General features: G+C 42.0%; 1 protein-coding gene across 5 annotated transcripts; it reads left to right on the forward strand.

Moving 5' to 3' along the window:
• Window positions 1–13,218: 13,218 nt before the first annotated feature.
• On the forward strand, window positions 13,219–52,153 carry RERG (RAS like estrogen regulated growth inhibitor). 5 transcript variants are annotated; one of them, XM_075210862.1, is made up of 6 exons: window positions 13,219–13,369; window positions 16,523–16,569; window positions 17,495–17,656; window positions 28,541–28,597; window positions 33,623–33,696; window positions 51,137–52,153. In XM_075210862.1, exons 3-6 carry the CDS (start codon window positions 17,596–17,598, stop codon window positions 51,542–51,544), a joined length of 600 nt encoding a protein of 199 aa, XP_075066963.1. In that variant the 5' UTR covers window positions 13,219–13,369; window positions 16,523–16,569; window positions 17,495–17,595; the 3' UTR covers window positions 51,545–52,153. The 5 variants fall into 5 exon arrangements, with proteins under 5 accessions (XP_075066963.1, XP_075066962.1, XP_075066964.1 ...); XM_075210864.1 differs by having other exon boundaries at window positions 13,302–13,318; XM_075210861.1 differs by lacking the exon at window positions 16,523–16,569.
• Window positions 52,154–72,089: the final 19,936 nt, after the last annotated feature.

Genomic DNA, 72,089 nt, shown 5'->3' on the forward strand with positions numbered 1-72,089 from the left:
CAAGGCTTGTGTGATTTCATCTGACTGTAAAGTCAGATGTATGCACGATTTGGGTTTACTTAAAATATACTGCTTACAATAAATGTACAAATAACCAAGAAAACATTTTGTTATTCAAAACTGTGTATTTAGTAGAACAAAAAAAATAGTGACACACACAAACACACGTGAATATAAACACTAATTTTGATTTTGCCCATACTTGCCCCCTTGCCCAACATTCCCTGTGCTGCTTGATCTTAGCTTCCACCGGGTCACCTGAGCAACAGATGCCACAAGGGCAAGAGGGGCAGCAGGTGGATACCACTATATTGACCGATTGCCACTATCCCCAGATGGTTGTTTGTGTGGCTGCTGCTCCTTCACCCAATAACTGGTATCCTCGTCTGTGGGGTCCTGTTCCTCTGCACCTAGATCTAACATAATGGACAACGCAGAAATATGATAACCATGATACACGTTTTTGTTCATAACATCAAAGTTTTTGCATCATATCAGTAGATTTAAAACTTTAAAAAAAAAATTGTCGTGTGTCTATGTGGGGTCATGTAGAGACAATGTTGCACCAAGTGATTTGACAAGATGCATAAAGTGCAAACTTCATATTTTTTACTTGATGGCAATTTTACAAATGCATCCGTATAACCAAGGGTTCATCACAGAAAATACATAGTAAACTTTACCATATGGCCAGATTATCCAGTAGGTTGACTAGGCTGCAGTCCTGGGCTCTAGCCCTTGGTGGTGGGTTGAAAAATTGACAATCTCATTTGTAAAAAGGTAAGTGGAGATTAATGTAGAAATCACGGCCATATTTACATTGTTGGTGGGGGTGTCCAGATTTAATTAGTCCCAGCTTTAGTCATTTGAAAAGTTAATACATCTATTCTGAAAGTTACCTGGGGGGTGGGGGGAGGATGGTTGTGTGGTTGGGAGAGGGCTCTCGTTTGTATTAATGCACAACAGACCTTGTACCAATTAGTCGTCAATGCAGGCCAATGCCATGCGCTCCAGAGGGCTGAGGTCTAAGGACACAATGGACCACCCACCTGTACCATGGTCTCTGTCTGTCCTTCAGTCTGCGCTTACAGTCCTGCCATCGGTGGGAAATGTCCAAGGTGAATAATCTTATCAATTAGAAGTAAAGAAGCATGTAGGGAAATAAGGTACAATTGCTCCTAAATCACATAGAAGAGCAAATAAAACGCAATGACTCTTGCGCTAGTAACTCACATAATGTAAAATGTATCTACGAATGTATTTCCTTATTGTGCTGTCAGAAACAGAATACTGAGCCAGGCTATAGAAAGAGTGACGTTTGATACCTGCCTCAGTAGAATGTAAGACAAGTCCTTTAAATGCACCTATAATGCAGTTTGGAAACTACTATCACTAATAATACAGCCTCCGTAGAAGTCTACTTGCAAAATTCAGCTATTAAAACACAGAACATTCTTGTGAATATCCATTATCCATGTTCTAGGATAGCAAAGATCTAAACTATACTCTCCTGGAATGTCTGGGAGGTCCACAGACTCTCAGGGAGGTCTCACTAACACTCAGGAGAGTTGGGCACCTCCCAGATACAGCCCACTTCCCTATTGAAGAGGATGGGGACACAAGGACGTGATTCTCTGTGAATTGCGTCCTCATGGCCCCATCCCCCAATGCATGATGACCCATAGGGTGGGCCTGTAATGACATGAATCACGTTGTCAGGCCCCTTGCCCTGGGCTTTCCTTCCTGGATCTCCCAAAAAGTAGTTTTGTCTATACCACCATGAAAGCATGTCTTCTCAGGGTTGACACCAATCTGAATTTTAATTTTGCATAGTTTCCAACTTGTATAATTTTTCAGGAACTCCGCTGCGAAGTAAGTGGTTTGTGGTTCTGTCTCAACTGACCTTGGAAGACTTCTATCTCCATCTTGTCATGTTATTGAATTTTATTACAATGTAGTTTTTACATCTTTAATATTCCTTCTCAGAAGGAGTTTGAAATAAGATCCAATTATTCATTGATAAACACATCTGTGGATTTCCTCCTAAACTATCTAATCCGTTTTCTTTGAGCCATTTAAAATTATCAGTTAGATCAATGCAGTCTCAAATACAGAGGTTAGGAGGAAGCTTTGGTTCTGTGTCCTGACTGAGCCATATCTTGTTATCTTCTTCATTTATTTCCTGTAATTTGACCATTTTTTTAAATCTCTTATTCAGGAAGGATACAATATCAGGACACAGTCATACTAGATGCCAACATGTCAGGAGCATAATATTTTACAAATCGCAAATTTCATTTAAATAACTGAATTTATTAACGGACAGGTTTTAGAATATAAAAACACAGATTGGGATGAGGAGGGGGGTGAACCTGGTGAGTGGTACATGATGGGGGAGAACGAGTCTGAGTGCCTCATCCATCTGTCCGATGATAAACTGTGTACAATAATGACATCAGAGCCTGGATAGCACTAACTATGGGCCCCGGAGGTGAGAGGGGCCCTCTGAGGCCCCTGGAGGACAACCTTGCCACCCCCCATCATCCCTGAAGATACTACTTCTGGGCAGTGGGCACATGTGCCGGCCGGGCATGCTTTGAAGGGGCCTCATCTCTTCAAGGAAAGGAGGTGGGAGCTGGTGGCGCAGGGTCCTGCACCTGGATTCCATAATATATACATGAAAATTCTGTGCATTATTGCCGCCAGAGCTCATCCTGTTTTAATGCATTAAATCAAGGTTTCTTTTGCAGAGTTTTAATTCAGTTCTAAAAAGCCATTGTTTTGTTTAGATGTACAGTCTAAGAAGCTGATTGTTACTATACTCCTCTCTCAGAGGGATCACTGTAAAGTCTTAGACCAGGGACCACAGAACCATGATCAGGGTACCAGAATCGTATGGGCGACAGGCCCTTGTTTCAGAATCTCCCCACACTTTATTTCTTAGTTCTTCCATGGAGCTCTGAACCCAGACTTCTCCTATTGCCCTGTTTCGTGGGCCTGAAATGGGAGGTGCTTATCAGAAAGTGGTCATTAAGTGAGGGCAAATGGGGGCAAAACCACTTGGAGTGTGGCTTAAGCAGGGTTGGGGTTTTGTCCCAGTTTTAGACTTGCAATAAAAGTTGGGAGTTATTGCTGAAGCAATGGAATGGGAGGGAACAGGCTGCATATGTGGGAGTAGGGGTGCGGGAGAGGATGAAATAAAGGACAGATTGTGGATCACTTTATTACAGCTACAGATTCTGCGCTGATTATACTCATCATAAAACATTTTAGTGCGATTTCTCTTCTTTAACAAGGTTCGGACAAAGTATAGACACCACATAATACCAGTATTAGCGACTGGTGCTTTTAGGTCTGTAATAACACTGGTTATTTTCTCTTGCACTCCGCACTTTCTAAAGAGGGTTATGGCTCTGTTGCTATAGCTGCTTCTAGGGCTGAAATGTGCTATGGTAAGCAGTACTATCCTGGCATATAAACCCTAACCCAGTATAAATATTTGTGTCATTGAAATATAAAAAGAAAAATTAAAAGCTGTAGACAGTAATATCCTTTCAATTCTCATTTTGTTCTGAAACAAAGTATTTGTATACTTTTGCAATAAAATAATGTCATATCCCCAGCATAATATTATACACTCTTCAGAATATTAAATAAACCCCAATTACCCATAATACAAGCAAAGAGAAGATTTCTGTATCACACACACATTACATAACGGCAATGTTCCCTGACACCAACATACACACCAATATACACACCAACACACACACCAACACACACACACACACACACACACACTAACACTGTGCACAGCTTACCTGGAGACAGAGCAGCAGACAGAATACAGCAGAAATCATGGAGCTGGCAGCTCCTGTCCTCTGATCAGCGACCATTGAAATGTCAGCAGACAGACAAAAGACTGAGCTCCAGATAAGTGTGTAATGTCACTAAAGGGGTCATATGTGAGCAGCTGAGAATCTCTCTATCACAGGATGTCACTGAGGGTGATGGGGAGAGGATGCTGCAAGGATAACGGGTGTATCAGCTGCTGTGGCTGAATTTCTACAACAGAAACCGTCATTCCAGCAGTAGGAGATTAATGTCCCTCCCTCCCATTACACAGTCTCTGCTCTTTAGTCTCTCATCAGTGTGAGGACCAGAGGAGACTCCTCCCCATAATGACATCATTCTCTGCCATGCAATGCACAAAACCAGTGGCCTTCTCATCACAGCGGCTTGTATGCCAGGCAATGTCTACACCCCGATGCCCCGACCACAATATATTGTATGCCAGGCAATGCATACACCCAGGTGCCCCTACACAATATATTGTATGCCAGGCAATGCATACACCCCGATGCCCCGACCACAATATATTGTATGCCAGGCAATGCATACACCCAGGTGCCCCTACACAATATATTGTATGCCAGGCAATGCACACACCCAGGTGCTCCTACCACATTATATTGTATGCCAGGCAATGCATACACCCAGGTGCCCCTACACAATATATTGTATGCCAGGCAATGCATACACCCAGGTGCCCCTACACATTATATTGTATGCCAGGCAATGTATACACCCCTGTGCCCCCTACACAATATATTGTATGCCAGGCAATGCACACACCCAGGTGCCCCCTACACAATATATTGTATGCCAGGCAATGCATACACCCAGGTGCCCCGACTACAATATATTGTATGCCAGGCAATGCACACCCAGGTGCCCCGACTACAATATATTGTATGCCAGGCAATGCACACCCAGGTGCCCCGACTACAATATATTGTATGCCAGGCAATGCATACACCCTGGTGCCCCGACTACAATATATTGTATGCCAGGCAATGCACACCCAGGTGCCCCGACTACAATATATTGTATGCCAGGCAATGCATACACCCAGGTGCCCCGACTACAATATATTGTATGCCAGGCAATACACACACCCAGGTGCCCCGACTACAATATATTGTATGCCAGGCAATGCATACACCCAGGTGCCCCCACCACAATATATTGTATGCCAGGCAATACATACACCCAGGTGCCCCAACTACAATATATTGTATGCCAGGCAATGCATACACCCAGGTGCCCCAACTACAATATATTGTATGCCAGGCAATGCATACACCCAGGTTCCCCGACTACAATATATTGTATGCCAGGCAATGCATACACCCAGGTGCCCTGACTACAATATATTGTATGCCAGGCAATGTATACACCCTGGTGCCCTTACACAATATATTGTATGCCAGGCAATGCATAAACCCTGGTGCCCCGACTACAATATATTGTATGCCAGGCAATGCATACACCCAGGTGCCCCTACACAATATATTGTATGCCAGGCAATGCATACACCCAGGTGCCCCTACACAATATATTGTATGCCAGGCAATGTATACACCCAGGTGCCCCTACACAATATATTGTATGCCAGGCAATGCATACACCCAGGTGCCCCTACACAATATATTGTATGCCAGGCAATGCATACACCCAGGTGCCCCTACACAATATATTGTATGCCAGGCAATGTATACACCCAGGTGCCCCTACACAATATATTGTATGCCAGGCAATACATACACCCAGGTGCCCCGACTACAATATATTGTATGCCAGGCAATGCATACACCCAGGTGCCCCCACCACAATATATTGTATGCCAGGCAATGCATACACCCAGGTGCCCCGACTACAATATATTGTATGCCAGGCAATGCATACACCCAGGTGCCCCCACCACAATATATTGTATGCCAGGCAATGCATACACCCAGGTGCCCTTACACAATATATTGTATGCCAGGCAATGCACACACCCAGGTGCCCCCACCACAAGATATTGTATGCCAGGCAATGCATACACCTAGGTGCCCTGACTACAATATATTGTATGCCAGGCAATGCATTCATCCTGGGGCCCCCACCACAATATATTATATGCCAGGCAATGCATACACCCAGGTGCCCCTACACAATATATTATATGCCTGAGCTTACACCCCATGACACTTTCCAAAATCCTAATATTTGACTAGGTGGTTCACACGGCCAGGAGACCTACCCACACAATTGATATGCCAGGCAGTGCATGCCAAAAATAGCTCTATTATGCCAGGTGGACCACAAATCTAGGGCCCTCTCCAATCACTGCGCACTGTATCAGGCGGATTACAAAACCAGTAGCTATCATTCACCTACAGCCTTATTATGTGAGAGGGGAGACTGCACACTTAGGGGCCCAACCTTACAACAAACTATGTTCTGCCAGTTGTAGACACATCCAGGGGCCCATGTCATGTCAAGCATAGGGTACACCCAGGTACGCACCCTCAATCCAGCTCATATGATGATAGAGCCAGGGGACCACCTACACAACTGCCCATATTACAATAGGCTTAGATCACACCCAGGGTCTCACCCACCCCAGCCCATATTATATCAGGTGGACCACACACTCAGGGTCTTTCACCCACCACCACCCATAGCACGCCAGGTGTAGAGGACACTCAGGGGCCCATCTTCAGCACTGTCCATACCACCATAGGTGTAGGAAGAACCCTTGTACTTTTCAGCACTGGGTTGGTTTTATCTTAGGGGGGGGCGCACATTTTTATTGTGGACTGCTAGCACACTAGTGGATTGGTGAATGGAGCTGGACTCCAGTACAGGGCTGGCATTGAACAGTAGTCATGAAATAAATGTTACTGCGTGAACAGGGATGGTGCTAGCTCTTGAAGGCACCTCTCCCACCTCAAAAATTGTGCTCCACTACCCATCAGATACACGGAGGAGCCGGCAGCTTCACTGGTACAAAGCTGCCCACTGCTTTACTTTCATTTCAGTGGCTGGCGGTCAGTGTGGAGGTGCCATGTGGGCATTCAGAACACTGGGCGAGTAAAATGTCACGAATAACCACTTAGGACCATCTAATGATAGCACCAGCCCCTCCTGTGTGGGCCATCATTGTGTATGTTATGGTCGTCTATATTGCCTGTCTGGTTCAAATTTGTGTCCTTAGTCTCAACATTGACTATTACAGCTTCACAGTGTTGGCCTGATTCATTACGGAACGCAAAGTGCACGCAATCTGTGTTTTTTCCAAAAGCCAGCAGGTACGCTCATATTCAATAATAAGAGGAGCTCAAGAAACGCTTCTAGTTGAATACTGGTGTAAGTACGTTCTACCTACATGGCACTTGCTGTATGCAGACAGACAACACACTGCAGGATATGCAAAATGCAGAAGAATGCACAGATTAAAATAAAAAGTATTACTAAATGTATTAATACAACATGTTAATATAGTCATTAATGAAAAAAACATTTTTTTTTTTACACTACATACAATTATCAGGATATTCCTAATGTCTACTGTACATAAGATACATTGTTACAGTTGCTCTTGATTGCAAACACATGTTCTAGCTGTATACACACAACCATTATCACTATCAATCTGCACTTACACCTGAACTGTAGCTGATGCAAGTGATACGGCTGAGAATCACGTACCTCAGTGTAGGTCCACCAAGAGGAATTTGGGGCTCTGGTACTGCAACTTTTTGGGTCTCTGCCCTCCACAGGGGAGAAGGTAAAAGGGTGTGTGTCCACAGTTTTGGGGGCGTGGTCAACACGGGACATGACTGTGTCACTTTAAACATGACATATTATGAATTAAAACGGTGTTGCTCTCACCTACCTTTTATTGCAGCTTTCACAACCTGGTACTGGATTCTTGTATGCATCCTGAAAATGTAATGCCCCGGACATATGATATATGTGTGTATGTATGGTCCCTTTAAAACAGGTCTGTGCAAGCTCAGGAAGCATAGCACCCAGGAGTTTCCCTGCTCCTGCTGTTCATTGGTTCACGCAGCTGTCAGTCAAGGAGGGACAGACTGAGAGTGAGATTACAGCCAAAATCCCACGAGATTTGGGGTGTGTGTTCATACAAGGAACTTCTGTGGAGAGAAAAGAAGAAGTATGATGTGAGGTACCATGTAAAGTAAACTGAAACAGAAAACAGACAAGCAAAAGGCTGATTGGAGTTTAACAGCAGCTATACTGACACATTTCTCGACAGACAACACAGAAACAGAGATATCAGCAGCCCAGAGTGCTGGGGTGAGTCTATAAACTATACCCTATAAGAGTGGGACTGATGGAAGCATAACAGTAGTGAGAGACAAGAGTACAGCTCTAAGTATAAATCCTCAGAATGTATGTGAAACACTTGTATTATTAATCAGAGGAACTGAGAAAGAGAGAGTCACATGATGATAGAATCTGTGTAACAGCGTGGCGCTACAAGTCACAGCCATCTTTAGGATATAAAAGTAATTAACGTTTTTGCACTACATCACAAGGGAAACTACCTCATTAACAGTAAGATATCCTTGTTCCAGAACGGTAATTAAGACTGCCCACCAGTTAAAGGAATTGTGTTTGTTCACCACCAACATTTTGAGACCGTGAAAGCAGCATCAAGGATCAGACATTTTGTTTGGTGCAGAGACTGAATTATCTGTCAGAACTTTGTGGATTTGTAGGATTACGAGACTCTGCCTGTATCATTTAAACACAGAAACAGTAACCCTAACCCTAACCCTAACCCCTAACCCTAACCCTAACCCTAACCCTAACCCTAACCCTAAACCCTAACCCTAACCCTAACCCTAACCCTAACCCTAACCCTGTTTGTTTTGGAAACCTTTTTTTTTTACTACTGGATACAGTTCAGTTTTGTGGAACTAAAGAGCCAGCCCCGGAATGTTATTTGTCCTATCACCAGACTATTATGTTACAATACTATGGCTGGTAAATAAAGAGTATTAATCTGTGCAGCTATTGTGCTGACAAAGGAGCAATCGGTTATTTACACAAACTGCTTCATTTCATCCATTTGTTAACGGAATTAAAGACTATTTTACTTCTCCTTAATTTCAAGTCAAAGACTGAGATATTGTGGGAAACCTTATTTTATTTGGTGTGATTCCTATGTTCTCTATTGCAGTGATTGTTTACCTATTTTTAAGTGTCTATGCTAAATGCATTGTCTATCCCATGTATATCGAATGTATTACTTCTAAGTTGCCTATTCCACCTTAACCTCTTTGATCCAGAAATAAAAGGTTACAGGTTCTTGCTGTCAGTTATTGAGTTGGGAGCGAGTAAGCACTACCCATATCATTGCCCCTCTGTCACCCATATTTCTTCTCATACCAACCGAATCTAACCTGCGAGGAAGGATGGAGGATCAGCATGGAAGAAAAAGAAGTAAGTCCTTGCATTGCAGTCACTCCATTCCTTCAGGGTGTTACAGAATGTTGGGACCTGTTTGGAAAATATATAGGTACATTAAATACTGAAAACGAGGCAATAAGTGAACACACTACATAACACAGATCACGCAATATATAATGTACACATTATAATAAAACATCACATTTATCACTCCCTCCTAGCCACATCACAGAACCCCCTCAAACACATCACAGAACCCCTGAAACACATCCCACATCTCAACCCCCCCCCCAACCACATCACAGCCTGTCAAACACATCACAGAACCTCCCAGCCACATCTCAACCCCCCCCCCCCCAGCCACGTCACTGCCCAGCCATATGTCAACCCCTCTGGCCATATGTCAACCCCCCGCTCAGTCACATGTCAACCACGCCCAGCTACAATCAATCCCCACAAACACATCACACACACAACACCCTCAGATACATCATAACAACCCCCCCAGACCAGAATACCTACAATGTGCTGTTGGTATTGCCTTTTTTTAAACAGCTATCACACATTGCACCTTTCTAACTCCATGTTGGATGGTTGTCATGGACAACCATCTCATACCAGGTTGCACGGCGTTCCTTCGCTCTCGATCGCCATATTGCTTGCCCTGCTGGGCATGTGCAATCCCGGCACTTTCCAAAATTCTTCTGGATCCACATTGGCTGATTACCAGCCTGTGCACTATTTTAACCCCTTCCTCCTATCTTCTATTGTCAGATCTTCAGGTCTCCTACCTACATGTATGCAGTCCTCCCTGTTACCTGTATGCACTCTGACTCCTGACTGTTTCCTTGCAAACCTGCCTGCTGATTCCTGTATCATGATTGTGAGCCACAGCTGTATTGCCGGTACATCGAGTCTTATCGGTCCTGTTCATAGGCTATAGCCTCACAGGGATTTCAGCGCCACTGTCCTATGCGGTACATCGCCCTCCTGGTTCTAACTGGTGTCACCCGTTCCACGATCAGATTAGTGGATTTATCACAGTGCCTCGCACCTTACCATCGGTCCTAGCTATAGGCTATCCAGCCCGCAGGGATCTCATTAATCAGTCGTCTACCATTCATCGTGTCCTCGTTGCTCTAACTTGTTCCTATTCTGGCCAGAAATTATACTGCTGAGTATCGCGTCTCATCATTGATCCGGCTCTGGGCTATTCCTGTCCACAGGGATCTTCGCGCCCATTCATCTCAGTGTATCACTCTCTTTACTGTTCATGGGTCATTTGTCCCTCAGTATATGTTCGTGTTTAGCCAGAATTATATTGTATCTCATCATTGATGCTGAATCAAGCCTTCGCTACCCATCTGGGACCTCAGTGCTCTTACCTGCTGTAGTATGTTTCACAGTTTATCTACCAGGTTACTACATGGCATCGGTCATTATAATGGATCCTGTCTCTGGGTACCGGCTCTTAGGCGTCTCAGCTCTCCCATATATTGCGGCTCAGCACAGACACCTCTCAGATTAGTGGATCGTCTGCTGACTATAGGTCATCTGCTTTTCTCAGCGTATGGTTCCTGTCATATTCTCCTTACTCACCAGCCGCTCTCCAAACACCTGTATACTTACCCTCCTGTTGTCAAGCAAAGCTACTCGTCTACTTTGTCTCAGGTTCCTTTTTATTCTGCTCCTCACCCCCTAGAGGACCGCAACCTGTGGTTGGAGAACAGCCAAGTCCTTATCTCCTTGCGGGGATCCCTGGTGAATACTTCTCCTTCCATTAGACTCCGCACCTCTCGGGGGGTAGTTATTGCCTAGCAGGCTTTGAGACCCTTTTTGAACCTGAACAACTTGCCTGGCAGTGACAACAGCTGTTTGGGTTTTACATACCAGAGTGGGTTCTGACTTTGTAATGCAAAAGAGATTTGCTTAGCTACCAGAAATAATTATATTTTTACAATCAATTGCTAAGTTGCCAGCCTCTAACCAAACTCTTATTAGGATTGTAAGCTCCTCTGAGCAGGGTCCTCTCCTCCTAATTCCACCACTTTTACTCAGCTCCACAGCTACTCTGTCCACCTCCTTCCTAAGCCCCCTGACTCCACCCCTAGTTTTCTATGCACCTCGTCAGTAGCTTTTAACCTGTTATCTGCGCCCACACTATTGGGCACAGGTTTTTTGTTGTTCCGACTTTCACTCCCCCTTTCTTATTAGCTGTGCGCTGAGCTACCTGAGTAATAGGGCTGCTTGTTTATTGTACTGTAATGTTTACCTTGTACTGTCATAATGTTTGTTCCTGTCCGGCGCTTTTGCTAATAGGGTTTTTGTTTAGAGTTAGCCCTAACCACCCTATTAGCAAAAGCGCAGTGGAGAGGCGGGTGGCTTTAACATACATTTGCAAATGTGTGCAACTGAGACTTTTGCATTTTTATCTACAGTAGAAATAGCAGATCTGTTGCTGGCTATAGCAGGGTGCTGGGGGATCTCTGTGTGTTTGTTCCTTTTAGGATAATCCCACCCTTTCACGCACCTGCTATAGCCTATAAATTGAGCAACTTTCATTTCTTTATTTGTCTGAGAAGCTTATAATATTCCTCAAACAGCATCTTAATCTCCCTAGGTTACCCTATTACCACCCTCTACACAAGACAACAACCCTCTGACCAACATAGTTGTGTGACTGATCACACAGCCCACTAAATACTTTGTAACCTTTGCATTCTAGCTGGACAAATATTCACTATGATGCAGCACTTACACTTGTGTATTAAACCATTGTCCCATAGACTGTAAGCTTGCGAGCAGAACCCTCTTACCTCTCTATATGTATTACCCAGTATTGTATTATTACGGTTTGTTCCCAATTGTAAAGCGCTACGGTATCTGCTGGCGCTATATGAATAAATCTTGATGATGATTAGGGGGGTCTAGCATTTCTCTCTCTCTCTGCTTGGGGAAGTGTGAACTAGAAGCCAACCAAGATGTCTGTATCTTTCTAGTGCTACATTATCAGAGATAGAAATCCAAAGACATCTGCAAATCTCACTGCTCACCCTCAGTCAGGAGATGGCAGATTTACCTTACAACACACCAGAGTGTCATCTGAGTTGTTGATAGTTGAAACAAACCCTTTTCATATATTTTACTAACTATTTAAAACCACAAAAGAAAACCTGACTGATTTTCCAATACAGTACCGGTACGCTGGTACAAGTTGTACCATACAAGAGCCAGGGCCACTGCCTTGCGTTTGTCCCCTGCCAAGTCTACGATAGCCTTAGGTCCTCTGGAGCTTAACATAAATTCTGCAATTGGATCATACTGAATGTGCTGTTGGTAAAATGTCCAGATTACATGGTAATATATGACCCAATTTATCTGGCTTTGCTACAGGGTACAACAAACTCTCCATAAATTACACTTTCCATTACAAATGTTACATAAAACCATTAATCACTGTATCAAATTGTCTCTCACAAGAAAAAGAATATCCTTGGTAATAAAACCAGTGATTCCTGTAGCTTCAAACCTTCAGTAAAATGTATCCCACTCAGTAAAAATTCTTTTTTTTCTGTCAGTAAAAATCAGTAGAATGTTCGTTAATGAGAGTATTGAACCACTCCTAGGTTCTTGCGCGATAACAGAGGTTTGGGGTCCGTCCAAATAGAATGATTAATGCCTAATTTTCAATCCCTGAGCCCCTTTATTCTCTACATGAAATGTTTACACCTATAACAATCCACATTTTACAAGAGACGTTTGTTATGAAATACCACATATTTCATATCACGATACTAAATACTAGTCCGCTTATTACATGTAACATGCAGTATAACACGTCACGTTTATTATCACGAGGTCATAAGTCGCGATGTATTAATATAAAATATTATAAAGCCCTTGCAATATGTACAATGTCCACCAGAGGTCGCCTAACTTCCGTGTTCCATCCTGCGGCTGCGGCTTCTGTGACACAGGCGACTCAGCCTCCCACTCAGCGACCTTCTCTTGCGCTGGTGACTGTAACATCTCCCGGCTGTGGTGCGAGGTGAGTGGTCCCTGTGCGGCTGGAGTGCATCACTGAGGTACTGCCTTATAGGTATGTGTGCATTATAGGTGTATATGTATTGTATGTATATGAATAATGTATGTATTATATGTGTATATATTGTATTATCTCTGTGTATACTGTATTATATGTGTGCAAGTGCAATAGAATAATATATGTATTGTATTATATATGCGTATTGTACATGTATTATGTCTATATGTATTGTACTGTATGCATATATTAAGCTGAGTATGTGTATTTTATAATATAAATAATGTATGTGTAAATAAGTATATTTTATTTGTATTATATCTATATATTGTGTGTATTTGTTTATGTGCATTGTACGTGTTCACTATATGCATTATGTGTGAATGTGTATTGTTTTATGTTTGTATACTATATATATTTATATTGTATGATGTCTGTATTTGGATATTTTATTGTGTGTAAATGTTATTTGTATTATATCAATTTACTGCATTATTGTGTAGGTGTATATTGTATTATATGTGTGGATTTGCATTTTGTATGTGTCTGTATGTATATTGTATTATGTGTATTGTATGTGTATATCTGGTTTGTAGTGTGCATATTGCATATAAGAATTCTGTTTGTACTGTACACTAAAAAACAGCAGAGCATTGTAGTGTTAACTATCTATTTTAAAACAAATCTGTGAGAAGAATGTTGAGTGAGGGCAGTACAGAGAGTTAGAGTTGTTTACACACTTAAGGATCATAACATCAAATGATGATATAAACAGTATACATTACAATCCCAGATATGAGTTCTGTAATGTGCTGTTACATATGGGGAAAGATATACTCATCATTGTTTTCATGATGGGTTATTAAGAGGTAGTGTATAGCTATTTCCTCTGCTTACCCTGGATTCTTCAGCTTGGTTAGAAGGCACCAGAATGAACAAAGTGCATACAATAAAATCCCTCCCAACAGATGAAATGTTTAAATTATGACACAGCCATGCCACTCCCGAAAGACGAGTGCCCGTGTCATGTTAGGGGTGCCTCCGTGTCCCCCGGAGGGGTGTCTAGTGCTTCTGAATTGTTAGGGTTCTCCCAATTCTCTCCACCCTTTCCTAATAACACCCTTGAATTGGCACCATGACATCATCTGGGAAATATACAGTAGAAAAATATATGGTGTGGTGTGCAAGTCAGTGTATCTCCAGTGACGTAGCGTAGACTTCACAATATTACTCTCTGAGTGATCTGAACTGGTGCTGTTACTGGTAACTGGACAGACACTATTAGTCATACTTCATTGGTATTGGCTGGCACAATGTGAGTGAAGGTTACTATGACAACATGTAGTATATCTAATGACTGATTGTTATTTTCTGTTGAATCTATGTATAACACTGTGAATATTTTATGTAACCTTCCAAAGTGTATTTTGTTAACTGACCTGATTCTGACTTAGGCAAGTGTCAATGGTCCTTTGAAAGTAGCCAGGCCCAGAGACAGATCTGGATGTAGTTTGTGTATGCAGAGGAGTTGGACTTAGCCAGGCAGAAAGAGCAGAGGTGAGAGATTCTGTAATGTGCTCAAACATATATCTAAGTGATGGATAATTTACTTTGGAAAGCTCTGTGACATTTGGGAGATCAATCTGTCTTTAGTGACAAAATAAATTCCTACGGTAGGGGTAGAGAGTCAACAAGAAATGGTTTAAAAATCCCTTGTTTCAGACATCAGATTGTCCATTTCTTTGAGGGGGGTCTACCACGACTGAAATGTGCCATTCTTCTCAATGTGTACTCCTCACTTGCCAATTCCTGAACTTGTAAGTAGGAATTCTGGTTTTATTTCCTGTTTTATTTTCTGAAACTCATTTGTGCAACCTATTGTATGTCTGTTTACCTTTTTGTAAATAAACCTTGGAAACATTTTTTAGATTAAACATATTTTATCTAGAGTACTCTCCGTGATTCTTTGTGAACTTACGAAGCCCAGGGAGGCTCATTCTACATATGTATAGGATTTAAGTGTAAAAGATTAATAAGTGGTTCTGGTGAACGTAAGGACACCATAATAAATCCTTTGTGGTGGCAGAAAAGGTGTATTCATTGTTAATTAACTAAGGTAACACCAGTCACGGCCAACTGCCCAGATTGCTGTATCTGGGACAGGCTGGGCGTTTGTGACAGTTACGTTTTAGCAATTCTGAGAAAGCCGTTTGATACCGTGAAACCGATAGGGTGTTGCTGTGTTCTCTCTTTGTGTGTATATTTCCTAGAAATATCGAAAGGAAAGATACTCACATTTTGAAGTCCAGCCTTGGTTGGGTGCTCACTCTCCAAAAATAGAGGGAATTCAGCAAAGTGTGAGTAGGGGGCACTCACAGGTCTTTTGAAGAAATGAAGATCTTATTTAGTACATCAAGGAATCCTCATTTTGGGATCCAAATAGCTTTTTTTTTTTATAAAGATTAAGCAGATAGTCAACCCACCACCTTTAAATACTCCTACTGTGCTAGAGAGAGCGCTTTTAATTACCTAAACCAGGACAGCTGATCCATACACCTGGAATGAGTGCACTGAATGAGAGGGAAGAACAGAAAGAAAACCAGTGAACACAGCTACCAGAATTATAATGAAAAAAAGTACAAAGGCATCAGCTAAAAGTTGGAAGCAGAAAAGCCTAAAAGTTCAGGATACAGGAGATCATGCTGTCGCGTCGTTGGGCAATGGGAAGCCAATCTGAGTCTGAGCCGTGTCTTGTGGTCGGCTGGCAGCAAAAACTATTCCCGACTTTGTATACAGAGTACAGCTAGTGCAGAGGATGAATGTCTTTTTGTTTATACAATGTGGTCTCTTCTCGCTTGTACCAATTTTAAGTTCTTTACATTAACTTAATGCAAGGAATGTTAGTTCCACATATTGCAATATAGTTTAAGCGAACCAACTCACACTAAGGTCTTTACCTTTAGACCAGTCCTACATTAAATATAAACATGAAGCGCCTGAGTCACTAAGGAGAGCAAGGCAAAGGAAAAGGAGTACATTTGATCCTGGACAAACATGTTACAATGCAAGGGGTGCAAGTTAGTTTATTATTTTGCATGTCAGGAACATACTGGCTTCTTTTTAATGTAGCACACAAACACTTGATAGCTTTGTTTGTCACTGAAATTTAAAGAAAGAAACAAATCTCACTAATGCTCTTCCTGCTAACAGGTGAGAGATTTCCTGAACTTCCCTGGCACTTTGTACTCCATCTTATTGTGAGTATTTAGTCTTATACGGACCTCTTTTTGGTTCATCTCTTACTACAATATTTGTAGATTTGATACTATCAGATACAAGTAAATCTCTAATTATTAGAGCGAAGCTTCATTTGGTACATTAGTGCTGCTATCATTGCAGGCTGCTGACGTCCATGATGTATTCTCGGTTACAGAATAATATGCAAACAAGAAGAAAATGATTGTGGCCCAACACAGGCATTGCACACATCGGCCTGTCACCATTGTTGAGAGGTGTCTGAGTATTTTAATGCTCCTGTGTGACCATTTACATGATTTAGGTTCAATGCAGGGAGTGCACATAAAGGACCTATCATCACCTTTGGAGCAATCTATTAATAGTTTTCTATCTTTCTCCTAAAATACTTGGGAAACTTATTTATGTCTCAAGCAAGTCAAGATATTAAAGGAATATTAAGGTCGTCTTTATTTCCTTGTGTTACAATTATAAATGTATAATTCTTTTTTGACATTTTCCAAAAGCTCATTCTGCAAAAAAACCTGATGTGTGTGGAATGTAAATGCAATGAGTCAGCTTAGGAGTGAAGTCACTTAATGCTGTATGCCCAGTCTTCAGTTATATCACACTGTAGTCATCATGTGGACAAATGCAATGCAAGGATGGAACATATACCATGATGAATGTGAGAAGCGAAGGTGTCAATGGATGAAATTAGTAATCATTAGATTTGCGTTCCAGAATGTGACGCTAAATGGTTCTTAAGCTTGTTTTCACTTGTATTCAAGATTGATGAAGTTGTCTAGATTTAAAATCAACAGTTTTATACCATAAATACATTTTCTGTTAAATTAATATTTGTAATATCTGTTTATTTGAAAAAAAAATAAAATAGTTTGACTCTTTTATTTTAATATATTTTGTTTGTGTCTGCCTTGTGTTTAGATTTCAAACCACTGGAGTATTAACAATGACCTGGTGAGTCTGGAATTTTGTATTAAACTGTTTGACAAGTGCAGAAGAAAATCAACATCTACCCTTAGAAGATGGCAAAAACTGCAGAAGTGAAAATAGCTGTGTTTGGCAGAGCCGGTGTCGGTAAATCTGGTGAGTACATTTGTGTTATGATTACGATGATGCTCCTGTGTAAATACTTATATAAAGTTACATAAACATTTATCTTACACAAGGCAGATTTATATTCTGGACACTGTCGCATACATTTGCATCACATTGTTGGATGGAGATAAAGGAACTGTAAATGTGTTCTATACCTGGTACAGCAGAGTCACACTGCACCCACTCTGGTGTTCTATACCTGGTACAGCAGAGTCACCCTGCACCCACTCTGGTGTTCTATACCTGGTACAGCAGAGTCACCCTGCACCCACTCTGGTGTTCTATACCTGGTACAGCAGAGTCACCCTGCACACACTTTGGTGTTCTATACCTGGCACAGCAGAGTCACCCTGCACCCACTTTGGTGTTCTATACCTGGCACAGCAGAGTCACCCTGCACCCACTCTGGTGTTCTATACCTGGCACAGCAGAGTCACCCTGCACCCACTCTGGTGTTCTATACCTGGCACAGCAGAGTTACCCTGCACCCACTCTGGTGTTCTATACCTGGCACGGCAGAGTCACCCTGCACCCACACTGGTGTTCTATACCTGGCACAGCAGAGTCACCCTGCACCCACTCTGGTGTTCTGTACCTGGCACGGCAGAGTCACCCTGCACCCACTCTGGTGTTCTGTACCTGGCACGGCAGAGTCACCCTGCACCCACTCTGGTGTTCTGTACCTGGCACGGCAGAGTCACCCTGCACCCACTCTGGTGTTCTGTACCTGGCACGGCAGAGTCACCCTGCACCCACTCTGGTGTTCTGTACCTGGCACGGCAGAGTCACACTTAATCAACTCTGGCGTTCTGTACCTGGCACGGCAGAGTCACCCTGCACCGTCTCTGGTGTTCTATACCTGGCACAGCAGAGTCACCCTGCACCCACTCTGGTGTTCTGTACCTGGCACGGCAGAGTCACCCTGCACCGTCTCTGGTGTTCTATACCTGGCACAGCAGAGTCAACCTGCACCTTCTCTGGGGTTGCACAGACTCCCCCATAACAGGACCCCTTTCTCCAGTATGGGGCACCTAGCACAAACTCCCACATATGAGATCTGCCAGTGTCACCCAAGGGATAAACCTTCAGCTTCCCCCAAATCCTCAGACTCATAAGGCATAACACCCCATAGGTCTTGGAGAATGCTCATTAGGGTCTCTCCAGACCATCGATCAAAATAGTAGAAAAAATGAATAGTGCAGCCACAGATGGAGTTATAAATGAATCCTGCTCATCCATAGAGTCCGGGCAAAATATATTGTGGCATGAACAGTGCCCTAATGAAACACGTATCGTCACCAGAAGGGACTGAAGAACCAGAAGTATGTAATCTTCCTCTAAAAGAATATATTTAGTTTACCTTAGCTAATTTAAAACAAATCGCTTTATTCCACAGAACCAGTAACTGAAGGCTTCAATCCCACCCTAGTAATAATGGACAGATATGCAAACCACTGGTTATTTGTCCCTGTTGACCAACCGTGCAGTTAGAACGGGATGTTTTCTACCATGAGTACGGCAAGAGATGTAGAACCATCATTCCAACTTGCCGGTGCACTGATAAGAGTTTGCAAGACCAAAAGAGGCTGTCTGCAATTTGGAGTGATCCATGAGCATCTTGGATTGCATCCATGATTGAAAGATAGTGATTCTGAAAGCACTAATGGCCAATAGACAGATTGCTTCTTACTTGTTCCGATCTCTATCCAGAACTAGGCAGAGATATTCAGGATGGTTATAATAGTCTTGTGTTTGAGCTGGACTAGATGGAAATAATAACCATTTTTTAAGATTTTCCTCCCCCTGATCTAACTTGTTGTGGAAGTTATGTTTCCACTTGAAGATTCCAGGGATCATTTCAACACTGTGGTACTGATTACTGTCCGTACGTAATTTGCACACAAGTTGCCTTTTAAAAAAAGTGCACTGAATTTGAGCATATTTCCGACTGTATTCAAACCCAAGCATATCTCAAGATACGCTGCCAGTTGAATCTGGATGTAAGTATTCACTACCTACACAGCACATGCCATACGTAGACACACATAACAGACTGCAGGATGCGCACAAGCATATGTGTAATCTAAGGTCACATCAGAATAATTATTAAAAATATGAAATTTAAAAATACCATTTTTTTAATATATATTTTTTTAACATTAAATGTATAAATAAAGATACTTCTAATGTGAATTTTTTATAGTCTATCTTGGTTGCATAAAAACATTCTGTGATAGCTAGTGGCACATACGTGTAGTTTATGGCTTGTCAGTATTCACTATTAGTCGACACTGCCCTGTAGCGGGTGCAAATGATACGGTGAGAACAAGCGCACTTACGAGAAACCCAAGACTTGAATCGGCCACATCTGCATCAGCACGCCCCTGCTGTACATTGCCTACGGTCATCCACCCCTTCCCTCCCCGTTCTGGCCCTCATGTCATAGACCAGTGTTGGCTAACCTATGACACTCCAGGTGTTGTGAAACTACAAGTCCCAGCATGCTCTGCCAGTAGATAACTAGCTGATAGCTGGCAAAGCATGCTGGGGCTTGTAGTTTCACAACACCTGGAGTGTCACAGGTTAGCCATCACGGGCATAGGCAGTCGTAACTGTCATTTACGTTCAGATATGAACTACATGCAATTGCGTAAGATCCATTTCTTAGTATGCGCAGAGCTATTTCACAAAGATAGACAACTAGAATTTGATTGGTTGCTATAAACGACATCTTCAATTTTTCAAACCCATAGTTTAATAAATATAAGCCCTGAATGGCACAAAGTATAATAAACAAGAATTAAAAAGATTTAATTCACATTCCACATAGAGTGGTGTCCAAATATTTACATGAAGGAGATCATATAACTAGTATCGTGAAGTGCTCACAGAGCTGAATATTATTCATAAAAATGTCTATTTAGATATTCATGGATAGTGGGGGACAAATTAGTATTTGAGGTCTGCTAATGGCTATCTCTGGTTCATGGATTGTCAGCCCTGTTGCTAATTTGAATTGCTGCTGGATCAGTTGCCAAGTTGATCTCAGTCCCATGAAGATATCGGGTGCCATAACAGGTTATAGACATTTGTTCTGCATGTAATAGATATTTACCTGGCCTAGTTCACACCTAATTACTGTGCTCCTTCTGGAATACTCCGTATCAGAACCAGCACCTGATAACTGCACCAGATTGCTTTGGATTCATTTTTAATGCAATTGTGTTTATCACTGTAAAATGTAATACACTTGCCTAATTGTTTATTGGGTATAACACTTTAATAAGCTATTAGGACATTTTTCCAAGCAAAACATAACTATATGACTTGTGACCGATCAGACCTACCTAACATTCACATTTTTTTAGCTTTATCTTACAGTGGTTCACAGTTCACAAATTATTAAGTTTATTTTAAAGATGAACTTTTGGATGACTGTCCCGCATACAAGCATTTTGCTTTCAACATCCATTTTCAGAACTTCAACTCTTAATTTCCACCATGTGCGCATCGATCGGGCTGTTCAGTATGACGACCAAACTTCCAGATCATTGAGCATATTGGCCACATTCAGCTGTAGTCTAGCTGAACAGCCTATATATTCTGTACTGCTGCCTAAAGAATGAACCCACTCAAGTGTCAACTCACTTCTCCATCAATTCAATGAGCGTAAGAGTATAATCTAGTAAGGTGAGCCCATCTTGTAGCCACTCTACGGTTTCGTTACCAGTTCCGTGTACAGGGCCGGTGCTAGGGTCCACGGCGCCCTAGGCATTTTTAAAAAAGCGGCGCCCTCCGCCCCGCAAAAATCGCCGCCCTCCTCCTCCCTTACCCTAACCCTCCTCCCTCCTCTCCTTACCTTGTCTCACCAGCGTCGCCTCTCTGCTCCGTCTCCTCCCCTCCACTCACTGACACTAGTAATTGGAGGGGAGGAGACGGAGCAGAGAGGCGGCGGTGGTGACAAAATAGCCTCTTCCCCCACTCCCCGTCCATCTGATGCTGTGCGGCGGCCGTGACAGGTATGGTCAGCGGTCGCCGCACAGTTTTAAAGTCTTTTAGTATTCTGTGGCTCCCTCCAGGCGCCCTCCAGAGCCCTAGGCAAGTGCCTAACCTTGCCCAATGGGAGCGCCGGGCCTGTCCATGCAGCATTAAAGATGTTGAAAGGGGAATTTAATAGAACAACCTACCTGGATTTTTACTAGTCCATGTGACTTCCCCCAGCACCGTTTTAAACAATGGTCCTTATTTAGAGTAAGGAGCAAAGCAAGAAAATTAGCAAATTTAATCCTGGACAAATAGGTTGCAATGCAAGAGGTGTAAATATGTTTATTTTTTGCATGCAGGGAAGATACCTGCTGCTTTTGCATGTAGCACATAAATACTGGACCACTTTGTTTTTGCACTGCAATTTAGAGTTTAACTAGGACACGCCCACCCGACCATCTGTCTGCAGTTTACATTTGCAGTGCAACATGGTTTTTCCAAAGTGCAAATTTGCTCTCTTTTTATCATTTGCTCCTAACTTTACATGAGGCCCAATGTGTTTATATTTGTCTGCTTTGTCCAGAGCTAATTATAGTCCATTTACAAACCAGAAAATTGTGGATATTTGTGGCATATTTTGGACACACATAGGTGCCTCTCTTGCAGTATTGTAGCTTGTTATAGATGCATATGCAGGTAATGTTCTACCTACTATCCCTTCATTGCAATACTGCTCACTGGAGCTTCAGTTATGTCTTAGTGACATTGTGAGACTGAGTGACATTGGGGTGGTCTTTATATAATGTACCAAATTTGTGCATTTTAATGTTTTGATTATATGTTTTTTTCATACATATAAAAACACAAAGGGCCTGATTCATTAAGGAGAGCAAAGCAAAAGAAAAGGAGTAACTTTGCACCTTTGCAACACCATGTTGCATTGGAGGAGGTACATTTAAAATGTGATGGCCGATTTATAGTTGGTGTAGTGCATGTCCTAGATCAACTTTACATTTCAGTGTACAAATAGTTATCAAGAATTTATGTGCTACATGGAAAAAAAAATAATATTATTACTAATTTACACCCCTTGCATTGTAACATGTTTTGTCCAGGATCAAATTTACTACCTTTTTTGCCTTGTTCTCCTTAATGATTCGAAAAGTTCCCTTTGTATGTAAGGGGCAATGCACTACCTCGAAAGACATGTAAACATTACATAGCTCTGCAGGAGCAAAAAGGCTTTGGGACTCACAAAACTCAAAACGTCACCCGATCACTTAGTGTTCATCCCTTCAAGTTTTTTATAACTATCTCGGTAAATATTATTTTTGCCATTTGGCTGCAATAAAACTGAATCTGCACATTCTGAAAGAAAAGTCCTTAATCTCCCAGCTGCGCCAGTCATGTACATAATGTCAGTATGATAACTGTAAATACCAATATTGTTTGATATCACTTAAGGTTCCGAGCCTCGGTCACTGTGTTAAAGTTTAACTTTGTTCTTCCAAGATGTAGATTATATGGTGGCTGGATTGAAGCTAGGTTGGGTCTATAATACTTGTGATTTCCACAAGTCAGTATGTGAGCACTATGTTAGCAACAAGCTACAGTGCAGGCTTCTCTTGTACACACTCCAAAGACTTTACTAGTTGGATATTTTAGCTTCTGACAAAATTAACCCTAGTGTGTGAGTGGTAGGAATGTAGAGTGTAAGCTCCATTGTGGCAGGGAGTGATTTGAATGATTAAATATTCTCCGTAAATCACTTTGTAATATGTAGGTGCTATATACATAACTCTTAATAAATAGAAAATAATTCTCCCAGTCAGAACTGAAGAAATCTATTTTGCATATTTGCCATATTTAGGTCTTTTTGATACACCCTTATTTTACCCCCTCTTCCTCATGTGCCCCCTATGGGCCTTGGGTGGATTCGGTTCTTCTGCTCCCTCACCTTCTAGGAACACTCTATGGGGGGAATTCAATTCCTTGCGTTTTTCTAAAGAACATTGCGGGGTTGGTATTATTACTGTCGGTGCGGTAATTTTGACACGGATTTCTGCTCGCAGCTCAGGGAGCTGTGAGTAAAACAGTAATTGTGCGCACCCAGCGTTGTTCTATAGAACAAAGCGGGGAATCAAATTCCTTCCAACTGGGCCAATTCAGTGGTTGGCGATGTGCCGCTGGACATATCCATGATGTGCACATTTCCGAGTACTATGGTACCCCAACATCACAAAGATCTGCGATATTACATTACCGCCGAGTGCCTTTGCAGCCATAAAGGAGGCACATGGCTAAGGATTGAATTGATCCCAATGTGACTTGTATTATGTCCGTGTAGAAGTGTCTGAATCTCTCTTCTCAGATTTATGTCTGAACTTTATTCCTATGTTTAAAGAATAGGTACACACTGAATTTTCTGACTGACGTGTTATCTACAACGATTTTACTAATGACTAAAGGTCCAATGGTTACGGCGATTCATGCGTACACACTGACGCGAGTTACCGTCAGATCTGTGCTCTTCACCTGGTCCTCTAGTTCAGGGTTGTCCAACCCGCGGCCCAGCGCGCCTGTAAATGTGGCCCAGAAGGAGTTTTGGTTGTGGCAAGGGGGCAGCGCTCTTAATGGAAAAAAAAATCCTGCAAAAGAAAATAAACTACTTACCTTGCGGTCAAGCGGTCACGTCAGCTGGTACTCCGGGTCCCTCCCTTGTCTCCTTCTCCGTGCGGCGCTCACAGTGAATGTGGGGTGTGAGGTCATCACGCCCAACATCCATTGCGGAGTGCAGCACAGAGGAGACACCCGCGCGAGAAGAACAATCAGCAGCACAGAATTGGAGAAAAGAAGAGAAGAGGACAGAAGAACAAGCCCATTAAAAGGTAAGTTAAGGGTTTTTTTTTTTATTATTTCAAGGGACACTGACAAGTGAATAAAAGTCACCTGGTCCTGGAGCATCATGGACCTTATCTCCCTGCTACATACTTCTACTTATATTACTAATGGGGCATTATATATTATTCACTTTGGCCCATTATAAGTTGTTATCCCTTAACTAACATAGTGGTGTAATTATCAAAACAGGTCACAATTTGGGGTCACAGTGGTGTATATGTCAGGTACCGCAGGCCTGGTCAGGGCACCCTGATATACAATGCCTGGCTTAAACGATATTGCATCGAAACAATACAAAAAGTGATTATAGTATAATTACTAGAGAGGATTTTTTGAACAGGGCGATTGAAAGGTAAGTATAGGGGGATTTGAAAAAAAAGTGATATATATATATATATATAATATATATGTTAACTATGTTTTCTATGGTTTTTTGGATGATCAGCTATCGTTATTGTTAGTGTATCTTATGTGCGGCCCAAACCAACTCGTCGTCTTCCAATGTGGCCCAGGGAAGCTAAAAGGTTGGACACCCCTGTTCTAGTTGTTTAGAGAATGACAGCACAATAGTCACTCGTTCACTCATTCCTGTCAAACTGATTAAAACCACCTTGTTATAACTATTCACATGTCCTTACAAATTATGTTAGCTTCTGTGACTCTGAAACAAAGATTTCAGTCTAAGAACAAACAAACTATTCCATCTACAGCACTCTGTACATTTAGTCAGCGGGACGTGTTCATTGCCGGCATCGGCTGAAAAATGCTATGGAGATGGTGATCGTGAGAGCATACCCAGTACATGATCAGTCAGGGGTTGGAACGAGATTATTAAACAGTACGACCAACTAAATGAAATGACAATAGCCACTTTGGAACGATTGTCATTCATCGTGTGATTATACACACTAACGTCATATGTGGCTGAGCGGTTTTCATATAGCGGTGCATCAGTGTGACAGGATCATGTCTGGGGTGTTGAAGGGCTTTCCCCCCACAAATTAACTTCTAGTATTTGGCTTCCCGCTTGCCCCTCCACACACACACACACACACACACACACACACTGATTGGCTACAGGTTGCTTTATCTTCATCCTTTTCAAAAATAGGTACATAGGGATCAGTTATATATGAATATTTATTACTTTAGTCACACACACCTTAATAATCATGGGCCTGATTCATTAAGGATCTTAACTTGAGAAACTTCTTATTTCAGTCTCCTGGACAAAACCATGTTACAATGCAAGGGGTGCAAACAGTTTTTTCATGTAGCACTCTCATTTGAGGATTTCCAACCAAGAATTGGTTTGCAAAGATCCCACTTTTATCAATTGGACACATCGGATGCCAAGTAATATATTCTGGACATTCCCAATTCCCTTTTGGAAGAATGTCAATCTAATTCTGGAAAATTTTGGGAAATGTTAACTGAAATGTGTTGAAGCAATATAAATGTGCCGGTTGGTACTTTTATGGAGAGAGTTTGGACTATAAATAATAGGTGTGGGAGGACCTGAACATACATTTTAGTTGCATTGATGTGTGCTGTAGTGCCTGCTAAGTAAAAACTCTGAGTTAATTAATTTTGTGTCTTTGTCATTTAAAATTACTCTCCAGCTAGTATTCGCTCATCAGGAAGGTTGTTGAGATTGAACACCGCTTTTGTGCCAGAAATACACTATATGGACAAAAGTATTTGGTCACACCTGTTAATAACTGAATTGAGGTGTGTCGATCAGACCCGTTGCCAGAGGTGTATAACATCCAGCACCAGCCATGCAGTCTCCATTTGCAAACATTTGTGATACAAAAAGGGTCGTTCTGAAGAGCTCAGTGACCTAAAGCGTGGTACTGTGATAGGATGTGTGGTACTGTGATAGGATGTGTGGTACTGTGATAGGATGTGTGGTACTGTGATAGGGTACCACCTTTACAATAAGACGGTTCGTGAAATTTCATTCCTGCTGGATTTTCCATGGTAAGTGATATTATTAGAAAGTGGAAAAGTTTAGGAACAACAACAGCCACGAAGCGGAAGACCACGTAAAATCACAGAGCAACGGCTGCTAAGACACATGGTGCATATTAGTTGCCAAAGCACTGCTGATCCATAGCTGAAGAGTTCCAAACTTCCACTGGTATTAATGTAAGCACAAAAACTGTGCGGTGGGAGCTTAATGGATGGGTTTCCATGGCCGAGCAGCTGCATTCAGCCTCACATCACCAAGACCAATGCCAAGCGTCGGATGGAGTGGTGTAAAGCACACCAACACTGGACGGTGGAGCAGTGGAAACGTGTTCTGTGGAGTGATGAATCATGCTTCTCTGTTTGGCATTCAGATGGGTGAGTCTGGGTTTGGCGGATGCCGGGAGAACGTTACCTGCCTGACTGCATTATGCTAACTGTTAATTTTGGTGGAGCAGGGATAGTGGTATGGGGCTGTTTTTCAGGGTTTGAGCTAGGCCCCTTATCTCCAGTGAAGGGCAATCTTAATGCTTCAGCATACCAAGTCATTTTGGACAATGCTATGTTTCCAGCTGTGTGTCAACAGTTTGGGGAACGCCCTTTTCTATTTCAACATGACTGTGCCCCAGTGCACAAAGCAAGGACTACAAAGACATGGTTTGATAAGTTCAGTGTAGAAGAACTTAACTGGCCCTCACAGAGCCCTGACCTCAACCCTATCGAACACCTTTGGGATGAACTGGAAAAGAGATTGTGAGCCAGGTCTTCTCCTCCAACATCAGTGTCTGACCTCATAAATTCTACAGAATGAATGGGCACAAATTCCCACAGAATTTCTACATCTTGTAGAAAGCCTTCCAAGAAGAGTGGAAGCTGTTATCACTGCAAAAGGGGGACCAACTCCATATTAAAGTATATGTATTTGAATACATTGTCATTACAGTCCCTGTTGGTGTAATGGTCAAGCATCCGAATATTTTTGTCCGTTTAGTGCATCTGGATTGGTCTGAATTTGTGCAGCCTGAGGGTGGATGACAAGGGCAACTATCAAGGGAGACAAATGACATGTTCCATTTATAATGTACAGGGTGGTGATATAAAGCTATTAGCTGAGTCTGGAGCCAATACATTATGATATATAGCAGGAACAGAAGCCATAAAATAGTCCAGCACCTCATCCAGTAGAGAGTGTGAAGTATGCAGAACCAACTCGCACCAAACAAAAGCCTTCTTTACATCTAGTACCAGTGCAAATGCCTAATTATTTTCTAAGTCTGTTTTCCGTTGTGTATTATCTAGGGCCAGGATGATGTTCACTTGATCTGGATGTATCAAGGCTGGCAGGATGGTGTTGATCCTAAGCACTAATATTTTTACATAAAGCTTTAAATCAGTGTTAAAGAAAGAGATGCATCTGTAGCTAGAACAGGAGATTTATTCTTTACCTGGCTTAGGGATTACAACAGTTCTAGTCCTGGTAGTGGTTTGTGAAAGGTTGTTACCTCAAGCACCTTATTGAAGAGATCCACTAGTTTACTTTTTATAGTAAAGAGCAGGAAGACAGTCTGAACCAGGGGCCACTGATGAATGCATAGACTATATAGTAGTGATCACTTCTTCAATGGATATTCAAGCGTTTAAGAAAGCCGCCTTTCATTCGAGACCCGAAGGAGACGTACATAAAATCGATACATTTGCATAACAATATTTATGAAACCAACTAATATCAGTGTTTTTTTATTATCACTTCTTGTGAGTTACTTATGTTAATTCTCGGATTATTTATGTATGTTTACTATATTATGTATGTTATTTATATATGTTAGGGAATTTAGACTGTAAGCCCCAATGGGGCAGGGACTGTTGTGAATGAGTTCTCTACAGCGCTGCGGAATCAGTGGCGCTATATGAATAAATAATGATCACGATAATGATTATTTGAATTTATTTCTTAGCCCATGTTATTAGGACACTGTATTATGCACATACATCCATAGTTAGTATTCTGTTTTGCAGCTCTTGTGGTGCGATTCCTAACCAAAAGATTCATCTGGGAGTATGACCCAACGTTGGGTGAGTTTTTCCATATTACTGTCCCCATTGAAAGTAAATTTATGAATGTTTCTACATTTATTGCTATTGCAATAGTAGACTTCAGAAGTCTTTAATGTTACAAGGTCTGATTCATTAAGAAACTTAGGCAAGAAATTGAGTACGTTTTCATACTTAAGTTTCTTAATTACTCAGGCCCACAGTCTCTAAACAGTAACACGATTGTTACAGCATTAAAGGCAAAATAACGGTTATTTTTTAAGTCTTCCTTTGGGTTTATCTTTAAGTATTGAAATTAATATACAGGGTGATTCAAAAGTCGCAGTACACCCTTTTATTTCAAAAACTCTACAGGAAATTGGGAAACCTGAATACTCCAGTAAGGTATGGGTGACGTGGTCTATGTATGTACCAAACATGGGCGCCATCTTGAAATCGGCCAAGCGGCTCAATTCCTGTAGAGTTTTTGAAATAAAAGGGTGTACTGCGATTTTTGAATCACCCTGTATAACAATGTGCGTTGCAAAGTCTTACCAGATTTATATGGGTTTTACTAAGCAGGCTTAATAGATTGTGGTGAATGTGACGGTGTATTAGACACAGTAGGAATGGGGTTACAGTAAGGTAATTTGTATTCAGCACACACAGATTTGAAGAATCTAACCATAAAAAAATGTAACAAACCATCATCCGTTATCATGCAAATCATTCTTGAGATAAAGGACTGCAAAACTGTCCTTCCTTCTCTTTCCTTTACAACAGACAATAAATGTGATGTCTGCTGACTGAGATATATATATATATATATATATATATATATACATACATACAGTCAAGTCCATAAATATTGGGACATCGACACAATTCTCCTATTTTGGGCTCTATACACCACCACAATGGATTTGAAATGAAAAAAACAAGATGTGCTTTAACTGCAGACTTTCAGCTTTAATTTGAGGGAATTTACATCCAAATCAGGTGAACGGTGTAGGAAGTACAACGGTTTCTATATGTGCCTCCCACTTTTTAAGGGACCAAAAGTAATGGGACAAACTAAACAATCCTACATCAAACTTCACTTTTTAATACTTTGTTGCAAATCCTTTGCAGTCAATTACAGCCTGAAGTCTGGAAGGCATAGACATCACCAGACGCTGGGTTTCATCCCTGGTGATGCTATGCCAGGCCTCTACTGCAAATGTCTTCAGTTCCTGCTTGTTCTTGGGGCATTTTCCCTTCAGTTTTGTCTTCATCAAGTGAAATGCTCAATCGGGTTCAGGTCAGGTGATTGACTTGGCCATTGCATAACATTCCACTTGTTAGCCTTAAAAAACTCTTTGGTTGCTTTTGCAGTATGCTTCGTGTCATTGTCCATCTGCACTGTGAAGCGCCGTCCAATGAGTTCTGAAGCATTTGACTGAATATGAGCAGATAATATTGGCCGAAACACTTCAGAAATCATCCTTCTGCTTTTGTCAGCAGTCACATCATCAATAAATACAAGGGAACCAGTTCCATTGGCAGCCATACATGCCCACGCCATGACACTACCACCACCATGCTTCACTGATGAGGTGGTATATTTTGGATCATGAGCAGTTCCGTTCCTTCTCCATACTCTTCTCTTCCCGTCACTCTGGTACAAGTTGATCTTTATCTCATTTGTCCATAGGATGTTGTTCCAGAACTGTAATGGCTTTTTTAGATGTTGTTTGCCAAACTCTAATCTGGTCTTCCTGTGTTTGTGGCTTACAAATGGTTGACATCTTGTGGTGAACCCTCTTTATTCACTCTTGTGAAGTCTTCTCTTGATTGTTGCCACATATACACCTACCTCCTGGAGAGTGTTCTTGATTTGGCCAACTGTTGTGAAGGGGTTTTTCTTCACCAGGGAAAACATTCTTCTGTCATCCACCAGAATTGTTTTCTGTGGTCTTCCGGGTCTTTTGGTGTTGCTGAGCTCTCCAGTGCGTTCTTTCTTTTTAAGAATGTTCCAAACAGTTGATTTGGCCACACCTAATGTAAATACCCTCAAATTAAAGCTGAAAGTCTGCAGTTAAAGCACATATTGTTAGTTTCATTTTCAAATCCATTGTGGTCGTGTATAGAGCCCAAAATATGAGAATTGTGTCGGACCCAATATTTATGGACTTGACTATATATATATGTATATATATATATATATATATATATATATATATATATATATATATATATACACAGAGAATAGTATCTACGGTAACAACAATATAGTACATGTCAGTTAACATGGGCACCAGCAGGTTCAGTCATCTAGGATCAGCCTTCTCACAGAGGCTAAAGCATAAGGAGAATCAAACCACCTACCCCGGATAATGTCAAACTTTGGCAAGGCATTCCTACTACTGTAGGCAAAGCTTTCATGACCTATCTAGGAGTTGACCTACGAGATCCAATTATGAATCGATGGACTTGTGGGCGCCATCCATAACCAGGTTATGCAGACCTTGGCCAACATAAATAAATGCAATACATATAGTTTGTTCTACCCTTCATGTGTAACCCAAAAATATAAGTGGCCGTAGGGGAAAAGAGATACTTTTTTTTTTTAATACAAGAAATGACCATAAGCCAAAAGCCCTAAATTGTTGGGCATTCCCAAAGGCGATGCAAATAGGTCCCAGACAAATTTTGCTACCTGGGTAGGGGTCAAATGCGCTCTATGTGTAATATATACCTAAATCTGTTGAAACCTTAATAAAGCAGTAAAGTAACTTGAGCTACTGAGAATAACGCCCCAGTCCTTAACAGTAAGGGGACCTAAATCGGCCTCCTACTATTCTCTTAATTGCACTTGGTCATTGACAGTTGATTCACACAAACGGTAGGAGTACACAGAAGAGATCAGTCCCTTTATAACCAAGAGGTTGAAGCAGCTTTCTAATGGGAGCCTACACCAAGGCTGGTATTGCCTTTTCAAATTGTGACGCTATAGCTTAGCGGAACTGCAGATATGGGAAAAACATAATTTAAGGGATATTGAAATTCACACCTAACTTATCAAATTATTTAAGATAGCAGCTGCATATAGTTGACCTGTAACCTCCAACCCATATTGGGACCACAGAGAGAAACCCTCTACTGAGACCAATTCTTTAAACCTAGTCGTATCCCATAAGGAAGTACAGTCATGGCCAAAAGTTTTGAGAATGACATAAATATTATTTTTCACAAACTCTGCTGCCTCAGTTTATATGATGGCAATTTGCATATACTCCAGAATGTAATGAAGAGTGATCAGATGAATTGCAATTAATTTCAAAGTCCCTCTTTGCCATGACAATGAACTTTATCCCAGAAACAACATGTTCACTGCATTTTAGCCCTGCCACAAAAGGACCACCTGACAGCAGGTCAGTGATTCTCTCATTGACACAGGTGAGAGAGTGATCTCCAGCCTTGTCCTTGTCAACACTGTCATGCTGATTGAGTTAGAATAACACACTGGAAGCTTTTAAAGGAGGGTGGTGCTTGAAATCATTGTTTTTGCTCTGTTAACCATGGTTATCTGCAAGGAAACAAGTGCAGTCATCATTGCTATGCACAAAAGGGCTTCACAGGCAAGGATATTGCTGCTAGTAAGATTGCACCTAAATCAACCATTTATCGGATCATCAAGAACTTCAAAGAGAGAAGTTCAATAGTTGTGACGAAGGCTTCAGGACGCCTTCACCCCCCCCCCCCCCTCCCCTTCCCTGGATCCGCCACTGTAGCAGTGTGCTGGGGAATATTTCTCTGTGTTTGTTCCTTTCAGGATAACCCCGTCCTTTCAAGCACCTTCTATGAACCTATAAATTGATTGAGCAACTTCCACTTCTGTACTAAAATCTACATAGCCATATGGAAGAAGGTAAGTGTGTGTGTTTAGGGGTCTTCCTCTAATGAGGGTGGGTATTGATTTAATGGTGTCGGTGGGTGCTAATGATTTAATAGTGGGTGGGATATATTTATTAGTGGGTAAAATTTATTTGATGGTGGGAGCTATTAAATTTAATAGTGGGGTCATGGTAGTGACTATTAATTTAAGGTGGGGTGATGGCATTTTTTAATGCTGGGTGGTTTGTTGGCTATTATTTTAACATGGGGTTGAGTTTAATGTTGAGCTGGTTTCAAGTAGGGAGGCCTAATTATTAAACGTGTGTTGATTTAATGTCAGGACTAATTTGGGGAGGGAGGCCTAAATGGTTCACTCACTTTTTTTCAAACAGGGCTCCAACATTACCATGTCCAGAGAAGCAGCAACAGAGCTTAACAGAGCTGTGGCAGGTAGCGGAAGCCTCAAGAACAGGTAGGGAGATGGCAGCCCAGCCTCCCAACTGCCCTGATTCAGGTGGGTCAGTCCCGGTTTTGTGTGACTTTGTCCTGACTGCAGTGATAGTTCGGTTGTATGTTCTGCTTCACACTGTACTATTCATTAAGGGAAAGCTGCATGTACTACAGTTAGAGGTAAGCAGCTTGCCCTTAATAAGCAGTACAGTGTGAAGCAGGACATACATCACAACTACTATTGCAGTTAGAACATACATTCACACATAATTGGGACTGCCACACTAGAATCAGGACAGTTGGCTACAATTGATTGTGTATTTCAAGGGGATGGGAAGAGTTGGAAAGCAGCCTACGCTGCCGCGCCCCTTGAATGCACTCTGGAAGTAAAGCCATGGAAGACATTGTGCGTTTGGGAAGCGCTGGAATGGGAGATTCGTAGAATGAATGTGCAGCCGACAGATCTGAGTGACTGAGTGATGCTATCATGTCAGCATGAACCATAATCTCTAAGGAATGTTTCTAGCACCTTGTTGAGTAAATGCCACAAAGAATTCAGACAACGTACTGGAAAGGAGTAACCAATAAAGTGGCCATTGAGTGTATATCCATGTAACAAGTTATCTGAAAGGCTGTCATTATAACATTTATTTGTTTGGACAGTATATAGAACTGTCAGTGACGGTAAAATAGGATGCACACTGGACATTTCTCACATCTGCATGTGTTCATGTTATTTAGAATCCACATATCGGCATCAGACAACAATTGACGATGAAATGGTTGCCATGGAATTACTGGACACTGCTGGTCAGGTAAAGAATTTATTTTCCTCCTTTATCATTAGGCGTTTGAGAAACATTGAGACATTATAGAGTGTTTGTAGGAAATGTTACCTATAATTCTCATTCTATTTTTGAATTATTAAATGGTATTAGTGCCCACCACGTCTGCCTGTAGACTTATGCCCCTCTCATACATTCTGTCAATGTTTCCTTCTCCTTAGATTTCAGTCTCTCCTGCAATTTCACATTATGGCATCTTCTGGATATTCCCTTGTATTTAAATATTCTACTTTGCTAACCTTCAATAATACCTGTAATATTTAGAGTTAGAGTGTCTCTCATATGACAGCTGTCTCTTCTCTCCTTTAAAGTGTATTTGTTACGTTCTTTAATTGTTTTACGATATGTTTTGTAGCCCATAAACAGTTTTGGTAGCCCTTCCCTAATCTTTCTAGCTTAATAACTCTTGTAGATGTAAAATCCTGATTTTTCTTATATAATGCCTAGAAATATAAAATATATTTACTGAACTAGATCATGAAAAGGTTTGTCCCAGAAAAAATATTTTTGGGAAAATGAGCAATACATTTATAAATTTTGCTATCGTATCACATCAAACCAATGGCTCTCAAAGGGCTGTTTCCTTTTAGAGATGTGGCCTAAAAACAACACTTGAAGGTACTAGATAAATGAGAGCAATGATCTGATTGGTTGCTATGGGCAACATCTCCACTTCACCTTTCTAAAATCTACTCCAAAGTGTGTAATCAAAAGAAGATTGATGCAGGTCACAGTAATATAAATGGAACGTTCTTTTTCTGGACAGCAGCTAAAATCCATGAGGTGCACTCAGGTCCTTCTGTAGTTAGGCCCCACATATTGTGCTGCTGGCACTATAGTGCACATTGATTATTCTCCTAAACTATATTCAGGGATTCTAACTGGGTACAAGTACTCGGCTGATATCGGTAGGTGAAGGAGACAGTATGATTATATTGAATGTAACATCTGCCGCCGAACGGAAATTTAAAATAAATATAGAAGCAAGCGCTGGCTGGGGCTAGATATCCCAGAGTCCCCGGCGGCTGGAACGATATTGCGCAATTGCACCAGAACTGGCTACGGAGTGTGTCAGTTACAGTGAAGATTGGAGGAATAAGGATTTTACTGAATATCAGGGTGAAGGAGAGAGCAGACAGAACTATGTGAGGAGGAGACAACTAATGGAGACAGATCTGTGAAAACAGATACATATTAATGAGATTTATCTATTAAGAGATATGTATGTAAAAGGCTGTATGAAACCATCTGATGATAGAAATATATGTAAAGAGAATTATCTATGAATCTGAACCATCTGTGAGGTGAAACATCATTTTGAGAAATCAACCCTCTGGGAAAAGGAACAGTGAGAAAGTGATATAATCAAACCCCAGATCTTGTGAGTAAACCTGAGAAACTTTCATATCCTTATATAACATAAATCTATATCTCCCTTTAACTTCTGGTTTAACAACTGCATCAGTATAAATATTTATTTCAAAGACTGTGATATAGATAAATTCAAGATATTATCTGCAATAGTATAAATGCTTATTTCAGAGACTGTGATATTGATGATTATTATTATTTTTATTAATTTTTATTTATAGGGCACCATAAAATGACCGCAGCACCGTACAGGAACAAACATTAGGACAGTACAAGGTAGAACAGTACAGTACAATAAACAAGTAACACTCTAACCCAGGTATCTCAGAACACAGCTAATAAGAATGGTGAGGGATATTCAGCACAAGCTGGGAACCTGTGCCCAAGAGTGTGGGCGCAGCTAACAGGTTAAGAGCAGAGAAAACAGTGGAGTCAGTGGGCAGAAGGTCCAAGCAGGAGGTGGGCAGAGTAGCTGGAGAGCAAAGTTAAAAGTGGTGGAAACAGGAGGAGAGAGGGCCCTATTCAAAGTAGCTTACAATCTAAAGGGAAGGGCAGAAATACCCAAGGCACAAAGGGTGGAATAGGGACAGGATCACACGGAGCGAGAGAGGAAGGGGGAAGAAGGGATGAGAGGGAGAGGTAACCGACAAGGTGTGTAGTTAAGCAGTTGACTGAGAGGCTTTTAAGAATTGGTGGGTTTGTAATGCCTGTTTGAAGCTGGGGGATGTTCTGATGAAACGAGGAAGATTTTTCCAATAGAGGATAGCAGCGCGGGAGAAGTCTTGATTACGTAAGTGAGATGGGGTTGTCAGAGGGGAAGAGAGGCGCCAATCGTTGGCCAATCACAGTGGGCAGGATGAAGTGTGAATAGAGATGAGGTTGGAGATGTAGGGAGTAGTGGAGTCAAGGCAAGGATCCATCCATTTTGATCCATTCAATATATCATCTGAAAAAGACTGTGGTATATCTCCATTCAGTATATTATCATAGTCATTAGAAATACCTTTTTTAGACTGAATTGTATATCAATTTATGATTTCATCTGCATCATTAGTGATATGGAATTAAAATACATATCTGGAGCAAATAAAATGTACATATAGTTAAGTTAGAAGTAGCCACCAATGGTATTATAAGTGCACCAACAACAGCCTGGCCTGGAAGTGAGGGGTATTGCAAGAATCAATGTTGCGAAATATGAAGTTTTAAATGTGTTATAATATTAATTATTTTATGTTTATTCTATGTAATGAGTGTAATTTAGTATTACTTTCAGGCTATTATAAAGTAATTTGGTGGGATATGATAGGTATATATATATATATATATATATATATATATATATATATATATATATATATATAGGCGTTCGATATAGTGATATTTTATAGTGAGTTAGAATTAGTTTATAAAGGGAATTTTGGAGCCTATTAGAAATTAGCAGAATATCAAATTACATAAAAACGATAACATCCATATTTAATATTAATACTCAACCTCTTTTTGTGATTTTAAATATTATTCCCTAATTGTACATCTATTTAACATATATATTTTAAAAGTAAATGTTTTTCTAGAAAAGAACAATCTTATCATGTGTCAGAGTTGTGCAAAGTGTGTGTGGTTACAAGGGGTCCCCAAGTCGCCCCTGGCGATTGTTACATCCACGTTCTTCCATACCCAGACTAAGAAGACTTGGGGCTAGATTTACTAAGCTGCGGGTTTGAAAAAGTGGGGATGTTGCCTATAGCAACCAATCAGATTCTAGCTGTCATTTTGTAGAAAGTACTAAATAAATGATAGCTAGAATCTGATTGACAACATCCCCACTTTTTCAAACTCGCAGCTTAGTAAATCTAGCCCTTGGTGTAGATGTTGCACATGAAGAAGTGATACACACACAACGATTTTACATGTACTCTCCTTAGCAGGAGCAAGGGGGTGTTGCACGTATGATCGTAGCATGAAATGTTGTTTTGTAAGGTTAACGATGTGTATTACATACAAAACAAAACATATGTTTATCTTGTCTTTGTGAATCACACTATTTAGGATTTCCTGTTATTTCTATTTCTGTGACCAAATGTTTAATGTATCCCATTCATCATCATCATCATTTATTTATATATTCCAATTCTTCATCCTCTGTGCGTCTTCTCTGTGTTCCATAAAAGTCTTTTCTTAGACCTCTTTTCTCTTATGCATATCATCTATGCATATGGTCTTGGTCTTAGCCATACCTCCTAACTGTCCTTATTGTTCGGGACAGTCCCCATTTTAGGACTCTGTCTCGCTGTCCTACCTGGGGATATGTTTGTCCCTCAGTTGAGAACGTTTGGATATATCTTCCATTCACAGCTGCTCTGCACACCCAAAACTGCATGCTACAGTGTTTGGAGGGTTTCTATGGAGCAGCCTAGTGGAGTGGCCACGCCTCATCGTGACATGCCCCATAGTTGTGTGGTCACACCCCCTGTCTTGATGGTGTAGAACTGAATTGTGGCAAGGTGTGTTTTGGCTCCTTCTGGTTGCAGTACATTGAATATGCCGATGACATCCAAAGCTCTCTCAGCTCCTGATCTCTTTTCTCTACTGGATAGTCTTCCTGACATAACAATTACTATGGATGACATTCCAATGTCTCCTGTTTCCTAAGACTTTTTTGCCATGTGATTCAGTAATCACATTCACACTGTAGCTGTCTCCTGTCCTCTATCACATATGTCTTTCTCATGCATGCTACAACTAAAATATGAGTGTATGTTCTAATCATATCCTGGCTAGACTATTGCAAGCCTGGCTCCACTGGAATCTTCTTCTCCTTGTGCTCCTCAGGTACTTCTCCTCTGTCGGTCTCTAACATGCACAGGATGCAGTTCTAGTGTCACACACCGCTCCTATAACTAGATATTGTTGTGTGACTTGCCCTTTAAGGAACATTGTTGGTGCTTATCTCCTGCTTCAGAGTCTCTACCTTTGCATGGCTGTTTTCCATCACCTTAATTGGAACCTCCCTCTGAAGCTAATTGGTTGCCACATACTATTTCAACCTCCTGTGATCAGGGATTCATTGCCTAATCTTCATGTTACTCACCTTGCCGTGGTTCTGGCTGTATACCTGATTCTCTGAGTGTTCCCTGGAGTACCGGTTACCGTGATTGCCTGACATCGCTGGTCACCATTTGGCTCCGTGATATTTCATCTCGTTGGTTATCTACAAGCTGTAAATATTCTTTGAACCTTCATCAGCACATTGAACTATTCTGTGAGCTGCCTGTTACATCTGTGCTCATACTGATTGCTCAGCTACTCCCTTATCAACTATCTGCATTTCTTATTTGAACTACAATCAAACTCTTCATCTCATCATCTGATTATTACTGTCACGGCTTAGGAATTTTGTGGATCCCCAACCTCTACTTTAGATGGATTAAGCAGAGGGTAGCGGAGACAGAACACATGAGTAATCGAGGAAATCCAAATAGCATTAAAAGTTCATCGGTTGATAACGATACAGCTGCAAAGCACAGAACTTAATTGACAGAGCTCACTCCAAACTCGGAGACACTTCTTATAAATAGTCCAGCAATAATAACAGCAGTAGTAGAAACGGCCGGCTGGTCTTAGAACCACAGATGACAAAAGTTTGATTGTAGTTCAAATAAGAAATGCAGATAGTTGATAAGGGAGTAGCTGAGCAATCAGTATGAGCACAGTTGTAACAGGCAGCTCACAGAATAGTTCAATGTGCTGATGAAAGTTCAAAGAATATTTACAGCTTGTAGATAACCAACGAGATGAAATATCACGGAGCCAAATGGTGACCAGCGATGTCAGGCAATCACGGTAACCGGTACTCCAGGGAACACTCAGAGAATCAGGTATACAGCCAGAACCACGGCAAGGTGAGTAACATGAAGATCAGGCAATGAATCCCTGATCACAGGAGGTTGAAATAGTATGTGGCAACCAATTAGCTTTAGAGGGAGGTTCCAATTAAGGTGATGGCAAACAGTCATGCAAAGGTAGAGACTCTGAAGCAGGAGATAAGCACCAACAACGTTCCTTAAAGGGCAAGTCACACAACAATATCTAGTTATAGGAGCGGTGTGTGACATCTAGTTTCTAACATATGCAACCCTTAGACAGTTGCAGATCCAGGGGGGAATAGCAGCATCCTCTTCCTGCCTGTCTCTGCCGACCCCCCCCCCCATTAAAAAAATTCTAGGTCTGCTCTGGCCTTGGGGGTCTTGCACTTCCTGCCTTCCATCACTGTATAATCCCCAGGTACTGCCCTAAACACAACCTCCGCTCTACATATGACCTCCTACTCTCTTCTTCTGAGTACTAGTCTCTCACACCTCCTGGATTTCTCTTGTGCTGCACGACTTACATGTTCCCTTGCCTCTCATTTTTGTCTCTTTTCTTTAGATTCTATTGTTATAATGCTCTACATGTATTATTTCCTCTGTACAATATTGTTGCCACAAACCTCAGTAGTGTTGTCATGATCCAGTGTGCAGTACCAGAAGTCAAACTTATTATACTTATGCCACTTGTTATGATTCCTAGCATATTCAGGAAGCGGCAACAGAAGTATAAAAACCAACTGTCTTTATTTAGGCAAAATATGCGAACAGGGATTCAGTTTGTGGAATATGCAGATTTCAGGTAGCAGAATTAATAGGTATACTCGAAATACACAAATATGAACAGGTGTGATGAATGGCAGGAATAATCCACAGAAGCAACAAGTTCCAATCAATGACAAATACAGTTTAAATGCAGGAACAAGTATATTGAGTTACCCAGTTGCCAGGAGGCACGAGGCTCCATACTAAGGAGGCAGGGTTCAGTATTACAGATTGCCAGAGGCACGAGGCAGTCCAGGGAATCAGACAGACTAGCTGAGTCCAATGACCAGGCAGAGGTCAGGGCAACCAGAGTTCAAGCAGAATCCATTAGCCAGGCAGAGGTCAGGGTCACAAGCGAACAAGCCTAATCCAGTAATCAGGCAGAGGTCAGGGCAACAGGCAAACAAGCAGGGTCCAGTAATCAGGCAGAGGGTCACGGGAGATCAGACAGCAATGAAGCAAGCTGGAACAGGGATAAACAGACAAGCAGCAGCCAGGTATAATCCATGAACTGCACAGAACACAGATTGAGGCAGGTGCTGGTACTAATCAGATAATCAGATTAACTCCTACAGGAGAGGTGCAAAGTTCAGGGACAAACAGCAGCACCTCTGGTGGAATTGCAGTGCTGCAGTCACATACAAAATACAGGCATAGTCCTAACACCACTAAAGTCAGCCTCTGTAAACACCTTGCCTGCAAATTCCTGTCATGAACGTCACTGATCTGGCACTCAGGCTCGATATAGGAGACGTGTGCATAGGTCCAGGGACTCGATGAAGCTGTTGTTCTGTGAAGGTACTGCCACTTTCCTGTCTTCAATGGTGCTGGTGTGGCTACTGGCATGTGCACTTACACTGACCAGGGAGACTAACATGGACACAGCTTCTATATCAATCTGTGATTCTGGCTCAGATTTTGCCAGGTTATTGTGCTCATGTGTCTGATATGTCTGATGTTCCCTATCTCACTCCAGACTGATTATTTGTGTCCTGAATCCTGGATATTGACTCCAAACACGACTATTGATTACCCCCAGCAGTTAGTAATTGCTTCTAGGTTACTTACTTGTGCACTCTACTTTTAGTTATATCCTTGACAACGGTTTGTGAACATTCCCCGATGTAGGGTTAGAACACTTTATAAATTTATATTTAATTCTGCTACTAATATTACCACATCTGGGAGCATTTCAGCTGCACTAAGGGGAATGTTTCTTGTAATGAATAGTATAAATCATGTCAATAATGACAACTTAACAATCAGAAGCCAGCATTGGAAATCACCTACCTGCAATGCACATGTTCCAGGCCTGGATGTCACCACCTACCTGTAATATATTTGTACCAGTCCTGGATATCACCACCTACCTGCACTGCATGTGTTCCATTCCTAGATATCACCACCTACCTGTAATATATTTGTACCAGTCCTGGATATCACCACCTACCTGCACTGCATGTGTTCCATTCCTAGATATCACCACCTACCTGTAATATATTTGTACCAGTCCTGGATATCACCACCTACCTGCACTGCATGTGTTCCATTCCTAGATATCACCACCTACCTGTAATATATTTGTACCAGTCCTGGATATCACCACCTACCTGCAGTGCATGTGTTCCATTCCTGGATATCACCACCTACCTGTAATATATTTGTACCAGTCCTGGATATCACCACCTACCTGCACTGCATGTGTTTTAGCTCAGGAAATCACTACCTACCTGCACTGCATGTGGCACTTGTATTAGGAATGAATTTGATGTTTCTCATCATTACTTTCTTTCGGTTAGTGATGTGTCCTCTCCTCCCACGCAGGAATCAATTCATTCTATTGAAAACGTTGTCAAGAGCTTGTGTCCTTGAGAGGATTCAATGGCTTTTCTCGATGGAAGTGCATGTATTGTTCTACATCCAGGGTATAATGAAATCATGAGCTTGTAGATGGGGTTTATGCTTTAATGTTATAAACAGAGAAACCACAAAAATTGCACATTTAATTCCACGTCATGTTAATATTTAAAGGTAATTAAGTGTTATAATAGTGTAAGTGCTGTATCCTAGGGCTACAACACTATGTTTAGAATCACAAATTGATGGACGGAATCTGTGCTCTCTTGTCTGACATTTTCATGTACGGTTTGTTATACCTTTTATTATGTTTAGTTGGGTTAGGGTCTGGAGTACGTCAGGTTTTTTTGTCTGTTTGTGAGACAGGCCTTGGAATCTTCATTTATTAAAATTAGAGATGGGCGGGCTTGGTTTTCCGAAAACCAAGCCCACCCGAACTTAGGGTATCCGAGCCGGCTTGGTACTGTCGCGCGCTTGGGTATGAAAACGAGGCAAAACGTCATCATGGCATCGTCGGATCTCGCAAGACTTTCATTCTATAAATAGCGCCCTAAACAATATCCGGCGCCATTTCACAGAGAGACACTGAAGGGGTAGCAGGGTTCTTAGCAGTCTCCAGTGCAGTTAGGCAGCGTTATTAATGCAAGTAAAAGAGAAGTGTTGGCAGTGTTCTTACAAGTCTTCAGTCACATTGTACTGTGCCAGAGCTCAACCAGAAATAGGAGAATGAGAATGTAATAGGCTGACATTGTTGTTCACAGAGAAACAGAAGGTTTAACAACAGTGTTCTTGTCACTCTTCAGTCTCCGTGTCATTGCCTGCACAGAAACAAAAGGGAAAGGAGGGACATAATAGAAACTGAAGGAGTATACCTTGTGGTGTCATGTACCTGGCTGACCAGCAACTCATTGCATCTCTTGAGATATATGTGTGAGTTGGAAATAAATATAACACATAACTCTTAAACCTAGGGTCAAGCACAGTCGCCAAAATGTAGTGATCTGATTTAAAAATGTTAGATCCTAACAAAGCGAATAAAGTACTTGATCTACCAGTCTGATATTCACAATTTTTTTTCCAAAAGTCTAATTAAGGGAATCAAAGTAGTTTACTGTAAACTATTTATATTACTTTCAGGACCACATATAACAGTGAAATTATTCTCCACTGTGCTGGACTAAAATACATTCCCCCTTTTTTCCCATGGGGTGTAGAGTAAGTGTGGATGGCCTTTCGCTGTTCCTCCATCCACTTAAGCATACAAAGGGTGGAGTTCCACGTTGTTACCACCTCTTGCTTCAGTTGGTGACAGGGCAAATTGTAATATTGTGGTAGCAGCTGCAATCTCCTACATGCTGTTGGAGAATGGCGATAAAGTCCAGAAATGTTTCCAGCCACAAACAGCATCTCCTGCACGTCCCGGTCATCATCCTCATCAGCAGCAGCTAATTATATAGCGCCACTAATTGTGCTGCGCTGTACAGAGCAGATGAGAACTAAGTGCAGAAACCATTATAAGTTATGCTAGTTATGTAGATAGTTATAAGATATAGTTATAAGTTATGTTAGCTCACATCAGTCCCTACCCCATTCGGAGTTTACAGTCTAAAATCCTAACATAGACACACACACACAAACACAGCCAGTTAACGACTAGCATGTTTTAGGGCTGTGGAAGAACACCTCAAAGGCACCGTGCTGCAAGGTCTTGCATCGTCATGACTGAACTTACAAGAAGATGCCTCAAGGAAAGTTGCAGAACTAGCACTCATACAGAATGTTGGCAATTTTTTTTTTTTCTGCAGTTAACTTTGCCTTGATTACAGGTGTTTTTTAATTTACCAAGGTAAATTGAATTTTTTCACATTTTGGTTTCCCTCACTTTAAAAACACTATGCACCTCAGTCTTTAACATAGGCTTTAGCAGATGACGTAGAGGCATTCTTATCATCATGACTGGTGCCAGCAGCTGCTTGGTGCTCCTGGTCTGCTCTTGATTGATGTGAATCCATATCGATGGCACAGTACAATGTTACTACACTTTAAAGAACACTGCCAGGCTTATTAATAATGCTATGTGAGTGGAGACTTTAAAAAATAAATTCAAGGCCGATTACTTCTGTTGACGCACTGAACACTGGCAACTATTTGGGGGTGAGCTATGGCACTGTCTTTTGGGCGAAAGTATATGAAAATCATATTGTGACCTGTGAGGTGCTACAAATTGACTGGAAATTAGTGTTATTGAGGTCAATAATAATGTAAGTAGAAAATAATAGCTAAATTATGTGATTTTAGCCCTAAAAGTAGCATTTTGTCAAAAAAACCAAAACCAAAACATGCGAGGATGGTTTTGGCAAAACCAAAACCCAAAGGTAATCCAGAACCAAAACCAAAACACGGGGGTCAGTGAGCATCTCTGATTAAAATGCACTGAACATGACAAGTTTTTCCAGACAATGGATGTGTTGGGTAAGAAAGTAGATCCCCCTTTACTCAGCAACTAGCCACAAAAATAATCCAAATTTAAATGTAAACCTGTCACTAAAATAATAATAAAATCAAAAGTTTTGGTTACATACATAAGTATCTACCACTTTCAAGGTGCTTGCATTAGAAGGATGATCCTAACTCCAATTAATAAGAGTTTCAACATTGGATCACATAGTTTAGTTTTAGATATTTAACATCATTAAATTGAGAGGGAAATTTAGCAGGGGTGTCCCTGCCCTCCAGGCAGGTAATATGTCCCATTAGAGGCCCAAGTACTCCAACTGGCAGCAGCTGGCCCCTGTGGGACTCGGCAAACAATAATACAAAGAGAAAAAGGCTTCATAAGTTTATAACTGGGTAAAAGTGCCAATGTGAATGTGAGAATGTGGGGTTCTTTATATCACTCAGAGTGACACCAGCTATAAATCCATAGAAATGTATTTAAGTATTGAAGGTACACTTAGATATCAGGTACATCAACAGAACACACCAGTGGTAAATGCAATCGCCAAAGGGGGAGCAGAGTCCATCCAATGGCAGGTTACTTTAGATGACTGGCAAAAGTGCCAACAGCACGCACATCCAATGAAGTCCAGATGGCAAGTTTACTCTGAGCATCACCTCTTAGTCTTTCCCAAAACGAACCCACCTCTGGACCCTTAGGGCTCCTTTTTATCCCCGAATCTGGACGACTGTGGGAACCGACAGCCCCTTGTCCTGAGGTATTCTTTGATAGAATAAAACAAGTCCCTGGCCAAACCTTCCCACCTCCCCCAGGTGATAGGAGCTAGCTAACCCCCCCACTGTTAGAGCTCCTGGAAGTCTGCTGAGGGTCATGGTAGAACAATGGGATTATCGGGGATGAAACAATTGGGCAGTAATGGAGTTATCACATGATTACCACCAGCTGTGCTGTTAACTTGTGAAGTGATTTATTGCTGTCTGGGTAGAAAACCCTCACTGTTACTTCTGGTCAAGTGGAGTCTATATTGCCATGTTGTTATGAACCATCCACCTTTCGTAAATTAAGTATAACGAGTCCTATAACCCAAAACATTCCACTTAGAATGTAAGCGTTCTAATGAGCAGGGTGATCTGCCCTTTGTTTTCATGTCTGCATTTAGTTTGTTTGCCTTGTATGTCCCTGTTTTGTGTGTGTCCTTGTTTTATGTCTGTCCTGTTTTCCCTACTGTACGGGGCTGCCGAGCACTGTGGTCGCCTTACAAATGTACGATAATAATAAATATAATAATAATTGTTTCTAATACATCTCCCACTGGTACAGTCGCACAGATTTTTTGAGAGGAGTATGCTAGGGCACAATTGCAATGCCCCCAGAGGGAGCAGGCATCGGGTGGAACAACACCTCACTTCTCTCACAGTAGAGTTTACATTGGGGGAAGCTAGTTGCTGCTTTCCAGTACAACCTATGATTTTCCTCACAGTTCGTATTGTTGATGCCGAGATGGCTTCTTAGGGTAGGTACAATTTAAGGAAGTCATCTCCAGGCAAGGCCACCAAGAGAAATTTGGGGCCCCGGTAAAGCAAATTTCTCCCTGTGTTTGCGTGGGTTTCCTCCTGGTGCTCCGGTTACCTCCCACACTCCAAAAACATACTGGTAGGTTAATTGGCTGCTACAAAATTGACCCTAGTTTGTCTGTCTGTTTCTGTGCGTGTGTGTTAGGAAATTTAAACAGTAAGCTCCAATGGGGCAGGGACTGATGTGAGTAAGTTCTCTGTACAGCGCTGCGGAATCAGTGGTGCTATATAAATAAATGATGATGATGATGATGATGACAACCCCCCAAAACATATTGTAACCCCCCAGCCCACTGTACCTACCTATGCTGCTGACAGAAAACATCCTGCAGAGCAAGCTAGGAGGTTACGAAATATCGTGAGATTTGGAGTTCCTGGCTTACTCTGCAGGCTGCTGGGCAGTGTGTGATGACACATAGTCTTTACACACTGTCTGTGGACCACTCGCCCCCCCCACTCGTGCACCACAAGCGGGCACAGAAAGGTGATTTATTTGTTTAATGTTTTTTTACTATAGTGTTCCTATGGGACCCCAGGCCTCGGATGATTTGTATCCGTCCCACCCCCCTCTCGGTGCCCCTGTCTCCAGACATATGCATGAATATCTGGAATCCAGCCTTCAGTCCTAGCTTCATGTTGGGCAAACCATGGTACTCATCAGAGCACACATGCAGTGTGTGGGGGAAGTGGCTGCAGAGATCCCTCTGAGTCACATTTAAGGTGGAAATAGGTCTGACATGATTTATCTTGATTTCTGTCTTACATCAGAAACACCCGCAAGCTCAGTCAGGGTGTGTAGACTTTTCATATCCATTACTTAAGTTCATACACCAAGAATCTCCAGGTCCATAGCATAATATTGTGGTTTGCTGTCTGATTGTGTAGAGAGTCAAGTTCTATTTCTTGATATTTTAGAGTGCAATACAGCTGTTAGTGATTTATATAAAAACGAAAATGACCTGTTGTCAAGAACTATGGGCACAGAGGCCATTTTGCACTATGGAGGCCTTGGAGCAACTGGACAGGTATTTGGAAGCGTGATCACACTACAGCCGTATTCAGCTGCGGGGGCTTGGCACCTACAGAGCATTCTAATTGGCTGCCTTTACCTTTATATTTCAGGCAGGTCTACTCCTCACTGCAGTGTACCTAGTCTGCATGGGTTCCCATTTCTGGCCTTCTGGTTCCCTTATCTCTGCCTGTTTTGGTTTGGTGAATGACAAATATCACATTACATATGTCTCCTATACTCCAGAACTCTCTTACATTTTCAGGGCCCTCACTTAGATGTAGACATTGTTAAAAAAAAATAAAAAAAAGTAAATCATCCAGGTATTAAAGTAATTCTATCGTTTTCAAATAAGCATTGCATAGACGATTGTATTGTGTTTCTAACGCACAAAGTGATTTATTTTAGAAGATGTAAATAGTCAACAATTCAATACATTATTATATTATGATACAGTACAGTACAGCCAATACCAAAAGTTACATACATACCGCTGCTATCGCATGCGCTCGCTGCGCACCTACGGGACCCGGTGGACAGTATATCTGTTAGAATACTGTGATCAGTGAAGACTGAGATCTGGGTGCACAGCTATGATCATATATACACAGTCAGTGTTACAGAGAACAATGCAAATGACGTAGCTTGCTTCTATAGGTCCAGACATCAGATGGGTCCAGGCTAAACAGGTCATAGGCTGATTCAATCTAAGGAATCCAAAGGTGGGGGTCATCTCTCCAGGGGATGGGCTCCTTTCTTCCCGCCAATGCTCCAGTTACAATTACCATTTCATAGCCAACATCATACAAAGGTTTATTCCCTAATATCAATAAATAAAGTATGCAATGTGCGATCTCTTCGCCGACTGCTCCGGACAGCTGCTGATGATTAGGGTGTCAATATGATACTAGGCGTGATACCTTTCCTATAACCTGAACCTTGAATATCACTGAAGTGTACATATAATCAATATATATATATATATATATATATATATATATATATATATATAGACTAATAATAAACCAAATACTATCTGCTCATAAATTACAGTGTAACGGAACCAATATGAATATGAATTATATAAATAACTAAATGTTGTAATGCGAGTGTGTGCGTGCGTATTTTACCGTGCAATCGTACCACGCCACGTGTTATGTGGCGTACGGATCGCAATCGCACGGCAAAACAATATTAACCAATATACTTTCATTCATCCAATTATACGACTTCGACACAGGGCATCTTCTCTCATCTACGACGGAAGATGTCATATGTTTAGGGGTGGAGCTTACTGTGCAGAGGGGTCAATGGCCATTTCCACTCCAGGCATGATTCTTACACTAGCTCTGTATTTTTAATGGGATGCTTTTTGCGCCATCCAGTTGCAATTCTGTCAAATGTAAAACAAAATTTAAAACCCAAAAATGCCGCAGTTTAGTAAAAGGAATCTAAATGTGGTAGGAGGGTAGACTTCGCTGTGACACTTATAGGTTGCACAATAGCCTCTTGAGACTATTGGACCTGAGTTCACATATAGTAACCCAGGAGTGGAAAGTAGATGTGTACTTTGTATGCAATGCTGACCATCTGGATCCAGCAGAACAAAGCGCACATCGTAAATTAATAGAGAAATACAGCATTTATGAACTTGGTTATGACTTCATCAGGGGATGTGCCAGATATCGGACAGTGTGTTTAAATACCGTCTTAGTCCAATGAAATGTTAAAGATATCAGCTAGATGGTTGAACGAGGACTCTATTCCCAATACAGCTGATGATTCACAGGTTGAAATATACATATCTGTAGTTACAGGGTAATTATACATATCTGTAGTTACAGGGTAATTATACATATCTGTAGTTACAGGGTAATTCAGACCTTTCTAAGAATAATCACTTATTCATATATTTAAATTTGATATTATATTATTGAAATAAGACAAAAGATAACAATAGAGTTATTGATTTAAATGTTTTTTATGGCCAACATGTGTGATACTACTAAGATATTATGTGTGATGTAACACTCATTATCCAATACCATTTATAGTTAATTCACTTCTTTCAAAACCTTGGAATACACTGCCCTATCCGTGTTCCGCCTAATTCTAATACTACTTTTTTTTTTTATATAATATAGTAGCCATGCTGATTAAGTACTATTAATTACCAATCAGAAGCAGCTAGATAATAATCATCATTGCACCTGATCTCCAGTACATGCAAATGATACATCTCCTAAACGCCTATCCGCAGATGCGTCCATGTCTATTTGTGGTATGATGTGGAGTCCTTTTAACGTTGCATGTATCTCAATAATTCCATGTTATGTGTTAATTATATGTCAGCACATAGATGAATAACAGCGCCCTGCTTTGTGCATGTGATGGTTTGTGGAAGCAGGTACAGTTAATAAATGGAGGACAGGTCAATGTTAATTTATAGCTTTGCTGTTTAGAGTAGGGTAAAGGTGCACAGACATTCTGTTATTTACACTGGTAATTAGGTTACTTTACTCATTGGCCGCTAATAGCTGCATGTTATGTATGGGAAACCATCAGATGTTTGTAGATGCAGTCTGGGTATAACAGGTATACTGTCATTATCTTACTGGACTAATTATGCTCTGTACATTTTGGAGGCTTGGTTTGAGTCAGAGAGGATCCGGATCACCCTGTGTGTAGTCACCTTAACTCCATAAAATACCTACAGATAAAGGTCCTAATTCCTGTCATGTTCTTCCTCTTCAGCCGTGTGCCAAACACACCATTCCACAAAATATTTACCCGATGTTCCAAAATAAGTGAGCCGTGAGTAGAGTTATTGCCCTAATATTGTTATGGATCTAACTAAAGTTAATATAGTAACATGGTAACATAGTTGATGAGGTTGAAAAAAGACACCAGTTCATCAAGTTCAACCTATTTTGGATCTCCAGCGATCCTGCACTTATATTTGAAATTGATCCAGAGTAAGCAACCGCCAATCTGTTTCAATTGTGAAATCCCCCAGCCCCAATATTGCAGTCCTATTTTTACCCTAAATCCACTACTATCCTTCATTTTAATTAACGGTCGTATCCCTGGATACACTTTTCCGCTAAAACATATCTATTGAATCTGCCATCACAACCTTCCCTGGCAATGAATTCCATATCTTGACTGCCCTTACTGTAAAGAACCCCTTCCTTTGCTGGTTGTGAAATTTCCTCTCCTCTAACCTTAGGGGCTGACCGTGTGTCCTGTGTATAGTCCTTGGGGTAAAAAGTTCCCATGAAAGTTCTCTGTATTAACCCTTTATGTATTTGTACATAGTAATAATAACTCCGTAGACGCCTCTTTTCTAAAGTAAACATGCCTAAACTGGCTAACCTTTCCTCATAACTTAATGACTCCATACCCTTTATTAATTTTATCGCCCTTCTCTGAACCCTTTCTAGTTCCAAATGATCTTTTTTATAGAGTGATGCCCAGAACTGTACTCCATATTCAAGATGAGGTCTTACCAATGATTTATATAGTGGCAAAATTACACTGTCTTCCCTTGCATCTATGCCCCTTTTTATACATGCCAATACTTTATTTGACCTTGCAGCTGCTGCTTGACATTGAGCACTATTGCTAAGTCTACTGTCTACGAGCACTCCCAAATCCTTTTCCATTATAGATTCTCCTAAATTAATTCCATTTCATTTATAGATTGTGTTCTTGTTTTTGATCCCTAAATGCATAACCTTACATTTATCTATTTTAAACCTCATATTCTATTTGGCCGCCCAATCCTCCAGTTTAAGTCCCTCTGTAGAGAAGCTACATCTTCCTCTGATTTTATTACCTTACAGAGTTTAGTGTCATCTGCAAAAATAGAAACTTTACTCTCTAAACCATCACCAAGGTCATTAATGAATATATTAATAGTAACATAGTTATTCCTCTCCCCTCCATCACAGGGTCAGCTCTGGAAGTACTTGGGTTAGGACAGCCATCCCCAGCTATTATGGTAGCCATCGATCTGTTAAAAAAAACTTTGGCCTACAGAAATATGTTATAGAAAAATCCTCTGTACGTAGCAGTAATATACTTTTCTCTTTTTTAAATAAAATTGTTCAGCTTTAAGTAAATAGAACAAATTTGTGGCTACCCCTTCCCCCCTTATTGGTAACTCCATGACTACCTGAACTAAGTGCTGGCTGTCGCTAAACAGCAACACTGCAGGGAAACCAGTCAGATTACATGTATGAAATAGAGCTTCTATGGAATTATGGATCAGTGAGTCAGTCATCCAGGGAAGAGAACGATAATGAAGCACTCGGCTTCAGATAACAGGACATTTCGCTGCACACCTTCGGTTAGCTATTTATGGGGTGCATGTTTGACTAAGGAGGGCTTGTCCTTTAATATTCTGTTTCCAATACTGCTTTTACAGACTTTAATGTAGCTTCTTTTGACTATCCTTTATGAACCTGTATTAAAATGGTATTTATTGTCATCTTTCTTTCTTTAGGAAGACCCTTTGCAAAGAGAAGGTCACATTCGTTGGGGAGAAGGTTTTATAATTGTCTATGATATCACTGACAGAGGAAGTTTTGAAGATGTCATGTCCTTTAAGAACTTGTTAGATGAAATAAAAAAACCTAAAAATGTAACTTTTATTCTTGTGGGAAATAAAGCAGACCTAGGTCACTCTCGACAAGTTAGTACTGAGGAAGGAGAAAAACTAGCCACAGAACTGGCCTGTGCTTTCTATGAGTGCTCTGCATGCACTGGGGAGGGGAGCATCACCGAGGCGTTTTATGAGTTGTGTCGTGAAGTAAGAAGACGAAAAATGGTTCAGGGAAAGACCAGAAGAAGAAGCTCTACAACTCATGTGAAACAGGCTCTTAACAAAATGCTAACCAAAATCAGCAGCTGAGGAGTTGCCTTGAAGATTGCTTATACCAAGCAATTCTCTTTATCCACTTGCTTTAAGATTGTATGTGCAGTACCAGTGTATACTATTTATTTTTAAAACTTTTAGGGGGGTATTCAATTGTTCCTCCGGGCGCCGCCGGAACGAGCGCGTTAAAACTATTACCGTTTATACGGTAAACTTGCGCGTAAAAAACGTTAATACGGTAGTTTACTCGCTGAATTTCATCTCGCAGCTGAGGGAGCTGCGAGATGAAATTCAGCGAGTAATTGCCGTATAAACGGTAATAGTTTTAACGCTCTCGTTCCGGCGGCGCCCGGAGGAATAATTGAATACCCCCCTTACAATCATAATGTAAACTTATTAATTGTAAATAACCATATTTCTACAATTGCTTAATTTTTGTGTTGTTCATTTTGAGTACTTATTATACAGTCTAACTCCTACTTTACCTTTTTCAAGGAGCTGGGAAAAATGTAGATAAAGTCTGTGAAAAAGTAAAATGAACTAAAAGTTTAAAAATGACCAAACGTCAAGTAATATGAGGGGAACAAAATACACAGCAAGTTGTAATTGCTAATAATTTATTACTAATAAACTCCTGCTATGTCAGTATGTGTCTTATGTTTCAAAATACAGACAACCCCCATTTCACATTCCCCCATTTTACACTTTCTCGGAATTTGAACTTTTTTTCTGGTTCTCTGAAGCCTGATTTCCAATGGGTCAATTTCCCTTAATTTTACACCATTAAAATTAGCCAGATACAGTATTTTGTACCATCATAGTGTATGCAGTACTTTCTCTTATTGTGTATTAAAGCAAGTGTTCCGTACAGCTAAGATAGATACATTTTATTTTCTCAACACTTTATTTTACTGTAATATAAATATATAAAGCATGAAGGTCCTTTCTGGTCACTACACAAAGATTCAGAATTAGGATTTGCTTCCATAAACTGATTCATCCCTCTCATTTCCAACTCACCAACCACCTGCTTGCTGTTCCTCTCTGAATTAATATTGCCCACTGGTGGATTAGGCTAATTACAGGGAATGTAATGTAAAGTAGACGCCCCCTATTATAACATGCATATTCTTAGATTTTACTAGGAGAACTTATATATGGTCTCTGTCTTGTGATGCAAGTTGTGACCCTCAGTTGCTCGGATCCATTAACTACAGCTTTACAGTCATCTTGTTAGGGTATGAGGAACAATGATACCAAATATGACTAGGGTCCCCACCGTGTGTAATGAACCATTGTAAGTAAAGCATAGGTTGTAACAGCATATGATATACTACTGTATTTCAGGGTTATTGTTATTATCTTTTATTTATAAGGTGCCACAAAAGATTTGCAGCGCATGACATATACAGAAAACAGTGATACATTACACATAACATGATACATGAAGAACAAAATACACCATTGTATCAAGCTGCAAGATTACAATCATGAAATACTAGCACAAAGAAAGAATGATACACTCACAAACTATGTATAAGAAAAAGATTTAATAATTAATATGACCATTAAAATACTTAGCTTCGAAGGTTGTTAGACACACATGTAATTCCCAGATTCACAGCATGGAGACCCCACATTCAAAAAACAGACTTCAAGTTGAATCATGCATCCTAGAATACTTTGATGGAGGAGATCTGACACAGCCTTCCTGACACCAGCGAGGTCTAAAGAAGGTCTGAACTATGCTATCTTATATAATCTTTTTCCTTACAATAAAGTGAAAGCTGATGCAATATGTGCAGTTAATGACAGTATAATTCTGAGTAAAACAGCCAAGTTTGCAAACAGCAATTATATCCATATATTACTTAACAACAAACATTACAACAAATACTTAAGAATACACAAATACTCTCTGTTGTAAAACTAACATTACCTTAAGTTGGTAAATAACCATTGTCTGAGCTGGATTGAAGGACATAGTCCACTGTACTAGGTTTACGGAAAACATGGCCATAAAAGACAAGTAAATAATGTGTTGAAACATCATAGACTTAGTATCTGTTCATAAAGAGACACATGGAAATCAATGATAGACTCCATCTTGTTTCATAATAAAAGGAAAATACCATACTACTTGTTCGGAACCCCACGAAGGCTTTTTTCAGGGTTTCAAATGCCATTATTGTTTGTGGAGACCAATTAGCTGGGTCGCTTCCCTTGCGGGTCAAGGTAACGATCGGGGCCACGATATCAGCAAAGCCGCCAATAAATCTCCTGTAATAATTGGCAAATCCCAGGAATCTTTGAACCGCCTTGAGGTTATTCGGCTGTACCCAGTCCAGGATTGCTTGGACCTTGGTTGGGTCCATGGAGAAACCTTCTGAGGAGATTATATAACCTAAGAAGGATACCTTCTGGACCTCAAACTCGCATTTCTCAAGTTTAGCATAGAGATGGTGTTCTCGCAATTTCTGTAGGACTATTTTGTTGTGACCCTGATGTACAGACAACGATTCAGAATATATGAGGATGTCGTCCAAGTAAACAACAACGAAGTGTCCCAGAAACTCACGTAACACCTCATTAATCAAATCCTGGAATACTGCAGGGGCATTACTAAGGCCAGATGGCATGACCAGATATTCGTAGTGGCCCGAGAGCGTGTTGAATGCCGTCTTCCACTCATCACCAGCTCTAATACGTATGAGGTTATAGGCACCACGAAGATCGATTTTTGTGAAGATAGTTGCCTTTCATAATTGGTCAAAAAGTACGGATATTAGAGGAAGGGGATAGGTATTTTTAACCGTAATAAGATTCAGCCCTCGGTAATCGATACAGGGTCTGAGTCCCCCGTCCTTCTTGGATACAAAGAAGCACCCTGCTCCTACTGGGGACTTGGATGGCCTGATGAAGCCTTTCTCCAGGTTTTCGTCAATATATTCTTGCATGGATTTGGTCTCTGGAACGGAGAGAGAGTACAAGCGTCCCTTGGGTAATTTAGAACCCGGAATGAGCTCAATGGCACGGTCAAAATCCCGATGTGGTGGTAGAGTGTCAGCAGCCTTTTTGGAGAAAACATCCCAGAAGTCATGATACTGTGAAGGGAGCTGCTCCGGAATAGGCTGGATCACACGCAGAGGTAGTGTCAAGCAAGACTGTGTACAACGAGAGCTCCACTGGACAATTTCTCCTTTTACCCAATCCATGACAGGGTTATGGCGGGATAGCCAGGGGTGGCCCAGAATCAAGGGAACTGACGGACATTTGATAAGGAGGAAGACTATGGTTTCCGAATAGAGAGCGCCAATGTTCAACTGTAGTGGTGGGGTCTCCCAGGTAATCTTGCCGCCTGGCAATGGACTACCATCTAAGCCACATACCATAATTGCCGATTGGAGTTTAATTCGCGGAATCCCAGCAGAGTGGGCAAACTCGATGTCAAGGAAGTTGCCTGCAGCTCCACTATCAATGAAGGCCGATAGGTTCACCGAGCCGGCACAGACGTGAGTTGTGCAGGGATTAACACAGCATTTTTTGAGGAAATGATTTGCAGACCTAGGTGAACCTTCCTCTCGTTCCCTAGGCATGTCCTTTTCCCGGCTTATTAGGGCAGGAACGGGAGAAGTGGCCCTTAGTGCCACAATAAAGACATAAGCCTTGTGATCGCCTCCTGTCTCTCTCTTCAGGGGAGAGACGATATGCTCCAAGTTGCATAGGCTCCTCGTCATCCGTGACAACAGGAATCAAGGCAGATGGAGGAGAAGATGCCTCCTCAGATTTGCGTTCCTTAATCCTTCTATCAATTTTGATGGCGAGGTGCATCAGATCCTCCAATGAGGTAGGAGTCGGGTATTGCACCAAAGAGTCTTTAATCTGTTCCGACAGACCTAGGCGGAACTGACTACGTAAGGCAGGGTCATTCCATCCACTATCAGGTGACCATCTACGAAATTCAGTATTCCTCTGCCGAGCGCCGGCCTTGTTTCAAGGCCCGTAGATGAGCTTCAGCGGAAGCCATACGGTCCGGGTCATCATATAGTAGACCTAATGCCTCGAAGAAAGCGTCTACTGACTGCATGGCAGGACTGGTCTGCGGCAAGGAAAACGCCCAGGACTGGGTTTCACCCTGTAGAAGGGAAATGATAACCCCGACTCTTTGCTGCTCTGAACCGGAGGAGCTGGGTCTCAACCGAAAATAGAGCTTGCAGCTCTCCCTGAAATTCCGGAACAGGGATCTATTTCCGGAGAACCGATCCGGCAAATTCATTTTAGGTTCACAGGTGGAACCTGGAGTGGATTGTGAGGTTTTTGCAACTTCTTCCTGAACGGACAAACGGTCAGACAATCCCTGGATCATTTGGTACGGGGGCTCAACATGGCCTGCTAGGCTTGCGCCGGAGATGGTGTAGTTCCGCTTCCATCCATTTCAACCTCGTCCCCGGTACGTGTTTAGGCCGGTTATAATGTTAGGAACCCCTCCAGCCGGCACAACAAAACCCGGAGTCTACTCTGCCAATCAGGTGTTCACTGGAGCCCCTGATGGTAGGGACAGACTGGGCTGCAGACCGACAGAGGGTCGTGAAGTGTGTACCGGCTGGGGAGAACCCAGGCAAGAGGAGTGAGGTCCACGCAGAGGTCAAGGGCCGGCAGCAGACAACAGTATCGGTGAACAAGCTAAGGTCAGGGGTCACAAGCGGATAGCAGAAACGGTAAACAGGCCAGAGATCAGGGTCACAGGAAACACAAGCGAAGTCCAATTCAAAGCCAAGGGTCATACACGGGAAATCAGTAGTGGTATCAGAATACAGGAACAGGAACAAACAGGTCAGCAGACTGGAGCACAGAAGCTATAACCGGCAGTGAGGCTGCAGACCTCACTGCCTTAAATACATAGGCAGACCAATCAGGGCTTGAGTGCACATTTGCAGGCTAATTGCCTGCTATACCATTAGACAAATCAGAGCTTGCCCCTGGACCTACACTCAGGTGTAGGCTAATAAATAATATGCCCTGTTTAATCAGCCCACAGGCTGTGAACTACAAGTGAGCATGCGCCCGGCTACACAGCCTGCCGGAGCGCATAAAGATTACTTTCAGCGTCCGACCGTTGCCCGGGTCCTGGCCGGAAGTGACGTCCCGGTCGTCATAGCGACGGCCGGGACGCAGGTGAGTGAGTCGCGGCGGCTGGGCACCGCCACGGCTCGTAACACTACTACAACCATACATACTGAATAAACAAATATACAGATAAAATGTTAATGCAGATCAAATTATTTATGGGACACTGAGTGAGAGTGATGGTAGTGACCAGTGTGAAGTAGGCCTGAGCTTAGGGAAGGAGACCAAGAGGTACAGGAGGGTGATGGAATAGTAGAAAGGGTGCACAAGGAAAGGGCACTGCTTGTGAAAGTTTACATCCTAAAGTAAAGGGGGAGACACCTGTAACATGGTATCGATTGGGGGAGTGGTGGTTAAAAGCCGAGACAAGGGAGGTAATAGGAAGACTGATAGGCTTGAATAAAGAAATGAGTCTTGAGGGCATTCTTGAATCCTTTAAGAGTAGAGGCTAACCTGATAGGGCATGGGAGATCGTTCCAGAGCTGTGGAGAGGCGCGGGCAAAGTCCTGGAGGCAGGAGTAAGAAGAGGTAATCAATGAAGTGGTGAGGTTGCGATCATTGGCATAGTGGGCAGCAAGGAGTGTAGGTAGAGATGAGGTTGGAGATTTAGGGGCGGGTATTGATTGAGAGCATTGAAGGTGAGGGTGAGGAGTTTAAATTTAATTCTGTAGCCCACGGGGAGCCATTGTAGTGACTGGCATAGAGGGACAGCAGAGATAGTGTGGCAGCATTGAGGACAGGGGGCAAAACGAAAGGTAGGCCAGAGAGAAGGAGGTTACAGTAGTCAATACAGCCGGAGTGTGACTAAAAATCAGCCCTGGCATTTAAAGCACAGAGGCCCACCTCTATTCCAGATAATATTACAATGCTTTTAGCATAGGTCATTGATATACAGTGTCCCGCGAGATACAAATGTATTGCGCTATGCGGCGGCACCAAAAAGTGCGTGACCACATTGTGCTGGGGTGTGGTCAACATAGGGCATTGATACATATATTACATTTATCATGCCCTCCCAGCCACATAATAACACCCCCAGCCCACTGTAGTTATCTATGCTTCTGGTGCTCCTGACATCCATCAGGGTGAGAACTACTTCCTGTGGAGTGAGCAGGGAAGCTTTGTCTCATGAGATTACCAAATCTTGTAATACTTGGAGCTCCTCGGTTTGTTCTGGAGGATGTGTCCCTTCCCCTAACCAGAGCTGGATTAAGGCTCGAGGGGCCAAGGGTATTAAAGACATCAGGGCCCCTATTATGTAACATGATTATAATTTTAGACAAACAGAGTGTGAAGCACACAGCTCTGCAAGCAGTACGTGGTGAAGCAGGACATACCTTCCAACTGTCCTTGTAGTCGGACCAAATTCTGACTAAGTGAGACAGCCCCCCAAATTCAGAGCTGTCCCATCAGATTCAGGACAGTTTTCTGTTTTGCACATAGTTTAAATACTGACTGTTTTTTCATGTAGCACACAAATATCAACTTTAAATTTCAGTGTACAAATAAGCTATCAAGTATTTGTGTGCTACATGAAAAAACAGTCAGTATTTAACTTATGTGCAAAACAGAAAACTAGTTTGCACCCCTTGCATTGTAACATGGTTTTGTCCAGGAGACTGAAATAAGATACCTCTTCATATAAGATCCTTAATGAATCAGGCCCTTTGTTATGATTCTTAATGCACCTATGGGCAAAGGGTAATAATAATAATGGTCCATTCAGTGTAGCATACACGCAGCTCCAAATGCTTAAGGGCATTAAAGACCTGTTATTGCTCAATCTAATGTGGTTGAAAAGCATTTGTCCATATAAGAAGTTGAATGCAGACTGTTGGGGGTAATGTAACTAGTTAGCATGAAGGAGTTTCATTCATTATGAGAATTAACCACAGAAAACTCACTCCACCAAGAACAACCATCATCATCATCACCATCAACATTTATTTATATAGCGCCAGCAAATTCCGTAGCGCTTTACAATTGGAAACAAACATTAATAAAACAATACTGGGTAATACATACATACAGAGAGGTAAGAGAACCCTGCTTGCAAGCTTACAATCTATAGGACAATGGGAGTTTGAAGCACAAGGGCAAGTGCTACATCATATTGCACACTGGACCAGCTAGAATGCAAGGGTAAAAGTATTGAGTGGGCTGTGTGATCAATCACACAGCAATGTTGATCAGAGGGTTGTTGTCTTTTGTTAGCTGTGTAGAGGGTGGTAATAGGGTAACAGGGAGATTATGATGGTGGTTGAGGAATATCATAAGCTTACTTGAAGAGGTGGGATTTTCAGAGAACGCTTGAAGGTTTGAAGACTAGAGGAAAGTCTAACTGTGCGAGGGAGGGAATTCCACAGAGCGGGTGCAGCCCGAAAAAAATCCTGTAACCGGGAATGGGAGGATGTAATGAGAGAGGAAGAGATACGCAGATCTTGTGCAGAATGGAGGTGTCAAGTTGGGTATTTTATATATATATATATATATATATATTTTGAGACAAGTGAGGAAATGTATGTCAGTGCAATTTTGTTTATGGCCTTGTATGTTAGTAGAAGAATTTTATATTGGATTCGTTGAAATACAGGCAACCAATGTAGAGACTGACAGAGTGGCTCAGCAGAGGAAGAACGGTTTGCAACAAAAATCAATCTAGCCGCTGCGTGCAAAATAGATTGTAGGGGTTCAAGTCTGAATTTGGGAAGACCAGTAAGGAGGGAATTGCAATAGTCAATGCGGGAGATGAAGAGTGTATGAATTAATGTTTTTGCGGTGTCTTGTGTCAGATATGTGCGTATTCTGGAAATGTCTTTAGGTGTATGTAACATGATTTAGATATAGAGTTGATGTGGGGAATAAATGATAGTTGTGAGTAAAGGATTACACCTAGGCAACGAGCTTGCGGGGTGGGATTTATGGTCATGTTATCAACAGAAATATAAATGTCAGGCAGGAAGCTTCTGTTTTTGGGTGGGAATATTATTAATTCAACCATGCACCACTACCCACAAAAGTAGGTGCAGTCTATTTTGAAACTTCATGTACGGCTTGCATGATGATATAGTTAATGGGAGGCCATCCATAATTAAGTTGAACTGAAATAACTTCATGAAAATTCACTGAACAACTTTAGTCATCAGCTACTACCAATCAATACTGCACTTGTGCGGCATCCTTGGGGCAAAGCATCTTCTAATACTAAAAGTCTATGTGAAATAGAGCTGAAGTCCTCACATGAGACCGCAAAGCAGCAGAAGTGTCATGAAACCAAACCGATAAATTGACTGTAAAAATCTAGATGAAACAGGCGCAACCTGTCATAAGGAGATTAAATGCAAATAACATATGGAATTACTGATAAACATTGCAATATATTACAGTCATAAAGAGGTTCACAAAGGAAATCCATGCTCTATTACTTGAAAAATGTATCTTATCGCCTTCGGGTGGTGGAATGGAAGAAGACCGATATTAAATCTAGTTAATGAATCTGTGCATCCTATACAATATAACATTCTTGTAAGGATTGTATTATAAGAAAAATATCATATATACAGTATATATTGATAATAAGATTTTATATATATATATATATATATATATATATATATATATATGTATGTATATGAGATACACTGTTTTATAAGCAAAATCTTAGGTACATAGGTACAATGAGGTATCCAATTGTAAAGCCATGCAGAATTTGCTGGTGCTATATAAATAAATGTTGGTGATATGATGATACTGCCACCTATGGATCAAAGAAAAACTGTGTTGTCTGTATCTTTATTGAAACCTGGTGGATTCATAGCTTTACAGCAATTACACCAATAACAAAAAAATATATAGTTCTCGCTACAGAACTTATTATATGTCTAAACCTCAACACAGCCTGCATTAAGCATATGGAGAGACCTTTTCAATGTCTTCAAGCAGCCTGCAAAATCTCGGGCACTTAAAAGAAAGCCATGAAAAAATATTTATCGGGTCCAACCTGGATAGGAAATAGTCATACACTAAAAATGGAGGTGTATCTGAAACCTATCACAACTAGTAGGATCAGTGGAGTACCCGTACAGTCTGCTCATGTTGGCACTATCTCCTAGAAGGTTCGGAGTCTAACAGAGTGGGATGTTTTCACCAGAGGCTCCCACAAGGGCGCTTGGTCTTCGCAGCTCCCTGACCGCAGGTCTCAGTTCTCCTAGGAGGTGATGAGTGAAACTGTGAAGAGAACCAGGACTATAACTGAAGATGCTTCGGATGAGGAGTACCAGGGTGGCTGAGAGATTAGGACACAGTAGAGCAGTGTGCTGCTTAACACAGGAGACTGGTAGCGATGATAGCAATAACCGGCAGAGCGTTTACCACAAGGGTAGTGGAGTAGTCACAAAGGCTGTGATGATCTGCGGATAGATGTGGTGGAGACTTCAGAGAACATGTAGCAAAATTCTGCAGAGCTTTACCAAAGGGTAGTGGAGTAATCACAAAGGATGTGATGATCTGCAGATAGATATGCTGGAGACTTCAGAGAACATGTAGCAATAATCTGCAGAGCTTTACCAAAGGGTAGTGGAGTAGTCACAAAGGATGTGATGATCTGCGGATAGATGTGGTGGAGACTCAGAGAACATGTAGCAAAATTCTGCAGAGCTTTACCAAAGGGTAGTGGAGTAATCACAAAGGATGTGATGATCTGCAGATAGATATGCTGGAGACTTCAGAGAACATGTAGCAATAATCTGCAGAGCTTTACCAAAGGGTAGTGGAGTAGTCACAAAGGATGTGATGATCTGCGGATAGATGTGGTGGAGACTCAGAGAACAGGTAGCGATAATCTGCAGAGCGTTACCACAGGATAATGAAGTAGTCACAGAGGCTGTGATGAACTGCGGATAGATGTGCTGGAGACTTCAGAGAACATGTAGCAATAATCTGCAGAGCTTTACCAAAGGGTAGTGGAGTAATCACAAAGGATGTGATGATCTGCAGATAGATGTGCTGGAGACTTCAGAGAACATGTAGCAAAATTCTGCAGAGCTTTACCAAAGGGTAGTGGAGTAATCACAAAGGATGTGATGATCTGCAGATAGATATGCTGGAGACTTCAGAGAACATGTAGCAATAATCTGCAGAGCTTTACCAAAGGGTAGTGGAGTAATCACAAAGGATGTGATGATCTGCAGATAGATGTGCTGGAGACTTCAGAGAACAGACAGCAAACAGGAGCCAGAGAACAGGACATATGAACAGGAGAGTAGACCTGAAGATCTGGCAACTTGGTAGAGAAGCAGGTGCTTTAAATATACAGAGCTGACAGGCAATTAGCCAATCAAGAGAATGCAGGAAGTTTTGAGCAGACCAGGGGGTAAATGTATCAATCTGCGGGTTCTTCAACACCCGCATGTTCAGCCTCTTCCGCGATTAAATTTCAAGCGGCGCTGCATTGTAAAGGGTTAACTTCCCTTTACAATGCAGCGCCGCTTGAAATTTAATCGCGAAAGAGGCTGAACACGCGGGTGTTGAAGAACCCGCAGATTGATACATTTACCCCCAGGTGTGTGCCTGCTCAGTTCAGCCCAGCAAGTGAATGCAGGAAGAGGGAAACAGGTGAGAACAGTGACCATAATGCAGGTTTAGCTGGTGCAATGTGTGACAATACCCCCCTTTTAAAGGTGAACACTGGTCACCTAAGCATTGTTTTTTTTAGGATTTCTAGAATGGATGTCAGAAGAGGCAATCCACGTGCGTTCTTCAGGACTGAAGCCCTTCCATTCCAAGATACTTAAGCTTACCACGAGAAATCTTACTATCCAGGATTTAATTTATCTCAAATCCCTTATCCTGTGTAGCAGGAAGATGTGCTGGAGATGTTCTGATGGGGGAAAATTGATTAATGATGAGAGGTTTGAGTAAGGACACATGAAAGGTATTGGAAATCCGTAGAGCAGCGGGCAACTTCAATTTCACAGAAGCAGGATTGATGACCTGGAGTATCCTGAATGGAACGATAAATCGGGGTGAAAACTTCTGATGTTTTTAGTGGATAGCCACACCTTATCACCAATTTTTAAAGGCGGGATGGCCTGACGTTTCTTATCTGCAAAATGTTTGTACCGAGAGGAAGATTTCCTGAGACATTTAAGGGTTTGGGCCTGGATGGAGACAAAACTCTGAAGAGTTTTATCAACTGCAGGCATCTGGGTGGGTGGGAGGAAGGCAAACTTAGGGAGGTTCGGATTTTTCCCATGAGTAATAAAACAATGGAGTAGATAAGGTAAATTCGTGGTAAAGATTATTGCGTGCAAATTCTGCCCAAGGCAAGAGATCAGACCAGTTGTCTTGTGAGGCTGAAGAATAGATCCGAATAAACGTCTCCAGGTTCTGGTTCACTCTCTCGGTTTGTCCATTAGACTGCGGGTGGTAGGATTAAGAGAAATTGAGTTGGGTATTAAGATGTTTGCACAAGGACCTCCAGAATCTGTACGTAAATTAAACTCCTCGATCTGATACAATCTCCAAGGGACATCCATTTAGCCGAAACATCTCTTTCACAAATATGTGGGAAAGCTGGGCAACCGAGGGTAGGTCAACAAGTGGTACGAAGTGAGCCATTTTAGAAAAGTGGTCTATGACCACCCAGATGGCGTTGAACCCTTTACTTGTGGGGAGAATAAAATCCATGGAGATGTATACCCAAGGCCTGGTACGTAGAGGCAAAGGAACTAGAGGTCCTGCCAGACTTACACAAGGGGTCTTATGCTGCGCACAGAGATTACAGGCAGTTACAAACTGTTTTGTATTGGAACAAAGGGTAGGCCACCAGTAATTTCTGGAAACAAGCTCAGTTGTTCTCCGGATTCCAGTTTGACCAGCAAATAATGAGGCATGATACCATTGGAGTAATTTCTTCCGGAGAGTCTGAAGAACAAAAGTTTTCCCAGGTGGCGGCGTAGGCAAAGGGGATACTGATGTGGCCAATAGACATTTAGGATCTAGAATAGGTCGCAACAAGAGTTCTGCTGGTTCAGGGTCTGGGGAAAAGGCCCAAGAGTGGGCATGAGCCTCCTTATTTTGAGAGCCCGGTTTAAAATTTATTTTCAGGGTGAAGCAAGAAAAAAAGAGGCACCTGGCGAGGATTTAAGCACTGGGCTGTTTGAAGATAGAGCATATTCTTGTGATCAATAATAATATTGACCGGAAACTGTGATTCTTCCAGGTGGTATCTCCATTCGGATAGAGCTAGTTTCATAGCTAGGAGCTCTTTATCTCCAATAGTGTAGTTCTTCTCTGCTGGTAAAAATTTCCAAGAAAAGAAGGCACAGGGATGGGACCTTTTGTCTGGTGAGAAATATTGCGAAAGCACAACACCAACTCCGACTGTAAAGGCATCGACCTCAACAAAGAAGGGTAGAGAGTGGTTATGCTGTCTGAGAATTGGAGCTGTAGAGAAAGCCTTTTTAAAGGATGTTGAATACTTCAATAGCTTCTGGAGGCCAAGTTTTTCGTTTCAGCTCCCTTCCGGGTGAGTGCCACGATTGGGTCTAGAAGAGTGGAATATCCTCGTATGAATTGACGATAATAGTTGGCGAATCCTAGAAAACAAACTTTAAGCCCAACTGCAAGGGGCCAATCCTGAACAGTCCGGACTTTATCTGGGTCCATCTGTAAGCCATAGCCTGATATGATGTATCCTGAGAAGGTCGTCTGGGAAGTCTCAAAAGAGCATTTCTCGAGCTTACAGAATAGGTAATTTCTTCGCAGTCGGGTAAGTACCTCAGTTACTTGGAGACGATGAGTAGATCACTGGAGAAGATCAAAATATCGTTTAAGTACACTACTACACAAGAGTAAAGTAAATCCCTAAAGATCTCATTCACGAAGCTCTGAAATACTGCTGGGGCGTTACACAGCCCAAAGGGCATTACTACGTATTCATAATGGCAATCCCTCATATTAAAAGCAGTCTTCCATTCGTTTCCCCTTACGAATGCAGGTTAAATTGTAGGCTCCTCGGAGGTCTAACCTGGTGAAAATCTGTGCTCCTTTTAAATGATCAAACAGCTCGGTCACGAGTGTAATAGGGTACCTGTTCTTAGCTCTGATAGCATTTAAGCCCCTATAATCAATGCCAGGTCGTAAAGTCCTGTCCTTCTTTTTCATGAAGAAAAAGCCTGCGCCTGCTGGAGAGGTAAAGGGTCGAATCACTGAAGATTTTCTTTCACATATTCGGCCATGACTTGGGTCTCGGGTAAGGATAATGGATACAGCCGACCTCTGGGCTGTGTTTTACCTGGTTGGAGGTCAATTGGACAGTCCTAATTACGATGAGGAGGCAGGACCTCTCAACAGACTTTATCAAAGACATTAGAAAAGGGCTGAGATCAGGAGGCAGTAGCGTGCCAGGATCAGCAGACTGAGTTGACAAAGCCAGTAAAGGTTTTACCTGGACCAAGCAGTGAGAATGGCAGAAGGGAAGGGCCCCAAGCTAAGATCTGAGAGGAAGACCAGTCAATGTGAGGAGAATGCCGTTGGAGCCAGGGAAGGCCCATAATAATTGGACTAGTGACTTGGGAGAGAACATGGAAGGAGATGGTCTCAAAATGTAAGGCACTAACTTGCAGAGTGATTGGCTTGGTCTGACGGCGAATGATTCCATTAGCAATACGGTTGCCATCAATAGCGGTAATGGAAATGGTAATGAGATAATACGTAGACAGCAAGCCGGGGTCTGGTACACTTGGAATGGAGATGAATACGTAGTCAGCAAGCCTGGGTCTGGTACACGAGGGGTTAATGTCTGGAAAAGCCTGTAAGGAACTGGTACACGGGAGACACACGAGAAGCACCTAGTCAGGGTACATAGGAAGGCGTCAGAGCAGGACTTTAGTAGTTTGCAAGTTTGAATTCCCCGCCCCTACTGTCATGTGCCGGAAGGGAGAGAGGATCGCGGCGCTGGAGCGAGGACAGGTGAGTGTAACAATTATATAGGCTACTTTAGTGCGATCCGAGGTAAAGTTCTGTGGAAGTAACTCAAAGTGAATTGAGCACTGGTTGAGGAACCCTCAACAACATTTCGGATCGCCATCAAACGTTTGAGGAGTTTCAGAGAAGAAGCGGGTGCAGCCGGCGGTTGAGCCTCAGAATTAGGAGCCGCAGCTTGCGGTGGAGCTGGAGGAGCGACTTGCAAGTTACCCACACAGACAATTAAAGCTTGAAGACATTTAAATATTTGAACCTGAGAGGCATCTTGCTGCTCAACTCTTCCCACCGAGTGCTGCAGCATGTCCTTTGCTGATGGTTCTCGATCAGGATCTATTTTGTGGCCAGATCTTACTGTCACAACCAGTAGGGTCAGAGGCGTACCTGTACAGTCTGCTCACGTTGACACTACTTCCTAGAAGGCGTGGAGTCTAACGGAGTGGAAGGTTTTCCCCAGAGGCTCCCACAAGGGCGCTTGGTCTTCGCAGCTCCCTGATCGCAGGTCACGGTTCTCCTTGGAGGTGATGAGAGAAACTGTGAAGAGAACCAGGACTATAACAGAAGATGCTTCGGCTGAGGAGTACCAGGGTGGCTGAGAGATTAGGAGACAGTAGAGCAGTGTGTTGCTTAACACAGGAGACTGGTAGCGATGGTAGCAATAACTGGCAGAGCATTTACCACAAGAATAGTGGAGTAGTCACAAAGGCTGTGATGATCTGCGGATAGATGTGCTGGAGATTTCAGAGAACAGACAGCAAACAGGAGCCTGGGAACAGCACATCTGAACAGGAGAGTAGACCTGAAGATCTGGCAACTTGGTAGAGAAGCAGGTGCTTTAAATAGACAGAACTGACAGTCAAGAGAATGCAGGAAGTTTTGAGCAGACCAGGGGGTAAATGTATTATGCTCCGATTTGGCTTTACAAGCCATCGCCGCTTTAAATTTTAGCTGCAAAGTCGCCGATTTCCGGTGAGTTGAAAAAAATCGGAGTATAATACATTTACCCCCAGGTGTGTGCCTGCTCAGTTCAGCCCGGCAAGTGAATGCGGAAAGAGGGAAACAGGTGAAAACAGTGACCATAATGCAGGTTTAGCTGGTGCAATGTGTGACAAAACCAGGGTATCATGAGAAGTGTGATTCTTTTCTATGCAGGAACAAATGATCAAAATGTATTTTTACTATTGAATCAACATTCTTGACATTTGAAACAATTAAAAGAATCACTATGATCAAAGTTGGTGCAATCCATTCTTAAAATTCATGTGTGACTTTCATGATAATATAGTTAATGGTAGGCCATCCATAATTAAATTGAACTGATAATAACTTCTTGAAAATTGATTGAACAAATGTAGTCATCGGCTACTGCCAACCAGTAGTGCACTTGTGCGGCATCCTTGGGGCACAGCATCTTCTTATACTAAATGTCTATGTTAAACAGAGCTGAAATCTTCAAACACTGCAAAATGTCGGGAAACAAAACCAATAAACTGACTGTCAGAATCAAGATGAAACAGGCGTGACCTGCCATAAAGAGATTAAATGAAATATATGACAGAGGCTGTCTACTTTAATTGATCATGTGTGTAATAATGTTTTTTTAAACAGTACAATGGATGTCTAAATGTTAGAAAATTATGTCAATCATTTTATGTCAATACTTACCATCTACCAAGGCATCCGCGTCTTGGGTGTCTGCCGCCACCTCTGCTTTCTCCACCACCTCCCCCTCTTTCTCTGCCTCCACCACCTCCACCTCAACCCTGGCCGCTGGGGCACCACGGCTCTGACAGCCTGTTTGAATAAGTATAACACATTAGTTTCTTGAAAAATGTTCTCCCTGTTGCACAGTTACCTAAAGGTAGTCATATAATAACATGAACTTGTGGTGGTCGAACCGGATGGGAAATACTTCCTTTACTTTGTCCTCCAGACACGAGTCAGGTTCTTTTCTGTTCGGATATCCGGTGGTCAGGAGATAAGTACTTCAATGAAAGGGACAAGGATTGGTCAAACAACTTGGGTTTATTATATATGCAGTAAGGATAGTTTTGGTAAGCCACCGCGCCACTGACCCCTTCAGCTCAATGGTAATGACAAAATAATCGTTTGATCAGCATAGAGCACAATAGCATTTAACATATAACATATTCAATATCAATAAATCAATTCTTAGGTAAATCACATAACATTAACATCCATCTAAAACATTTGGTGCACCAATATTATCCCTGGTAACGTTATCATATTTTACACTCAGTCCTGGGCTGACCTGTGCACAGGAATTTTGTAGTGTTTAAATATCCTGCAGAGGTTTCCAGAAGGGTTAACAATCCCGATTAAGTCCCTGTACTTTCTCTCTAAAGAGTAGATGTTAAACTGTAGGCAGTGTTAAAGATTATATCAAAACACAGGACTGTTGCTCAATTCAGTCACAAGATGGCGCTGTTCTCTCATAAATCAATGTGTGTCACTCACCGGACCGTGAGTGCCTCTGCGCTGGTGCGTGGTTCTCTAGCCTTCCTGCCGGCGCCTGTCCTGAGCCTGTCTCTTGATGGACTGCGCATGCGCAGCTTCCAAGAATTTATGACTTTTGCTTTTAATCTCATTGGTGGATCAGGCACCTCTCCCTATTTAAGGCACCTGTGCTCATTACATCGTTGCCTGATCTTGAGTCTCATTCCCTGTGGGTCTCTGAAGGTGTCTCCTGTGTCCTACTCGTGTCTTCAGGTTCCTGCTGATTACCTGTGTTACTCATCCGTGGTTTCCATACCCGCTACTGATTCCTGTATCCTGCTCGTGTCCTCAGCTGGCTTCTGGATTACCTGCTCTGCTCATCCGCGGTTTTCATACCCGCTACAGACTCCTGTATCCTGCTCGTGTCCTCAGCTGGCTTCTGATTACCTGCTCTGATCACCTGTGGTTCCCATACCCGCTACAGCCGTTTAGCGTCCCTGCTGTGCCTGCATATCCTTGTGGACAAACTTCTCTACTCATCAGCGGTATGCTTATTTGTTATTGACTATCAACTGTTACCTTGCATATCCGCCTAGGACAAGCTTCGCTACTCAGCAGCGGTATCCATACCCGCTATAGACTATTTGTTGTTACGCTGCATATCTGTTTGGAACAAGCTTCTCTACTCAGCAGTGATATGCATACTTGTGATTGACTATCAGTTATTATCCCGCATATCCAATCTGTGCAAGTCTCTCTACTCAGAAGCGGTATACATACCGTTATAGACTATTAGCTGTAAACGCTACATATCTGTTTGGAACAAGTTCTTCTGTGCTCTCAGTGTCTTCATACCGTTATTGACTCTTTGCATGCCTCCACTCATCGGCACCTGTACACATCCTCACTTCATAGAGGTGGTACAACTTGTTGTACGCAGACCACTGACTTCCCCGCTACCTACCTGCACCTGGACAAGTCTTCTCACCATAGCAGTGGTACAACTTGCTGTACGCAGACCACTGACTCTCCTGTTACCTTCCTGCACCTGCTCACGTCCACCCTGGTCTCCGTGGTTCCAACCTGCCTTTCCACTATAGATGCAAGTCGCTGACTCATCTACCAATATAGCTGCAAGTCGCTGACTCATTTACCAGTATAGCTGCAAGTCATTGACTATCATTTATTCCATTGGCATCCTCTCTCCATCTACTGTTATATACGTTCCACTATTCACCCTGCTGCCAGAGGACCGCTGTGCTAACTCCGCCTCTCTGGTAAGCATAGCCAACTGGTGAAATCCTGAGCAAGACTCCTAGTGCCCGTGACAATGTGTCTCTAATAGCACATGTACTCGGCACGGGGGATAGAGATCAGATATCAGCCCACACAGGATTTAGCTGAAACGACCGTCTTAATGGTTCCTTGCAGCCTGTGTGAAGGTATGATCTGAGGGAAAAGCTCCCAAGGAGGGCACAATATTCTTCCTTGTACAGGAATGCAATGTCAGTTTGGATAGATTCTCTCAACACTCTTCCCTCTGACACTGGGGTGTGTGCAATACACTGCAGGCTAGGATTTTACCTTGAGAAGGTTCTGTAGTCAGTCAAGACTGTCTTGGACGCCCCACTGCGTGTCCCCAGCCGTTCTCCAACCGTGTGTGCTGGCAATGTCACCTGTTCCAGCAGCAGATCAGTCTCTCTGCCCAGCTGCATGTCAGCTTCCCCTTTCTTCTACTATGCCACACACTCCTCCTTCCTGCACATCCTTTTCCTGTTACTCCCCCAGCCAATCAGGGCCTTCAACCTCCTCCTGTCAATCACTCCTGGGTACGTCTTCAGAGCACAATTAACCCCTTGTAGCCCTGCATCTTAAAAGCGTTATTGCACTCCTCTGTGCTGTTCAACAGGGCTTTGGGGCACCACATTCGCCCCCGCTTTTTCAGGTGCGTGTCCTCACGCATTAAGATATAAAGGTGGTTGTTCTTTATCAACCCAAATCACACATCTACAACATTTATAATGGCAAACATTTTCAATGACAGCAGTTTTAATATACATTATATACAACAGTTTCAGTGAGAAAGATCTCTAATCCTGATACCGCTAATAGTAGCTCTAAAGGGTCAGTGGGCAGCTGAGGCAAAGTCCCTTCGCCATCATCTGGCTCTTCGTCCCAGTCATCCCTTGATGTTTCTTCTGGCCCTTGGTCTGGCCTTGGGCGGAGCTTGATATGGGTTTGGCCGTAATCACATATGGGTTCAACTTCCACTTGGGATCCAGCTTACTCCGGGGTCGATTATTCTTCTTGAGGACGATGCTCCCTTCTGGCAGCCGACAGGCCTGCGCATCCCGGTCGTAGTCTTTCTTCTGCTGTTTGTAGAAGAACGGAGGAGGGCGCCCGCGCTGGACAGGTCTCTGCAGAGGGGACACTTCCTCTGCTCTCTCTCCCTCGCTCACTTGCTCTGTACTTACTTCCCCACCAGATTCTGCAGCATTCTCTCCTCTTGGCCGGTAGAAACGTCTGCGGAACCTTCGTTGGTAGGGTGCAAATCTGCTTCCTTTTACTGGTACACCACCAGAACCAGTCACTTTTGCTGTAATTTGGTCCTTTAGGGGGTATTGTAAAAATTGCTGAAATGTGGTCCTTTGGGGGGGTATTGTGAAAATTGCTAAAATTTAGGCCTTTGGGGGGTATTGTGAAAATTGGTGAAATTTGGTCCCTGGGGGGGTATAGTGAAAATTGGTGAAATTTGGTCCTTTGGGGGGATATAGTGAAAATTGGTGAAATGTGGTCCTTTGTGGGGGTATTGTGAAAGTTGGTGAAATTTGGTCTTTTGTAAGGGTATTGTGAAAATTGGTGAAATGTGGTCCTTTGGGGAGGTCTTGTGAAAATTGCTGAAATTTGGTCCTTTGGGGGGTATTGTGAAAATTGGTGAAATTTGGTCTTTTGTAAGGGTATTGTGAAAATTGGTGAAATGTGGTCCTTTGGGGGGTATTGTGAAAAATGGTGAAATTTGGTACTTTGGGGGGGGGGAATTGTGAAAATTGGTGAAATTTGGTTCTTTTGGGGGCGCATGGGGGTATAGTGAAAATTGGTGAAATGTGGTCCTTTGTGGGGGTATTGTGAAAATTGGTGAAATGTGGTCCTTTGGGGGGTATTGTGAAAATTGGTGAAATGTGGTCCTTTGGGGGGTATTGTGAAAATTGGTGAAACTTGGTCCTTTGGGGGGGTATTGTGAAAAATGGTGAAATTTGGTACTTTGGGGGGGGGGAAATTGTGAAAATTGGTGAAATTTGGTTCTTTTGGGGGCGCATGGGGGTATAGTGAAAATTGGTGAAATGTGGTCCTTTGTGGGGGTATTGTGAAAATTGGTGAAATTTGGTCCTTTGGGAGGGTATTGTGAAAATTGGTGAAATTTGGTCCTTTGGGGGGGTATTGTGAAAATTGGTGAAATTTGGTCATTTGGGGGGGTATTGTGAAAATTGGTGAAATGTGGTCCTTTGGGGGGTATTGTGAAAATTGGTGAAACTTGGTCCTTTGGGGGGGTATTGTGAAAATTGGTGAAATTTGGTCATTTGGGGGGGGTATTGTGAAAATTGGTGAAATGTGGTCCTTTGGGGGGTATTGTGAAAATTGGTGAAATTTGGTCCTTTGGGGGGGTTTTGTGAAAATTGGTAAAATTTGGTCATTTGGGGGGGTATTGTGAAAATTGCCGAAAATTGGTCCTTTGGGAGGGGGTATAGTGAAAATTGGTGAAATGTGGTCCTTTGTGGGGGTATTGTGAAAATTGGTGAAATTTGGTCCTTTGGGAGGGTATTGTGAAAATTGGTGAAATTTGGTCCTTTGGGGGGGTATTGTGAAAATTGGTGAAATTTGGTCATTTGGGGGGGTATTGTGAAAATTGGTGAAATGTGGTCCTTTGGGGGGTATTGTGAAAATTGGTCCTTTGGGGGGGTTTTGTGAAAATTGGTGAAATTTGGTCATTTGGGGGGGTATTGTGAAAATTGCT

Source organism: Mixophyes fleayi, chromosome 4 (assembly GCF_038048845.1).
Source record: "Mixophyes fleayi isolate aMixFle1 chromosome 4, aMixFle1.hap1, whole genome shotgun sequence".
NCBI classification, from domain to species: Eukaryota; Metazoa; Chordata; class Amphibia; order Anura; family Limnodynastidae; genus Mixophyes; species Mixophyes fleayi.

What these genes read in the sequence shown, in the direction of transcription:
- RERG (XM_075210862.1), top strand. Translation starts at nt 17,596, where the DNA reads ATGGCAAAAACTGCAGAAGTGAAAATAGCTGTGTTTGGCAGAGCCGGT. An exon ending in GGAGTATGACCCAACGTTGG is followed by an intron (nt 28,598 to 33,622) that starts GTGAGTTTTTCC and finishes CATGTTATTTAG; the next exon opens with AATCCACATATCGGCATCAG. An exon ending in TACTGGACACTGCTGGTCAG is followed by an intron (nt 33,697 to 51,136) that starts GTAAAGAATTTA and finishes TTCTTTCTTTAG; the next exon opens with GAAGACCCTTTGCAAAGAGA.